This window comes from Bos grunniens, chromosome 9 (assembly GCF_055505025.1).
Source record: "Bos grunniens cultivar Pamir isolate PY7600 chromosome 9, Bosgru_T2T1.0, whole genome shotgun sequence".
Taxonomy (NCBI): domain Eukaryota; kingdom Metazoa; phylum Chordata; class Mammalia; order Artiodactyla; family Bovidae; genus Bos; species Bos grunniens.
Window position 1 is genome coordinate 74212236 of NC_141173.1, and position 72089 is coordinate 74284324.

Sequence of the window (72089 nt, forward strand, 5' to 3'; positions counted from 1 at the left end):
AGCTGAAATGATCAAGAATTGTCTGTACTTTACCATTTGGTGTTTACTGTAATTATTTCCCTCTTAATGCTCTGAACCAAATTGGGTTGAGGGGGTGGGAGAAGGTGGGTGGTTAGAGACATTGGGCCCCTGGGGCCTGGTCTGTCACAACCCTTGATAATCCTCATTCATCTTTGGGATACTGTTCACAAGTACTAAAGATCTACCACGTGCCCGGAGTTTCTCAGAAGTCAGAGCAAAAATGCTAGAATATACATCTTTCTTCTGTCAGCCCTTCTCCAGCGTTTAGCATAAAATAAAATGCTTTAAGGGTTGGCTTTCTGGAGGTAGAGAATCATAATGATTATCAGAAAGCAGTCAAGAGATTCCTTTTCTTGCAAGTTGCAAATATGAGGCTGAAGTTTAATAGCAAAGGAAGAAAGAATAGGATGCCACAGCCCAGCAGTCACTGGCACCAACGTTTCCATGGACCGAAGTCGTCTAAGGTTTTCGAGAGTCTTGATTTCTTAGCCCAGGAGAGGTGAAAGAGAATGAGATAGAGGAAGGCCATGAGAGGCAATGGGCTGGGGGCTGGGGCGGGGGTGCTGGGGGAAAAGTGTTTCAAACCAGCCTGCCTTCGCTCTAATATTGAAATTGTCAATGACTGGTCCAGAAGACAGCTTCCATGAAAACAAAAAACAAACAAAAAAACCCTTTGGATGCTTGTTTAAAATGCAGCTTCCTGGGCCCTGTCTCAAACTTACTGAATCATCTTGTCTCAGGAGGGATGGCCTGGGACAGTGCATTTTTCATGGGTACACACAGTGATTCGGATTCTAAAGACTGAGGATCACTGGATTAGTATTGGCCAGCTATGGTCTGTAGACTGGATATGGCCTTCAGGCTAAAAATGGTTTCTACATTTTTGAAGAGTTGTTAAAAAAACAAAACAGGAAAGTAGAAGAATAAGCAACACAACCAACAAAGTCTAAAACATTTATTATCTGGCCCTTTACAGAAAAGTTTGCTGACCCCTGTGTTCTTATTGTTTAGTCACTAAGTTCTGTCTGACTCCGCAACCCCATGGACTGTAGCCCACCACGCTCCTCTGTCCATAGGATTCTCCAGGCAAGAATATTGGAGTGGGTGGCCATGCCCTCTTCCAGGGGATCTTCCCTACTCAGGGATTGAACCCACTCCTGCTACATGGGTAGGCGAATTCTTAAGCCACCAAGGAAGCTCTACCCTTCTTTAGTACATTGCAAAAAAAGTCTGCATCTGAATTTTTAGCTCTCACCCAGGCCTGCCACACTAAAACCACTGATGCAGCACAACTTAAGAAAAACAAAGACTTTGATACTAATGAAATACGCTCTCATCTAAAAATGCATTTGTAATAATTATAAGTGAAGGAAGGAAATGTACAAATATAATTATAGTAAAAATTCTGCAATGTCTTTGAAAATATATTTTCATCCATACAAGAACTTATAACTCCATTTGAGTCCATCCTTTTATATACTTATCAGGTGGCAATATATCCCAAATTAGCCTAGTAAAATCATCATGTGTATACTTTTTGTCAGACTATACTTGTCCCCATACATATTTTTGTCACACATATGAGGGAAAAAATGTAAACTTCAAGATGTCTGGGAAATGAAAATATTAAAAATTCTCAAAACAACATTTAGGAAAATGATGCACAAAGGGAATAAAGGAAATAAAACTGAATTTGGTGTTTTCCTACTTAGGAGGAGTTAAAGAATCACAGAGCACTTCCATCTCCTAAGAATCTTGGAAAAGAGACTATGAGCTGACTTCCAGAAGGGTTCACATACTCTTTACTGTGCCAAAGAGCATTTGGGAATCATGCCAGTTAAATTCATGAAGTAATCCCAAAGACAGATGCAATTACTTTAAGAGTGGTATTTAGAAGTTTGTTCTAGATTTTTTTAATTGTTTATTTTTGATATGGAGAAAGAAATTTATTATAGAATCTAGAAATGAATATTGTCTTCAAAAATATATTAACTTGTCTTTCAAGATTGTGACCTGAAGTATCTCACAATAATGTTGTTTCAGTGGTTTTTTTTTCCCCCTCATGGAGAAAGGAATGCTAAAATCTAACTAGAAACTAATACTTTTTGATAAGGTTTTAAACTATATTACAATGTTAAGAAACAATGTGTAAACTACCAGATAAAGTCTTGAAACCAAGCATGCTCACCATTTAACAAAATTATGACTCATATCAGTAAGAAAATGCTTTTTTAGTGAAAAAAAATGCTTTCTGAGCTAAGTTTGAACTGCCAGGGCACACGGGACACCCACAAAACCCAGTCAGCAGAAGTCTCAAACTCCTATAAGATTAAAGGAAAAATAAATTAGTGTGTACAGAGAATGAGAAAAAAAAAAAAAAAAAAGTCCCCAATGGTACAAGTGTATAAACGGAAGTAAAACTAAAACTCCCCTAAAATCCCCCAATCATTGATCCTTATAAATTCAGCATTTATCTTCTCCCTTTAATTGTTTGGGAGCCTCTAGTTAAGTGAACACTAGTCTTTTCGTGATTTTTATCTGGTAAAACAAGAGTCCTAAACTACCCTAAACGCGGGTGCCAATCTCCGTATCACAAACTGTTGAACTTTTAAAACCATGCAAGCGCACGTGGGGCTTCCTGAGTTCTGCTGGGGGCTGCTGGGCTGTTTGGAACCCTGTGGATTTTGCAGGTGTGGAGTTCAGGGCGCGCGCAGCATTCTGCATGGACAGAGGTGTGTGGTGGGCACCGCCTGGGCCGGGCAGGGTGGGTGGGGCCGGGCGTGTGCCCGGGTGAGACTGAAGGCATGTGACAATGCGAAGGTGGCGTGTCGGCTCCAGGATCTGGGTGGAGAGTGAAAACTCCGCTGGGGTGCCCCATGTGTGAGCGGTGATAGCTCCAACCCCACTCGTACGTAAGTGTCTCTTGTTATCAAGTTAGAGATGTTCTTTAAAAACAGAGCAGAACAACAAAAACAAACTCAAAGCAGCTAGCCAAATATCCTATGTAAACGTATGCTCCCATCCCCTACTACCGACTCCCCAACCCAACTCTCCCCCATCTCCAGGGAGCTGAGTTTTACCCCCTGCCTAAATCCAATCTCGAATGCGGGAGTTCCCCTCCCCCCACGCCCCCGTTCCTTGACGCCCCCGCGACAATCAGGCAGAGCCTGGAGAGCTCATTTCTGGGGCCCTGGGGCAAGCCGAGTGGGGCGACGATAGTGCGGCCACCAAGAAGGGGAGGCAGCATCAGTGGGACGCGGCGCGAGCCCGCGCAGCCGGTACCGGGGAGCGGGGTTTGCTCAGGAAAAGGCGCCGCCGCGGCCCCCGGTCGCCCCTCCCTGGCCCCGGGCTCTCCGCCCGCGCGCCGCCCCGGCCTCGCAGCGCGCCAGGAGCCACACAGCGGCGCGAGAGTCGGAGGGGAGCCGCGGCCCCGCGGGCCAGGCAACCCGGAGGGCGGCAGCCAAGGCGACCGCGGAGGCGGCGGACAGGGCGCGTGCGCACTGCAGGGGCGCCAGATTTGGCGGGAGGGGGAGTGTCCAAAGCTCTTTGTTTGATGGCATCTCTGTTTACAGAGTTTACACTTTAATATCAACCTGTTTCCTCCTCCTCCTTCTCCTCCTCCTCCGAGACCTCCTCCTCCTCCTCCTCCTCTTTCTCCTGAGAAACTTCGCCCCGGCGGTGCGGAGCGCCACTGCGCAGCCGGGGAGGGACGCAGGCGGGCAGCGGGAGGCGCAGCCCCGTGCGGTTCCCGCGGCTCCCAGCGGAGCCCGGCGCCCGCCGCGCCATGGCCCGAAGACCCCGGCACAGGTAATGGGGATCCCCGGTGGGCGGCCGTGGGCGGGGGCGCGCTGGGCTCCAGGAGCTTGGGAGCAGGTGGGAATTCGTTCCCGGATCTTCTGCGGGGCTGTCATACTGCGAGGACCCGGAGCCCCTGCCTCGGCAGCAGAAGCCACTCGAGGGACGGAGAATGAAGAGTCGGTGCTGGAAATCCATTAGGACGCTGGGAAGCACGCCCTGAGGCTCATTTTGCAAGTTGCACAGGGTACCTTCTCTCTAGGGGGAAAATAGCAGCACGCTCCAGCCAGGGGCAGAGCGGTGCCCACCAGCCCCGGGGAGCCCACTACGTTCCTGGCTTGATGCCGCGGGTGTCGGCGAGCGAGTCGCAGCGTAATTGCTGGATGCATTGCGATATGTTTGGACTTGGAAGTGCAGAGCTAATGGCTGATATAGGGGAAATGCCGAACTGTTTAGTGGCTGCAGGTAGTTCATTTAAATTTCATTCATTCTTTATGGAGGCGAAGAAGAGTGTCAGCTGACAGGCTGCTGGAAAGAAGCTTGTAGGGGAGGAAAGGGTCTCTACCTTTGCAGATTGTTTTAAGCTCTGGTTTTGAATGTTCGAATCCATATTCTCTGGGAGGCTTTTATTTCTAAAGCAAACATTGTACATCCACCCCCACGCGCCCGCGCCGCACATGTCAAGTGCACTTGGGGAGGCTCGCCGGGTGTCGGGAGTGAAGTGCTGTTACATTTTGGCGGATCGGAGGGAAACGGGGAGCGGAGAGGGGAGAGACTGGTCCGAACTGTCACTTGCTGGAGCTCCTGCTTCGACCAGTCTGTGGACTTCCCGGACTGGACGCGGAGGCGCTCCCATTGAGTGGCCGGGTGCGGGGGCTAGTTCGGCCGCCGCCACGGTTGCAGCTCAACGGCAAGGGACGAAGGCGGGCGGCACCCAACGCCGCTGCCGCGCAACAGGGACGCAATCCCCGCGGGCGCTTCCCGTGTGCAGGAGGCCCCGGCGCGGCGCGCGCACGTGGACGCGGCCAAGGTCGCCGCTCCTCCTGGCGCCCTGCTCGCGCAGCCTTCGGTCGCCCCGGGCGGAGAAGGGGACGCGGGGACAGACCTTGGCCGAGACGTGCTGGGGGAAAAAGTCCCTGGAGGCAAAGCAAACCCACGCTTTTTTCCTCGGGTTGTTTGATTTTCTTTTACTTATTCGTTTTTGCATCGGAGGTCGCCTATCCTCTCGCAGAGCTAGGAAGTTGCAAAGAGCGTGGGTGTGGGCCCTGCAGCAGCACCCTCGGCCGGGCCTGGCCGGGCCGGGGAGCGGCGCCCAGACAAGGCCAGGTACTGGAGAAAAAAAGGGAGACGACTTGGGGCTGTCGCTGGTTCCCTCTGCCTCTCCCGGGTCTGGGCGCGCGGGGCGAGGGTGTTGCCTCTTGAGTGGTTTCACCTTCGCCTTTGGGACTTAACTGTAGAGCAGCCGGGGCGATCTTTTTTTTTTTTTTTTCGGGAGCAGAAACTAGGAGGAAGAGGAGGAGGAGGAGGGAGCTGGGAAGCGGTGCTGGGAGGAGGCGCGGAGGCAGGCTCCGCGCGCCGCGATCTTGACCGTCCCCGCGGGGCGGGGCTGCGCAGGTTCCCGGCGGCTCCCAGGTAGCGGCGAGGGGAGGTGGCCGGGACGGGCGGGAGCCTTGAACCTGCCTCAGGGGGAAGAGAAACCCGGCTGTGGGCTCGAAGCCGTTTCTTGCAAGGCGAGCATCGACTCGGCAGGGATTATTAACCAGGTCAGCGAAATGAGTCTGAACCCTTTTTCTAGAATCACAGTAGCGGCCACAAGGCACTTCCTCCCGCTCCCCTCCCTTTTTCCCAACCCCCAACACTTTTTTTTCTTTTTCGTTTCTTTGCACGGTTTGTTTCCTTGACAGAATGTAACATTCATAGTCGTACTCTTGTAACCACACCAGGTCTAGCAGGTGGGGAGCCGGGGTGCATCAAGCTTGAAATCAGCCTTTGAAAGTCTTCTGACTGTTGGGTCTGAGATCTTGTCAGAGCAGATAAAGGAAAAGTTATTTCAGGTCCTTAGTAGAAATTAATCATCCTACTTAGACGACCGGGACTGTTCAGAGCGAGGAAATCGCATGCAAAGCTCAAAGGCAACACCCGTGCCTCGCGTGCTAATGGACCCTGGAGCTGATAGTTTGACCAGCCCTGGGCTAGTAGCCCTGCTCCCCTCTTCAGTGGCCTCTTCAGGACCTGCGGAAGTCACACACCAAGTTTCCCCCAAGACTTTGCTTGTGCACATCTCTGATTTTGCACGTTTCTGCTTAATTTTTAGACTCAACGAAAGATCTGGAATTATCCTTTATTAGCACTGCAAAGTACCTTAGAAGTAGAATCCAAGCCCTTCTGTATAGGCGAGGAACTGAGGTCTTGAGAGAGGGGAAGTGATTTGTCCAAGTCACGCAGCTAGGTTGAGGCAAAACTAGGATTGGCACCTTTACCTCCAGAAGCCTAGTCCTATTTAGTGTCTATGCGCTCTCCCCTGATGTAGGCTGCCCCCTATGGGCGGCCGAATTTGTTGCTTATTCCTGAGTGTTCAGCTGTTGCCAAGACAGTGGTGTCGGATTACTGGTTTGGAACGAGTAGTTCTCAGTTCTGAAAACGTGATCTCCAGATCTATCGAGACCCCCAAAGTTAAATTCAGCTGAACCTGTGACTCCACTTGCAGATGACTCAGGCTTTCTTGGAATCCCGGATATTTCACAAGGGTGCCACTTCATCTGGGGGGCTTTCCAAGGAGTTCTCTATGAACCTTTCAAAATTCCTGGGATTATAATAACATTTTTTTCACCTTATGATGCTTGTGTTTTTTATTAAAGGAAAGCTACTGTAATTATTAATCAGAAGTTGTTTAGAACCCTTTGTTGATAGTGTGAAATGGGATCAGGCTCTCCTTTAAAAGGATAGCCCTTAAGTGAAAGATGGTTATAGATTATAAATATAGTTCAGTGGTCTTTTTTTGTGTGATGGCGTTTTAAATTTGGATCACATCCTGCTTGCTCACCATGAATCCTGAACCTTCGCGTTGTTTCCCAGAATAATAGTTTTAAACTATAAGAACCTCAAATTCAGGATTTGGGGGAAGTAATTTTGCTGGTTTGTAAGGGATGGGTAATATATACTTGTAAGTTGCTTCTGGAAGACCAGATATGAATATACATTTTATTTTTTAGAATAATGATTTGCATTATGATATTACTTTATATAATTATTTTTATTGTTCTTAATTTGATGGAATTCTCAATATTGCAATGATAAATTTTTAGTAACTCTTTAAAGATAGTATAATTTTTCCTTGTAACTTAAGTTTTATATAAGTAAAATAATAACTAAAAGTAAACTGGCTGTAAAAGGACTCATATCTATTATAGGGATACATTCATCATTATATGATTAATAAATATTAAGTATAGAGTTAGTTCAAAAGACATCAAAATTTATAGTTTTGGTCAAGTAGGTAAAAGGAAAAGTTCTTTTGAAAACAGTAATGAGTTCCTTTTAAACTCATCTGGGGAAATCCCTCAGTTTTGAATTAGGTACATTTTAAGATCTTTCAAATACCATTCAGTCTGAGGTAGAAAAAACATGAGTAAGTAAGATTCTGACTACCATGTGGCCTAAATTATTCACTTGGTTACTCTGGAAACTGAGGATTGTAAACATGGCCACAAGTTGGATCGACCTGGTCTGGAGTTTTTAACTGTTTGATATAAATGTTATTTACAGTGCAGTTTGATCACTTGATCCCTTATCCTTTCTCAGGTTTTTAAATCCTTTCCCTGTTAGATTCTCTTAATCTTCTAATCTTTAAGAGATGACTATAATTGTATTGTTGGGTGTATTACTTCTTGAATTTTTTCCTCCTAATAAAACACCAGCCCCATGAAGATAACGCAATTGAGTTGTTTATTGTATTTGGGAAATATTATTTAAACCATGTGACGTATGCCAAAGATTTTGAGTGTACTTATATAAAGGATGTGGGCTCTCGTTCTTTTTATTGTCTTTAACATTAAGTTTTAAACCTAAACCTTCATTGGTTGGAAGGTTGCCAATTGTGTAATTTGTCACTGGTCTAACATTAACAGCAGGTTTAAACATGCAGTGCAATAGAAAGTGCCAGGTCCTTTGCCGTATCTGTGGATACCAAAAACAGCAAAACTCGTTTACAATCCCAGAGCAACAAAGTGCCAAAAACACTCTTGTTGTGCAACTTTTCCAAGTTTTATCTTTGTAACCTTTGAAGAGATTGTTGAGGAGTTTTGGTGTGAGTTTTGCTTGCTGTAGTTTGGATCCTCTTGTTTCAGTCCACATCTGCCCACTTTTTATTTCTGCAGCATCTACAGTAGTGACGAGGATGATGAAGACATTGAGATGTGTGACCATGATTATGATGGATTGCTTCCCAAGTCTGGAAAGCGTCACTTGGGGAAAACTAGGTGGACCAGGGAAGAGGTAACTAATTATGTAATCAAAACATGAGGAAAAAGCATGGAGTGCTTCCATTTGTGAAAAACAAAATTTCAGCTAAACTACAGGTGTTCAAACCTATTAGCAGGCTCTCTGATTTCTTACCCTAGCCTGCCTGTGCAGTGTGCTTACCCCTCACCACTCCCCTACATGGACACTGTACCATCCTTTTTCAAACTTTTTGCAGCTGTTTGAATGTTCTTGTCTTCTCACTTTATTGTTTTTTCCTCTGCCTATTCTGTTCTTGTCATTTTACTCCACAACTACTTCTTCATCACTTGTGAGACATTGCTTCTTCTGTGACGCTGTCCCTGGTTTCCCTAGACACGTTGGATGCATCCTCCAACCACTGGGGACACGTTCGTATTTATTGTTCCTGTAACATATATGCCTCTGCCTGTAGACTGTGAGTCTGCTGAGGGCAGGGCTAAATATCTATTCATTTTTGTGTTCCTGAACCCAGAATTGATCGCCACAAAGTGGAATATTAATAAATGTTCCCTGAACCAATGAATGAATTGCTATTTCCAAAAACAAAACAAAAGAATAAAGCAACACCCATAAAACTTGTTGTAACAGGTTCATTTAACATTCTTGGCATATAATGTTACACAGAGAAATATACCTGGGTGTCTGTTCTGAAAGTGTTAGTTGCTCAGTCTGCTCTGAGAGCATTCAGAATGGATGGAGATGTGTCTGCTTCTCACCTCTCTTTTTCTGCGAGCTTATCAAAAGCTTGATCTTTGTAGGAATGGAAAAATGCTTAGGGGGCAAAATTATTAATGTAAGAGAAAAGTTGCTTTTTTCTTTAAAGTCCTCAAAATTTGCAACTGATTGTAGACGATTTCGTGTTAGAATAAATAATATTGACCCTTGTTCAGTTTCATTCTGCCCTCCTTTACTTAAACCAGATCTCTCATTGACAGGCAGGCAGGATTTCCAATGAGGTCCATGGGAAATGTATATTTTACCTGTGGAACTTGTGCACATGGATTATTCTTAGAGATTCAGAAGTTCTGATGGTAACCCTGGTTTCCTAATTCCTGTGTCTGTGTTGTACCATGGGAGTCACATCATGTGTGAAAGTTACCTTGGCAGCAACATGGGGGTTCTCTTTTGCTTGAATATGTTTAGAAAAACAGTTGTGAACTGAAAGATTTCACCCTGATGTTTAGTGTCTTCTGTGTTCTAATAAATTTGGTCTCATTTAAATTGTGACTATATTGATACAAAAACTAAATGATTTTCTTACATCATACCTTCAAGTTTAATTAAGAAAAGTGATCCTCCACTTTTTTAAATGAAGATATTGAACTTAGTAAATATTAGAGTAGAACTTGAACTGTTTCTTATTGAGATCCTGTCTAATGCCATAATTCAATGTCTATTAAATCAAACAGTGGAGTTCATATTTTTCCCATGAAGTAGAACTTTTAAAAGTCACCAAGTGTTAAACATTTTGTATCAGACATTATGCTAAATGTTTTGCATAATTAACTCATATAATTCTCAAATAATCCTGTTGACAGACACTATCATTCCCATTGTACAGATGACAATATTAAGGCCCAGAAAAGCTAAATGATGTACCCAAGCTTATATAACTCATCAGTAGTTGAATCAAGATTCAAACTCTGATCTGAGTTTACAGTAAATGACTAATATCCTAGGATTACCTTTAAATATCTTAGGATGAAAAACTAAAGAAGCTGGTGGAACAGAATGGAACAGATGACTGGAAAGTTATTGCTAATTATCTCCCGGTAAGTTAGTAATTTTTTCTTTCTGTAAAAGGAAATCCTCTCCCAAAGATTTAAATAAGATATCCTAGGAGATGATATTAAAACATTACACATGTGCTTTTATGTAAGAAGTAAGGGAGAAATGCCTATCCATAACTTATATTTCTATTGTAATGCATATAATTAAATTTCTAAAGATATTATTAATGGATTTTTTATAGCATATCTTAAATGCTTCCTTCTTTATCTTTTCATTTTTAGGATAATATATATTAGCAATTTGATTAAATTTGTTGTATGGTGGATGACTAAACTCATGATATTTCCCCCAAGTCTGCTTTTCTTCAATTTCATATCTTTTCAATAGCCATAATTTTGGTATCCTGGTTTAAAACTTTGGAGCTCCTTTAGACTTACCCGCCCCCCACCCCCACCCCATCCCCTACACAAAGCCAGGATTAAGGAATCTGGGATGCCTTTGTTCATTCTCCTCACTGTTTTACATGTTTGGCCCCTTTCCCTCTTCTCTGGACAACTGCATTGCCTTCATAACTGGTTTTCCAGCTTGTAGCTTTTCACTTTCTCACATGTCCTAGACACCATTGGTAGATGGAGCTTCATAAAATGCAGCTTTACCTTACATCTCAAAACTAGCGACAGTGACTTCAAGTCTCACACATTAAGTAAACTGCCTAGACCTGGCACATGGAGCTCTTCCATATGCCTCGACTTAATAGCTCCAGTTCTGTTTCCTGCTTCCTCTCTGTAAGCAGGTTTGGTTGAATTCACTTCTGCTTTCCCTCCTGAGAACTTGTGTCCCTGGTGATGCCACCTCTTAAAATGTTGCATCCATCCTTCACAGTCTATGCCAAGACCTTTTCCAGACTATTTCTAAGGAAACATAATTTCTCCTTCTCAGGAGACACTCCTTTTTTCCACCCCAATATCATTTTGCTGTGGTCTCTTCTTGCCTATGAATCAAATTTCACCTTCTTAGTTAACTATATGTTTGTCTTTTACTACTTACATGATTATAAGCTCTTATAAAATAGGGCCCATTTTTTTTTCATCTTTGTTTTTTCTGCAATATTAACACTTTAGTCCTAAATTGAAGCACATCTCTTAGCGTGAATGAGAATCAAACTTATGTCATTTAGAGTGGTCCAACATCAACATAAAGGTCCAACATCAATATAAAATCTCTAAGAAGTCTTAATCCATATGGGTACTTCCAAAGCAACACACTGAGATTAAGGTTAAGTTAAATTGACAGCCAAGTATGCTGTATGACGATCCTTTAGATCACGTAGAAGAACTGTTTCCCTCAGGATGGAGAACTTCTAATTTTAGATACAACTTTGATGTATTCTTTTGTATGTTCTTTAGCTATAAGAAATGGGCTTTCCAAACATGCCCTAAAATGTTCTTGAATGTTTTCATGGTATATTGCCCACATGTGATTTATATGACAACAGTATTCATGTGTTATCACATCATGTCTTATGTGACAGTGCTTGCTTCATCTTATTTGCCTAGAATCGAACAGATGTCCAGTGCCAGCACCGATGGCAGAAAGTACTAAACCCTGAGCTCATCAAGGGTCCTTGGACCAAAGAGGAAGATCAGAGAGTAAGTTCTTTATTCGTTGGTGTGAATCACAATTACGAATAGCCCCCAATATTGTTGAATATTTCCCAGCTTGAAGAAACAGGTAAAGTATACAAACAGGAAGTTGAGGTCTCTATTCCCATATTTCCCATGAATGAAAGAAGATTTTTAGAAATTTTCTAAAGATAACATGAAGAATGATTACACTGACTCATTACATAACATTAAAACATAGGTTATTTTTGTGTGTTTATCTGAAGGTGATAGAGCTTGTACAGAAATACGGTCCGAAACGTTGGTCTGTTATTGCCAAGCACTTAAAGGGGAGAATTGGAAAACAATGTAGGGAGAGGTGGCATAACCACTTGAATCCAGAAGTTAAGAAAACCTCCTGGACAGAAGAGGAAGACAGAATTATTTACCAGGCACACAAGAGACTGGGGAACAGATGGGCAGAAATCGCAAAGCTACTGCCTGGACGGTAATAATATGTCAAAAAATATATTGATTGGGAAGAATGAGGGAACGGGTATGGAACATTCTGTTTTAAAATGTATGGTGAGTGAATTACATTTTGTTGTGGTGTATGTTTCATTAGATAAACCAGATCCATAGCTTTTAAAACTGGAAGAGACTTTAGAGGTTATCTGGTTCAGGACTTCCAGAATCTACCCAATGGTGAGCTTGAGCCAACTTTCTCAGCCTCAATTGCCCCATTTGCAAAACAGGTTATAACCCACTTCTCAGGGCCAATGTTAGTACCAAATAAAATATATCGGAGCACTCTGTAAACTTCAAAACTCTAAACATGTAGAAGGAAACCAAGGATTAATAGTTTGGTATGAGTTCATACAGCTAGTTGTGACCAGAAGGAGTTCAGGTACCATTTTCCTGATACCATGTTCATTTCATTATACCACTTGGCTTAATTTTTTTCTTTTGAATAAAGAAAGGCTGTATCTCTAGAATTATCATACTTCTTCCAGGTTTTTAAATAATGTTGTTGTTATGCTTTCTTTTTCATGAACAAGGCATGAAAATGACCTCATTTTGAGGGATATCTTTGGAAGCTCATTTTTGTCCCACTTTCACCATTTAAACAGTTTATAACAGATGTTTAATTGGGGAGATACTATTTATTATAAATCTTCATAAAAATATCATAAGATAGGAAATAGTTTAAATACTTTTATTCTTCAGCTTCATGACCCAAAGTGGAGAAAGAGTCGTTTCAAAGAAGGCCGTGCTTCTGATGGTCTATTCAGTATTCCCTTGTGATGTTCTGAAGCATTTCCTCTCTCTTGGTCCAGAATAAGCTCAGAGAATTCAAGAGGTTGATAAAGGGAGGCCTTTTCTCCCATATGGTCTGAGAGGATATGTTGTTGATTCTTTTAAAGTTTTAAGGGGCGATTGAACTTCCTCTTTCTTTAGCATGCATTCCCCCACCCCCACAGAAATAGTAAAAGAGAGGCTTAAAACGGTTTTGTTCTTTTTTTTTGAATTGAGAAACTGTTTTCCTGAGAATTGAAAAACTTTAGTAAAAATGCTTTGCAGTTTAAAAATATATAGGAAGTTAGCCTCTTTCCTTTCTGGATGCCATTTTACATTTTCATCTCTGCCCGCTTTGGAACAGTTTTAGGTGGTTTCTGAAATGTGGGAGGATTTTTTACTCAAAATCTCTAGCTAGTACTGTTCTAGATAAAGAGTAGACATTGAGGCAGCAGCAACATCATTATTGCTCACCAAACTTCAGTGAGTGCCTATTGTGATGTGTATGTCAGTCCACAACTCAAAGGAGTAATCTTCTAGAACAACCAGGACTTTAAGTTGTATTAGAGTCTTGTACCACAGTCAGAATAAACATTGTATTGAAATTGTATTGTATTGAAAATACACTTAACAAGGAAAGACAAATGTCTAAAAGATTTCAAAATTTGTATAAAACTATATAATTTCCATATTATGTAATTTAGAGAAATCTATGGATTTTTAATTAGTTGATTGGGGTAGCATGCTTTTAAGGACGTAGAGAAGACAGAAGCGAAAAAAAACACTAGTACTGGACCGAAAGAAAAGTCTCTGTTAGAAATAGTTTTCTGTCAATTAACTGTAATCTGAGTTGAAATTGTTGTTTGTAAAATGAATATGTGATATATTTCTGTGCAGAACTGATAATGCTATCAAGAACCACTGGAATTCTACAATGCGTCGTAAGGTCGAGCAGGAAGGTTATCTGCAGGAGTCTTCTAAAGCCAGCCAGCCACCAGTGACCACAAGCTTTCAGAAGAACAGCCATTTGATGGGCTTTACGCATGCTCCACCTTCAGCTCAACTCCCTCCAGCTGGCCAACCCTCCGTTAACAGTGACTATCCCTATTACCACATTTCTGAAGCACAAAACGTAAGTTGTTCCTGAGCATTCAGTTTAATGAAAGAGATGGTTATTTTATTACTAGTTCCAGGTAATAATGATAATTTCTAGTGAATACTTAGTTTTCACAGACATGATCATGATCAACTGAGAAGGGTAGGTGGTGTTATCCCTAATATGAATCCAGAAATGAGGATGTTAAGTGATTTGTCCAGGGTTACACAGCTCATAGAGATTGTCCAGACTAGAATCCAGGTTGTTTGGTTTTAACTTGCTGCTTCAAATCTAATTTGAAGTTAGCTTTTGAATGTAAATTTACTTAACAAGGTATTGCTGAAGAAGAATGAGGGCATGGAGGTGCAGTTGTATCTAGTACTTTTCTCTGCCAAAATAAAAAGTGAATGTAATATTACATTTACAGGGAAATAGTTTGACACTGAAATTTAACAGGTGATTGTAAGTTCAGCTCTGGTAGTGATCTAGCTGAAAGGTCTTAATTTATTCATTCACTAAGTAAGTGTTTGCCTTCTTACTGAGAAACAAGAGCAGTTTTATGACTGACATCTGATGTTTTTTATCCTCCTTTGAATCAGTGTGATTCTTTCTTCATTTCTTGATATTTATATTTATGGAAAGAAATTTTCACAATGGATTAGAAAAGAATAAAGAGAAAAAAAATCAAGATTGCAAGATTTGAATCTTAAAATTAACAATAATAAATGATGAAATTTATCCAAGAATTCAGAGCTCATAAGCAAATTCTATGCAAAACATACTCCCAAGTAGTTTTTACTTTCTCTGTCTATTCTGTAAATTTGACTGCAGACTTTCCTAAAAAGTCTTAGATGAATGAACTATCCTAAGAGCTGCTGTACTCTTTACTAAAAAAACTCATAATAATTCACAGAAAAATATTTTTATTTATAAACAGCTAGTGCCAGCTGTTTTTGGCATCAAAACTTCGTTCATACACTCATGAATGTGTTTCAGATTATATTTTTCTTTCTAGTTTTCTCTAAGGAATACTTCCTGTCATAATGAATGAGCATTTAAATTTTTTTTCACTACGTTGCTTTAATATTATTAAATGTTTGGCTAAAATTTCAAATTAGAATTGGATTTTATTTATTTTGCTTTGTGAATTTTATCAGAAAAGTGCTTTTTTTTTCCTTAGTCTTAGAGTGAAACTTGAGGAAGCCAACAAGTCCCCTGAAGCATGTGTAACCATGAATGACTCGGCCTTTGTTTTGCATTTTTGATGTAGGTCTCCAGTCACGTCCCATATCCTGTAGCATTACATGTAAATATAGTCAATGTCCCTCAGCCAGCTGCTGCAGCTATTCAGGTAAGTCCACTGTAAAGATCATTTCATAAAGAAGCTCATTAGTTGCTCAAGGCACAGCTCTGGTTCTTTCATCCAAACACTTATTTCCACCTGATCCATTGAAGTTAAAAAAATGGGGGACAGTGAAAAAATGGGCGGAGTTCTGGCCAGCAGTCTCCACTTCCGGATTGAATTAGCACGGGACTCTCTGGTTCTCGGATGTTGAAAGTTGAAACAACCCCTCTGTCAGCATCTCCTTGAGCCTCACGTTTCACATCCCTCCCTTATGTCTGGGATAACATTCACAGAGATTTCTGTAGTGGCCAGATTCGGTTGGCGTTGGTTCCATGCCAGGGTTCTTTGGGTTCTGTGTGGTCTCTTGTGAACCACAGGCCATGACCATTGTATTTACAGCTACCAACCAGGCCTTTGTGTTTTCTTCTTGCTTAACTTTTCATTTCAGAGACACTATAATGATGAAGACCCTGAGAAAGAAAAGCGAATAAAGGAGTTAGAGTTGCTTCTAATGTCAACTGAGAACGAACTCAAAGGACAGCAGGCACTTCCAGTAAGCTGTCACTGCGTGCTTGATCCAAGCGGTGGATAATGGCTTGACCCCAGTGTTCTTCTATATCTTTTCCGTTATCTTCTAACAATCACACTAATCAAGACTCCATATATCCACTAACAATGTTTAAACACTAGAGGTTGCTTGTAATAAAATGCAATTGGTATCACAGTGTGTGTTGACTAACTTGGAAGTCGTCCTTTTGTGTTGCCATAGAACCTCAATATCCATCTATGAGTCTCTTCCTCAATTTTTTTTTCTTCAGAAGGACTATAATCAATTTAGTGAGTAGCAGAGAAAAAACTGAAAATTTGCAATTTTTTTTTACAAAGCTGTGTGTCTGGTGCCTATTCATTGAATTTTTTTCTATTACTTTTCTTAAGCTAGATTTTCATATTTATCATTTCAAACATAATTTAATGTATGCCCAGTATATCCATGTAAAAATTATATATATATCAAATCTCTCCATAAATAAGTGACCCTCTTTTGTTTGCATGCACAAAAGCCGTGTGGACCATTATTGAATTTTGACATCTTTTCTAGTGACTGGACGACAAACTGGGAAAGCAGCTTGTACTTTGTAACATATGTAGTTAACCAACAAAGAGAATAAAAGATACGATACCCAGTAGGTATCCTCAGGAGTAGATTTCTTTTTGGTTAAATAATAAAATGATTATGTGCCTTTGATAGTTCGACCACTTTTTAACTTTAGTTAATGTTTTGCAATTTCTCCTGTTGCGTGGTCATGCTGAAAGGAGACTTCTGTTAATTTGCTCTTCTGCTTTTGTAACCACGTTGATTTGGCAGCTCTTTACTGCATCAGTGCAATCTGTAGCATTAAAAAGGAATAGAAGACACAAGAATATACACAGATAAAAGAAACTCTAACTTTTGAATCTTCCAGCCCTTGTGTAGGTTAGGGTGAGAATAACAGCCCACTTAATTCACAATAAACATTTATGGTCCTTTTGGAAATTATGTTCAAGTAGATCTTTAAGACATTCCATGTGAGAGTTGTTCCTTGTAACAGAGTTCCTCTGTTTGCAGTTTTAACAAAATGATGGCAGTGAAGGTCATCCATAGATGACAGGCTATATACCACTACTAAAAAGTGGGGTCTTGCATTGATAAAAGGAAACATCTTGACAACTGTTTCATAGGCGCAAGTTCTGGATGATGCAATGGCTTTTATCTTTCCTCTAACAGCATCTGATACCTTATGCAACTTCATTGCTAAGTTCCTTCTCCCTTTCTTCTCCCTGCTCTTTCTTTATTCCCCCACCCCCCTCCTTAGACACAGAACCACACATGCAGCTACCCCGGGTGGCACAGCACCACCATTGCCGACCACACCAGACCTCATGGAGACAGTGCACCTGTTTCCTGTTTGGAAGAGCACCACTCCACTCCATCTCTGCCCGCGGATCCCGGCTCCCTACCTGAAGAAAGTGCCTCTCCTGCCAGGTGCATGATCTTCCACCAAAGCACCATCCTGGACAATGTTAAGAACCTCTTAGAATTTGCAGAAACACTTCAATTTATAGATTCTGTAAGTAGAATTTTTAAGGCAAGTTAACGTTTTGGGAAGAGGAATTAGGAAACCCACTTCTCAAATCGTGGCCATTTTCTGTAGTGAATATTGTATTATTAGCATATAGTAATGTAAACATATAAGTGTGACTTTAGTTTTCGTGTGTTTCTTCAATATCTGATTTCTTAGGCTACCCACATAAAAGGTAGCTTTTCACACATTTCCTTCAAAATGCATATTTATAAAAATAGTAGAGTCAATGACCTTTAAGTAGAGCTTGGGCTATAGGAATATTTGGATTATTTTAAACCTTTTTTTTTTAACTTTGTTTATTCCTTTGTGTTTTCCCAGAACTGTGCTTTGCTTTTGGATAGCTCATTAAGAATTATGTTAAGAAATACTTAGAACTTAAAGCAGTCTTCCAATGTATTTGAAGTGGTAATAAGTTCATTGGCGGACATGGCTTTCTCCACAAACATTGATTATTGATTGCTGGTCCCAACTAGTTCACTGACACAAACCATCTCCGGTGAAACAAACTTGAATTCAGCATCAGAAAAGCTGACAATTCATTTTCTTTGTTTCCCAGTTGATTAAAAAGCATTTATTGCATCCCCATCAGACAGAGGATGAACATTGCCAAGATGTGCCAGCCAAGAGCTTTTCTTTTTGCTTTGAACTGCATGCAAATGATAGAGTACTGGGAGCTTCCTGCAGCTCCCAGGAGGGCCAGCCTCGAGGCAGGATGGGAGACACACCGTGCCCTGTGCCAGAATAACTGTTTCAGTCTCCAGGCTGTTTCACAGGAAGTCTAGCAAGGGGGCCAGGTGTTTTCTTTGCATTCAGCATCTTTCTCAGTGCTGTGTTACAGGTGATGGCACACACCATGCACACACTGTCTCAAAGTTCTGTGCCTCCCACATTGTTTCAGGATGCTTCATCGTGGGGTGATCTCAGCAGTTTTGAATTCTTTGAAGAAGCAGATTTTTCACCTAGCCAACACGATGCAGGCAAAGCCCTCCAGCTTCAGCAGAGAGAGGGCAGTGTGAATAGACCTGCAGGAGAGCCTAGCACGAGGGCGAACAGACGCAAGTTGAGTGAGGGTTCACTTGACCTGCCCAAGCCCTTCCCTCCTGTGAGGCTCAGCACAATTCCACGGGTCATCCTTCGAAAAAAGCGGGGCCAGGCCAGCCCCGTAGCCACCGGACACTCTAGTTCCTTGATACTTGCTGACGTCAGCAGTTCAACTCCCAAGCGTTCCCCTGTCAAAAGCCTACCATTCTCCCCCTCGCAGGTAGAGCGAAATTTTTGCACAGCTGTTACTAATTTTCAACAGACACCTGAGCCTTAATAATCTAGAAACTAATCCTTTGGAACAAATGACTAATTACTGTTGTCTTCACTGATTTCGTTCCATTGTTGCCTCTAGCTATTGCTAAGTCATACTGCCTCCGAGAGTTTAGGCTGTCTGTAGACTGACTGATGATTTTGTCATAATCTCTCTCTGACCTTCTGGTGATTTGAAGGATGGTTAGTTGCATGGGATGTGCATTTATTTCCTTCCACACTGGAGTTTAACATTTCTATTTCTTCCTTGTCTCCCATCCCTTCCCTCCCTTTAAAAACTTTAACAGATTTTCTATCTCTTTGTTCACTTATTATTACATGATTCACTGACCCAGGGGAGAAGGGGACCAAATGTTTAGATAACATTTGAAGTGCAACTAGACAATTTAAAGGTTCCAATCCATCTTTAAGTGAAAAAATTTTGGAAGAAAATGAGGAACAAATGCTTAAGAAAAATAACGTACGTTTTAATTTCACTTTCTCAACATTGGCTCTTCTGAGTCATGCCATAAGATTTTATTAGCACTTTTTTTTTTTGCCAATGAATGTTCTTACTTCATATAGATTTTTAAGGCATAGAAATTATCATTCTTATCAAAGATTTGTTCCTTAATTATGTAAACATTTGAAGTTAATTTGGCACTTTAAAACATTTTTCCAGTTATGTCTGTTGAGTCTGTTTTAAGAACAACTCTAAGTGTGAGCAAATGATATGCCCACTAAAAAACCAATCTTATTTTTCACTTGTATTTTCCAAATTCTGTTCTGGAGTATATTAGTTCTGTAAGACTTTTATGATATTCCAGAAAAATACCTCAATATACAAGTATATAAGTTTGGGAAACACTGAATTGAACAAAATTAAGGCAGTTTCTTTACTGCAGGATCTCTCAAAGTTTTAAATACACTAATGTGCATTGTGAATTTCCAAGAGATTGAAATATGTTTTCCAAATTTGTTTTACCTTGAAACCATTTGAGGAACACCTATTACTTTCCCAGAACATCAGTGTTTTGAGAGATACAGGTTATTACTCAAGAATTTTCCACATAATGTCAATTTTATACAATGATGTTTCCTAGATGTCTAAAGAGAAAAAAAAGTATGAAAGAAAAACAATGATTACTTTCCAAAAGATGTCACTTCCACACTTTTAACATTAATAAAAAGTGCATCTCATTCTTTTAATGACAGGTGTCATTTATTGAGAATGTTTTCTTAGGATTTTGCAAGTTTTTTTTGGAAATCATATTCCAAATCTTGGGTGCAAAATTGAAATAAAACACTGTGTGCTTGTTAACATCATTATTTCATATAGTGGGTCAGTAAAACATACCTATTTGTTAACATCAATTTTTAAATTGGGCTGAGTAAAGAATCACTGTTTAACTCAAGTATTTTTTTCTTTCTTCTCATATTTAGTTCTTAAATACTTCCAATAACCATGAAAACTTAGACTTGGAAATGCCTTCTTTAACTTCCACCCCACTAAATGGTCACAAATTGACTGTTACAACTCCATTTCATAGAGACCAGACTGTGAAAATTCAAAAGGAAAATACTATGTAAGTCCTTGTTTCAAGAAAAAAATTATTTATTTTATTTACTTATAGTTAATTAATAGAAAATAGTCCCCAAGTGTCTGATCTACTTATATGTGTATAATTTTACTGATCCACTTTTATGTACATAATCATGTGTATTTCCACATTGAATATGTCTGTCCTGGGCCTGTTAGAGCTACCTAGAGGTGGAAGTGGGGGAGAATAAACTATCTTTTGTAGTTCACTTCACAATTTCCTATATATCTAGAGGAAGGTTTAACATAACTTTTCCATTCAGTTTTTCTGTTTGTTCAGTAAGTCTTTTTCATTGAAAACAAGATTTTCAACATCCTTTCCTCTCTAATTATAAACTTTGGAATACGAATAAGTATGGTTCTTTACTTAGTTTATATTTTTAAATCTTATTTTTTCTTTCTGAAATTTATCTATCGATTGGACCTGTTTTGCCATCCCCAGGAAAAGTATATGATTAAAAGCCAAGGAATGATTAAGCTATTTTTTATATTCAATAAAAGCTTAACCAATTCAAAAAAAATGCCAGAGAACATCAATATGAATTGTAATAAGCCTTTTAAAAATGCAATTTTATTATTTCTTATACCATAAATACATTTTAAAAACAGTTTTAAAAACCTTTTAGTTTTCAGAGGTTAGCATGTTTTCTGTTGTGGATAGATAAAAGATAATAGATAAACTTGATTTGTAAATGACATCAGATCTTCATAATGCTTGTGTTCATTTTAAAGGCTTAGAGTCACTACATGTATTTTCAGAATGGTTAAAGAAAGATGAGAACTATTTTAATGCTCTTAGTTTTGGGGTATGGTAGTTTGAAATATTTGGAAATACACGATAGACATATTATCTTTTCCTTAATAATACATACCTGATCCATCAGCATACCCTATTCTATATCAGTAAGAGTTTATTGTATTTAGTAGAAGAATATTACATTTAATAGGTAGAGAAACATAAGGGACATATGATCTTTCATATTGAACCAATTCTTGTTTTCTTTTTAAAGCTTCAGAACTCCAGCTATCAAAAGGTCAATTCTAGAAAGCTCTCCAAGAACTCCTACACCATTCAAACATGCACTCACAGCTCAAGAAATTAAATATGGTCCCCTGAAGATGCTAGTAAGTTCTAGTAAATTTCTTGGGTTTAGTTGGTGTATTAATACAGATAGAAAATTTCCTCTAATGCAAATGTACCCAATTTTTCCTTCAGCCTCAGACACCATCTCATCTAGTAGAAGACCTACAGGATGTGATCAAACAGGAATCTGATGAATCTGGGATTGTTGCTGAATTTCAAGAAAATGGACAACCTTTACTGAAGAAGATTAAACAAGAGGTAAACATGGGATCCTTTGAAAAGAACAACGCTGCTGCCTTTGTTCCTTGTGGGCAGCTTGATTGTCTGACGTGGGCACTGTGTAATACCATGTTTCATACAATATTTTCATACAAGATGCTGTTAAGAGATACAGCCAGGCTTGGCAGCATATGCATGCCACCTTGTAATTGGGAAGCCAGGCCACTTCTATTTCCTTCCTGTTTGAACAGAGAAGATGCTAAAAAGTATAGAGGAAAGAGAAGGAAGCAGCTTTGTATTGTACTTTTTAAAATTACTGATACAAACATGGATAGATGACTGACTGATACATAGATGTTTAATTGTTGGATATCATGGAGAAATGAAACTAATAAAATAACGGTTTCTTTAATTCATGGTGTAAAAGAAAGGAAATCTAACTTGCCAAGATCAAAGTTTTAGCTTGGTGTCAAGAAGCATTTCCAGCAGCTTAGATACCGGGCCTTTTGAATTTATTTTCATATCAGGATAAGAGGTTGAGAGATTGGCCAGAGACTGACTTTTTCTTCAGCTTTACTGAGATATAATTGACAAATAAAATGATAAGACATTTAAAGTATACAATGTGATGTGTTGATATACATGTACTTTGTGAAAGGTTTCTTCCCCATTGAATTAGTTAACATACATCTATTACCTCACATAGTTACCTTTTTTCCAGTGATAACATTTAATTAAGTTCTACTCTTAGCAAATGTCAACTATACAATATTGTATTATCAGCTATACTCACCACCTTACGCATTAGATCCTCAGACTTTATTCATCTTAGGGAAATTGACTCTTGAATGTAACTGTTTCTTGGGAAGTTCTAGCTCTAGAAACAACAAAGCACTTCCTGTTTGCTTTTAGGTGGAATCTCCAACTGATAAAGCAGGAAACTTCTTCTGCTCAAACCACTGGGAAGGGGATAGTCTGAACACTCAGCTGTTCACACAGGCATCACCTGTGGCAGACATGCCAGTAAGTACACGCCCGTGTTATAAGATGTTGGTGGCTCACAGAATTCTGTGTGTGGCATGTGGGGCCATTGTGGTTTTGGCACTCTTTTGTGCATCATACTTCTCAATATTCTCTCACATGATTATTTTCTTATGATCATTAATGTTGAATATATGGTGAGATTTTGTTCATGTGTTGGAAATTGATTCTGTTCTGCTGCAGACTTGCTTGTTGTTTATTCACTCATGAGTTGAGAGTCCTGGCCACTTAAAAAATCTACGGCATGGAAATACATATTTTCATGAAAACAATGCTGATTTTTACATTATCTTTTAATTTACTTATTTTTCTTCTAAAAGTAGTACAAGTTTCTCCTACTATCTGAAAGTAGAGCATTCCTGTGAAACCTTTGGTGGTGGTTCAGTCACAAAGTCATGTCTGACTCTGGTGACCATATGGACTTTAGTCCTCCAGGCTCCTCTATCTATGGGATTTCCCAGCCAAGAATACTGGAGTGGGTGGCCATTTCCTTCTCCAAGGGATCTTCCCAACCCAGGGACTGAACCCAGGTCTCCTGCATGGCATGCGGATTCTTTACCACTGAGCCACCATAAAGCAAAGAAGTAGTTTACCTTAGGACTTATCTTACTAACAGGTGCAAAAAATAAATCGAATTTTAGAAAACAAAACAAAGAAACAAATAGAAACAGACTCACAGATACAGAGTACAAGCTAGTGGTTGCCAGAGGGAAAAGGGGTGGGGAAAAGGATGAAATAGGTGAAGAGGTTTAAGAGGTACAGACTCCCAGTTATAAATATTACAGGGATAAAATGTATAGTACCTGGAGAATCCCATGGACAGAGGAACCTGGTGGGCTATAGTCCACGGGGTCACTAAGAGTTGGACATGACTGAGTGACTAACACTTTCATTTTTCACTTTCAATGTGTAGCACAAGAAAGATAGTATTTTATAATAACTGTGTATGATGTATAATGTATAAAAATATCTAGTGTTATACATGTTGTACATCAGAAACTAATATAATATTTTAAAGCAACTATGCTTCAGTAAAAAAATGAATAAAAATAAATAAATTGAGATGAAGATGCTCGTACCAGTTCTAAACTGTAGCACTTGGTGCTGAGATGCTGAGTGTACTGCCTGGGGAAGGAGCTTGGTGGTGCCACTCTAACTACTCAGGGTATGTGCTGCCTTTATAATAGTTGGCTGCAAAACAAAAGCAAAAATTCTCTTTGGATTTCTATTGGTTAGCCGTTCATGAAAATAACTACTAATGTAGGATTTTAATGAAAGTGAAGTGGTGTGAAGTGAACTTTTGAATAGCAGGGGATACCTCTATTTCCTCCTTGGTAAATTGTCTCCTGTTTGGTTTTATGTAGCATCTGAGTATGTGCATGCATGCTCAGTCCTGTCCTACTCTTTGTATGTAGTAAACGCCCTTTATCATACACAATGTTGCATTGCTTTGGTTACAACCATTTTTTATTTTATTCTATTTTTTAACCATTTTTTAAAACAGATTATTTTTCAGAGCAGTCTTAAGTTAGTAGCAAAGTTGAACAAAAGATACAGAGATTTTCCATGTATCCTCACCCTCACATATGCACAGCCTCTCCCTTAGCAACATCACCCACCAGGGAGTTACATTTGTTACAACTGATGAGCCCACATTGACACATAGTCACCCTAAACCCATAGTTTACCTTAGAGTTCACTCTTGGTGTCATACATTCTATGTATTTGGACAAATTTATACTGACGTTTCGGAGAAGGCAATGGCACCCGACTCCAGTACTCTTGCCTGGAAAATCCCATGGACAGAGGAGCCTGGTGGGCTGCAGTCCATGGGGTCGCTAAGGGTCGGACATGACTGAGCAACTTCACTTTCACTTTTCACTTTCATGCACTGGAGAAGGAAATGGCAACCCACTCCAGTATTCTTGCCTGGAGAATCCCATGGATAGAAGAACCTGGCAGGCTACAGTCCATAGGGTCGCACAGAATTGGACACGACTGAAATGACGGAGAAGGCGATGGCACTCCACTCCAGTACTTTTGCCTGGAAAACCCCATGGACGGAGGAGCCTGGTGGGCTGCAGTCCATGGGGTCGCTAAGAGTCGGACACGACTGAGCGACTTCCCTTTCACTTTTCACTTTCATGCATTGGAGAAGGAAATGGCAACCCACTCCAGCGTTCTTGCCTGGAGAATCCCGGGGACGGGGTAGCCTGCTGGGCTTCTGTCTGTGGGCTTTCATCTATGGGATCGCACAGAGTTGGACACGACTGAAATGACTTAGCAGCAGCAGCAGCAGCATACTGACGTTTATTCACCATTATAGTATAATAGAACGTAGTTTCACAGCCCTGAAGGTCCTCCATGTTCTGTCTAGTTATCCTTCCCTCCCCCTCAGCTCTGGCACCCACTGGTCTTTTTAGTCTACAGTTTTGCATCTTGCATAATATTATATAATTGGAATCATACAGTATGAAGCTTCCTGACTAGCTTCTTTCATTTAGTAATATGCTCTTAAATGTTTTCTGTGTCTTTTCATAGCTTGGTAGTTGTTGTTTTGTTTTCCTTTTTTGTTTTCCTCTTAGTTAACCATTATTTTAAAAGTTTGTAATTTGTGAATGATTACCCTTTTCTCTTATGAAGAATCAGAGGTAATAGCAATTGCTAATATTTTTTCAGTGTGTACAAAGTGGTGATTAATATTCTCAGAGCTTTAGATGCATTAACTCAGATATCTAACCCTGACAAGTACCCTACAAGGTTGGTAACATTGTCATTTCCATTATACTAGTAGGGAAACTGAGGCATGAGGAGGCTTAGTCACTTGTTCAAAATTGTATAGCCTATAAGTATTGGTTCTGGGTTAGAACTTTGGTTCTAAATTCCATTTTTTCACCTTTAAACTATACTACCATTAATCTGTAACTCAAAATGATTTCTTACCATTATATGAAATGAACAGTTCTCTCACCAGAGCTTAGTAAATCTTTCATTTTAAAGATGTGTCTTTATTAACTCATTTAGCAGATGTTCTGCTCATCAATGAGCAGAATGCCCTGCCTCATTCCTGGAACTGTGTGGGACCTCGAAGCTTTTTGTTTTAGTAATGTTTGCCAGTGGGATTAGGGTTAGTGCAGTTGAGTTCTCCATTTAGCTCATTGGGAAGAGAATTTCTGGCAGATACCTGCATTTTTTTTCCTGCTAATGTGTGTCAACTCATAGTAATCTACTCTTTCAAGTGTTAGAATTCTGTCAGTCCCCTTATTATCCTACCTCATTTCAATTTCAAATTATTCTCTTTTCCTTTAGAATATTCTTACAAGTTCCATTTTAATGACGCCAGTATCAGAAGATGAAGACAATGTTCTCAAAGCATTTACAGTACCTAAAAGCAGGTCCCTGGCAAGTCCCTTGCAGGTAATTACTATTCCAGCATTGGTATCTAAAAAGTTATTCACTATAAAACTTTAAAAAACAAACAAACATTTTAGATGTAGTGGAGTGATGCTTTTAAATAATTCCCAATGTCTGAAAGACTCCTAAGACTCCTTGTTGTCACTCATATGAGACTCACTGAAAATTTTTTTATTAGAGCAAGCTTCCAAAGAATGATGAAGTGAAGCATTTCTTACTGTGACTGAGACTAAGATTGTTAATCACATGTAACAGTATCTCTTTCTTCTGCTTTTAAAGGTTTTATTAAATAATTGATACAGTTTACTTTTAGTTTCAAAATTTTTACTTTTTTGTTCCCTCATAAGCCATCAAAGCTCAGACCTTGTTTAGATTTTCAAAGAAGTTTGAAATTAGATAGCTAGAAAAGAATTACAATGTATTTGACTATCAGAATGAGAAAGTCAACTGTCAGTGTTACGTCGCTAATCTCTAGCTGAACATCTGCTCTCGGGTTTTAATATCAAAAGAGATTTCCCTTTTTCTGAAGTAGGTGTATGTTGATGAAATACAACAAATTCCAAATTAATCCTGAACCAAATGTAAATAAGAATGCAAATTTGCTCCCTTAAATTATTTACAGCGGTTCCCAACATTAAATAATACAATACCCAGTCACCTGCAGAGCCCTCCCCTTCATCCCCCCCTTGCCACACTGAGGGAAAAACCATAAACCCTGGAGCATATAGAGAACCTGGATTTGGAAGTGAAAAGTCATATTTGTCCTGTGAGGGAAGGCACCACGTGAGACGGTATGATCTGAAAGAATGTCCTGTTCCTGGATGGGCTTTCTTGTCACTGTGGTAGGCCTGCACTCTCCAAATTATGAGAATCTTAACACTCCCCCCTTGAAAGCATTTGTGATACTTCGCATTATTTTTAAGAAATGCAAATACAGCTGGAAGGGCTGTAGGCACACTTTGTGTCTTAATTCCATCAGATTGCTCTCCTTGTGGCTTCTGTCTGATCCAACTGCTTTGATGAAAGGTGACCACTGACTGGAGTGTGGGCTAGGGAAAGACGGTCCTTGAGGGGATCCAGAGTCTTTCCTGAGTCGATCAGGCCTGGGTAGAAGTGTGAAGAAGTCTCAGAATATGGCACAGAATTGGGAGATGAGGAAAAGAACAAACTCTGCATAAGGGGGGACCCAGAAAGGAGATTAGAAGAATGCAAAGGTCACCCATTACAAAATTTTACCTACAGCTGCTCCTAGATCCAGAATGAAAACGCTTTTTTTGTTTGTTTTTCTTGCTTTCTTCCTCCCTGAATTTTTTGGCCCTGGGTTTCCAGAGGATAAGGATTTGGCTAGTGCTATTAGTGCATTAATTAAGCTGTTTTATGTAATTTTGTAACCTAGGCTAGGATCTGACTTATATTTATAGTAGTAAGAAAAAGTGCATTCTGAGTGCTAAATTGCAACATGTAAATATATTTGGAGACAGTTATCATTATGAAGTTGAAAACCCCTGGTTCTTTCCCTAAAACTAAATGCTAAAGCTTTTGGCCTAACCAGATAGTGTTCAGCAAAACCTAAATCTAAACTTTTATGCAAATATAAAATATATTGAGTCAAACACAGTACAGATATCAAATATGTATTATATAAAAATTTGGCAACAATATCAGTGTTTATAAAAATAGGTTGGCTAATTCTTACCTTAAATGTTTTAATGCTATTGAATTAACAAAATAATCAATATGGAACTTTATTATCATTATATTTTATTTAATGAAAATATTGGGTTGGCCAAAAGGTTTATTCAGGTTTTTCCATAACATATTATAAGCAAACTTCTTGGCCAACCCAATATTCCTCATCCTTGAAGCTCAGTATTAAGTAGTAGCTCTGTTTTTATTAATCTATATTTTCTAGCATATCAAATGAGTCATATTTGGTACTCTTCAGATTCTATCATTGTATACTGAGATTAAGCCACCTACATACATCAAATGGTGAAGGTAACAGTTGTCAACTCCACCCACCTAAAGAATTGACACCACAAGCTGATTTTGGAGTCAGTGCTTTCATATACACTATATGGTTTTACTGATGTACACCACTCAAATATATTTTAATAACTTGCTATAATAGATAACTAATTCATTTTAAGAGTGAACGGCACCTACCAAGTATCTCCTTCATTTTGTGTCATGGAAACCTAGCTTCTAATACCATAGAAATATATGATTTCTAAAATGTTTCAAATTAGAAAATGCATCAGGTCATTCTAAATATTTAAGCATATATTGCCTATATTTCATATAAACCTGACTCAATAATATTTATATAGATTTTTAAGCAATTTGGTAATCTTTTTGTTAAAACCATTATGATCTATCATATATTTCCATTGATAATTCAATTTGACCTAATTGGACAGATTTTTCATGCATGGTACTATTGAACATATTGTGCATTTGTTAAATGACCTGGCTATTCAACTTGAGTACTTTATATAATCTAGAAACTTTATAATTTGTACCTTTAATAAATATATCAAATGTTAAATGGGATTTTATCCAAACAACCTAGACATTTTGTTAGAGTGCATTTAATTAAAACAACTAAATTTGACTCTTAAAATATTTTAAAATTCTGGTACTTCTAAAATATGAAATGTTTGTCAGTTGAATACTGCAAATGATTATCCATCTAACTGTCTAAATACATTTGCTTAGGCACAAGAAAAGTTTATTGAAGACTACACTAACAGTGCAGTTCTGTGTTCTGTCATTTCAGTGTTAATGATCCCTGGCTTAATTATACCCACAACACCTTAAATAGAGCAGTTATTGTTTTGAGGCCCCAAATATTGGGATTTTATAGTTAAGATTCTAATGCACATGTAAATGCATACGCTTATACATATGTGCCTGCATGCATGTCCGACTAGCTCACTTCAGCCATGTCCGACTCTTTGTGACCTCATGGACTGTAACCTTCCAGGCTCCTCTGTCTGTGGAATTCTCCAGGCAAGAATACTGAAGGGGGTTGCAAGGCTGTCTTCCAGGGGATCTTCCTTACCCAGGGATTGAACCTGTGTCTCTTATGTCTCTTGCATTGGCAGGAGGGTTCTTTACCACTAGCGCCACCTGGGAAGCCCTGCTTATACATGAATACATGTAATAGCTACATTTCCTTCCTCTCCATTTTCCCAAGGTGCTGTGATCTTTTAGTGGGAAATGGTATGTAGAGACCAAACTCAGGCTGCTAGATATGCCCGTGTGTTATGTGGCATATTATGTGTTATGCCACATAACACACGGGCATTAACATATGTTAATAGCTTGAGCTTTCCATGTATTCCCTAGTCCATAAGCTATAATGTTTAGAGGCAAGTATAAGCCATTATACACAAATAATGTTATATTTGTTTTTGAAATTATTTATGCTTGATCTTTTTTTAAAAGGAATTTGCAGCAGCTGCAAAATAGTATAGTTGGATTTCTTCTTCTTTTTTTTAGTTTCCTTAACTTTAAAAACAAACAGGGACAGGACTCATAATAAAAATGTTCTGAGACTTTTTTGATATTTGTGTCTTTCAGGTAGCTCAGAATATGTGAGATTTCAGAATATGTGCCATTTTCTCCATGTTGTATGGTAGTAGAGAATGGAGTCTAGAAGCTTATACAATGATCACAAATGAGGAAATAGATATTCAGCTTAGAATACTTGCAGTTTGGGATGGAAAAGGCAGGTTCACTGTGGAACCCTTCTGGATCCTGCTGTTTGAAAGTTACTCTGAAAGAGCCCAAGACTGGCATACAGACAGACAGACAGACAGACACAGACGCACACACACGCACGCACGCGCCATGCACAGAACTCCCTCAGTAAGGAGAAAAGAGCTGCCTGTGCTTTCAATTTGCTTTACATTTTGAAATAAATACATTTTGCTAATAAACATTTCCTAAGGTAAACATTTTCATTGGTAGATCTGAAACTACACTTAAGTTAAAAGCCTCTGAACTTGTGTATTTTTCTCTTAAATTATAATTTTCTTTTATTCCTGTTTAAAACCCAAATGTAAAAGATGTGTTCATATGCTTTTTACTCACTCTCTTTCCTCTTTTTTGTAACCACAGAGTGACAGCCTTAAATTTTAATTTCCTGACTTGGCTTGTCTTCGCCTTACTTTTTTAAAAGTGAATTTAAGTAAATTTCTCAAGCTATTAATACTTAAACACATTTGCACAGTATCAAAGAATCTTAGAGTATTATTGCAAGCAGCTGAAACTCACTTTTCCAGTTCCATGTGCTTTGGATTGCTCCTAACTTCATATGAATTGTTTATGAATTTTTCAGTGAGGCAAACCCTTTTGCTTGATTGGCATGGCTAAGAAGTATAATGCACTAGCATGCACACAACAGGCTCTTGGGTTCTAATCCAGACTTCCCCAATTTCTAATTGCATGTTTTTAATTCATTAACTTCTTAAAAAAAATGCTCATCTGTATATTGGGGACTGTAGTTTGTCCTCCATGTATATCATACAGGGTTGCTGTGAAGATCAAGTGGATAGAGTGTTACTTTCAAAATGACAGCACACTTGCCAGTATACATTGGTGGTACCTACTTTAGATAGTCCCTGTCCTTAGAAACGTACGCAAGGAGGCTTCACCAACAGCAGGTCCACTTGCACTGAGGTGTATTATTTCCTCTCACATGTTCTTTCTCATTCCTTCTTCCACTCTGGCAGAACTGTGTCAGTGGGTCACCAAAAGAGATTGCTGATTCAGCTGATTCCTGAAAAAAAGTTAGTCAGATCTCTTCGGTATTATGGAGATCAAACAACTGATTTACTGGTCTTCTCTATTTTTCTGCTGCCCTTGTTGGCATGTCAACAGACAGAGAAACAGTCCGTCTCCGTGTGACATCGATCTTTCCAGGCATTTCTTAGTGTTGGTATGCTATTGTTGACCTGCTTCCCTGGATACCTCTGTGTTCACTTAGTTCTCCCTTGGGTCACTTTTTTTCCACTTGCCCTGGCAAGGTTTCATATAGCTGTTAGTAATATTTCAGCAGCCTGCTTTCAATATATCTTATAAAATAACTTTGCCACGTAGAGTTTTGGGATGAACTGGAAAGGCTAAATGAGTGAGGAAGGAAAGTTGAGCTCAAATTCAGAGTGCCCTACCCCAGAGAGTACAAGACCTGGATTTTTTTTGTTTGGTTGGGTTTGGTAAACACTGTGATATTGGATTTTCCTTGGGCTAACAAAGGTATAATTGCTTTAATTGGCATTTGCTTTAATCTTAATAGTTAAAACGAATACGTTACTAAGGAAAGAGGTTTTCTTCCAAAAAATTGTGACACCTGAGGTTATGTGATTAAAACTGTTGGAAAATCTATCAACAAGTAAGATGAAAAGATCCCTAGAGACACTGGGGACGAACTCCAAATTTGGAGAAAGACCATTCTTTGTAGTAATTGTTAACTTAGGTCTGGGTGGCATGTGGAAGCATGTGGATGGGGCACCCCCCAGCACCATCTGCACCTTTGATCCTTTAACTTTTAGGGCTCTTTTCTATGAAAAATTATCAATCCTGGAGTTGGGCACATTTGATTGTTTTGGCAGCATTTATGCATAGGAAAAGTTTGATAAACTAACCTTACCTCAGTGACCCTTCGTCTCAGGTTTATTCTTGACTTTCAAGATACAACTAAAGATTTCTACATTATCTCTTATAACGAATACATTTTAAAAGATGCCTCTTTGAGAATGAGTTCTGATTTTTAGAATTTTAATTCTGTGGCTTCCATGATAGCTCAGTTGGTAAAGAATCCTCCTGCAAGGCAAGAGACCTAGGTTTGATCCCTGGTTGGAAAGATCCCCTGGAGAAGGGAAAGGCTGCCCACTCCAGTATCCTGGCCTAGAGAATTCCATGGACTGTATAGTCCATGGAGTCGCAAAGAGTCAGACACAACTGAGTGACTTTCACTTCACTTTCATTTTAAAAGTCTTTTCTATGGGTAGATTAAATGGAAAAATCAAATAATTCTTAAGTCTTTTGGACACCATCTATGTCTGCTATTATTTAAAAAAATGAAACAGAGAAATGTAAAACCATCTCATAAGTTGCTTTGGTTTTACAAAATCATTCTTTTATGACTTCCACAAGTTTCTTAAGGGCTTTGTAAATTGAACAGCGCATACCCTGCCACGGCTGTTGATATCAGCAGTTATTGTGTGAAGTTGCTCTATGAATGTCACAATAGTGGTTCTTGTTTAGCGTGATGAAAAAAACCATTCATATTCTTAGTGAAAAATATGAAGATAATCTAATTCCGACAGAAAATCACCTGTGGACATGGTTTTATCTCATTTGATTTCTTCTGTTTTCTGCTGAGGATCAGAGTATTTATTTAAAGTGCTTCAGTAGGATATCCCAGTTAGAGCTCTGACAGTCTGTTTACAGTTCATCTCTGCCCAGGGGCGATCAAAGGTACATTGTGGATAAGTAAGATGACTCGCGGGCAAGAGGAGGAGGATGTGTGGCAAGATTATTAACTTTGAAATGAATTAGGGTAGAGTGACATGTCTGCAACAGCACCATGGGTTAGTCATTTAACAAGGATTCATGTGCAGAAATTCTTACCAATTCTTTAGTGTAAGTGAAACTAACATTTAAGGAGAGGGAATAAGGAGGATGCACAAGGATCTATTTGACAGTATTAAAAAAAAAATCCTTCTAGCATGAAGACATTTAATCTTCCTTTGTCAAAACTATTCTGTCTGCTTGAAAAGTTGGCCTAGGACCCCAAGGCTTCAAGGTAAGGAGGGAGAAAGAAATCGCAAGAAGGGGCAGCTGCCCTTTTGGGTGGTGGACTTCAACATTTCTTTTCTTACCCAGTACTTGACCTTCTGCTCTTACTTTGCTTTCGTGAAGTAGGTTTGTGATTGCTCTGACCAGTTTTTCCATTCATGGTTGCAAAAAGTATTAGCTTTATACTTTCATGATGCAGAAAAGGAGCTGTCCACTGAATGTGCTCGCCTTTTTGTTCCGGTCTGTTTTTCTTGCACAGAGTGGGTACTGTGTCCTGGTGTCTGTCTACACTGGGAGATTTAGGTGTTGCAAGTCATCTTGTCTGCTCTAGGCTATGAGCCTCAGGACTTAGGTGCCCCTGAAATGCTCTGCTTTCTGAAATTTGGATATTTCAGTTAACTTGATTTATTTCTTCATAAATTTCATCTCTACTTGGGAGAGGCTGATTGAATTTTTTTCAAAAAATTAATTTAAAATATAGGGTACATTCTTTGTATTGATCTTGTTTTAAATATCTGGTCCTGGAGGAAGAGCCAAACATGAATAAAATGATGAGCCATCTGGGAGATCCAACAAAACACGACATTCAAGTTGAAAATGTACTAGGGGGTGATAATTGTATTAGATTTTCCTGAACAGACATTGGGAATTCTGAATTAAGTATCAGATTGTCAAAGGTCAGAACTTGACTTTTACTAAGAGACATTGTAAAAGCAAGCATGTTGTTATTTAGTCGCTAAGTCATATCCAACTCTTTGCCAGCCCATGGACTGTAGCCTGCCAGGCTTCTCTGTCCACTGGATTTCCCAGGCAAGAATATTGGAGTGGGTTGCCATTTCCGTCTACAGGGGATCTTCCCAACCCAAGGATTGAACCCATGTCTCCTGCATTGGCAGGCAGATTCTTTACCATGCAGCCAACCTGGAAAGTCCAAAAGCAAGCATAAGATTCTTTTAATATGGTACTTTAAGATACTTAATTTCATTTAATGTAGAAACTTATTCTGTATTAATTGAAGCATAGCTAAGTAGAAAAATTTTTAGCTAGAGAAAAACATGAACAATCCTTTCTTCCTTGCTCCTCACTTTTACCTCCATTTTCACTTTTATTCTCCTTTCCCTCTCATTTGTTTGTCTGTATTCTTTCAAAAGGGACTTCCCTGTAGCTCAAATGGTAAAGAATCTGCCTGTGAGGGAGGAGACCAGGGTTCAGTCCCTGGGTTGGGAAGTTCCTCTGGAGAAGGGAATGGCAATCCACTCCAGTATTCTTGCCTGGAGAATTCCATGGACAGAGAAGCCTGGCGGGCTACAGTCTGTGGGGTCACAAAGAGTCGGACACGACTGAGTGACTAATACAACAACAACAACATTCTTTCAAAACATACATTTTTGAGTTTTGTGTGTATCTTTATTTTATGTTTACATATAAGATTAGTATATTAAAATATTCTGCATCATTTTTAGTCATCTGATTTTATGATCAATGTTCTTTGTTCTGTGTACATCATCGATTCTAAGCCCTGCATAATACTCATGGTGGACAGCCATCATCTTTAATTATTCACTCTCAAATGGTAGTCATTATATGTCATGTTGTTATTTTATGTCACATTGTCATATGTTATGATGTCACGTTGTTATATGTCACATTATCATATATGTTCTATGCGTGTCACTACAAACACAAGCTCAATAATTACAATGATTCCATTAAATTTTATTTTGTTAATTGGGTTTCTTGTGTCATTTTGGTGTTCCAGTACTGCACTGAAAAATGTTAGCAACAACATGTGAGCAGTCAGCTAAACTAAAATATGGGATTTGAATGGACAGATTTACACCAGAGAGATATGTATATTTAATCCACTTCCTTCAAACTAGAGTTCCTTGTTGTTTAGTCACTAAGTCATGTCCGACTCTTTGCAGCCCCACTGACTGCAGCACACCAGGCTCCTCTGTCCTTCACTGTCTCCTGGAGTTTGCTCAAATTCATGTCCATTGAGTCAGTGATGCTATCTAACCATCTCATCCTCTGTTGCCCGCTTCTTTTGCCTTCGGTCTTTCCTAGCATCAGGGTCTTTTCCAATGAGTCAAACTACAGAAACACCATTTATTCAGAACTGTATCATAGAATGCTTAAATTACCCTGGTGATTTTATTTAGAAAACATTAAATGTGACTCAGTATCAGAAGTCAGTTCAGAACAGATGTCATCTTTGTCCTGTCGTTTTGTGATTCACAGTTACAGGAAAATATTATGATAATCAGTCTTGCTTATGTAGTATTTCAAGTTATGTATTCAGCCTCTGAGCCTTGAGAGTAAACATGTGTAAACTTGGATGGTGCCTTTATGTTGGCAGTGAGGTGGCACAACAGATTGGGCAGAAACTGGGAAATCTAGTTTGTGTCCTGTGAAAGTTTACAAGTTAGAAACATGGCACTGTAAATCTTATGTCGCTGAAACTTTGTTCCAGACCCTAGGCAAAGAAGTCCCATCACCATACAAATACCATGTTCATTCAGAATTATCCTACCTCTCTGTTAAATAGTCTGATGACTTTAACACCTCCTCTCAGTGTTTCTTCCTGCATTCCCTGCTGACCAGACCACACAATTCCCACTCATAAGAACTCTAAAGGAAACAGCAACTTATACTCATTAGAGCCTGGATTCGCATTCCTACTTCATCACTTCTTAGCTGGATGACTTTAAGGATGTTGCCTAAGTTCTCTCTTCCTGGAAAATTGCCTGCTCTGTAAAACAGATGTAATGAGCCTTACCTAATCCACAGGTGTTTTTGAGAATTAAATGAGATGATACATGCAAAATACTTAGAAACATGAGTGGTACTCATGTTTAATCCACTTATTCCTTCCTCTCCATCTCCCAGTCCCTCCCACAAGCAATGTACAAATTGCAGCTTCCTGACTCTTTCATGTTATTTTGCCACCTGGGTTATCCTCTTCACCACCTGTCGATCTCAATCCTGCCTATTCATGCCCTTTGCCTAGAGCATGGCCCTGGCTGTTCCTTGGCGTCCTATCTCCTCTTCATCTGGCTGTGGCACCACAGACCTTTCATCTGCCTGTCATCACTTCACTGGTGTCAGGTGTTTGTTTTGTCTCTTAAGCAGGGGTCTCTACCTCCGGGATCTCGTGCTTGATGACCTCAGGTGGAGCTGTTGTAATAATAGAAGTAAAGTGCACATTAAATGTTAGGCGCTTGAATTATCCCTAAACCATCCCCCCGCCCATGGTCCATGGAAAATTGTCTTCCACGAAACCAATCCCTGGTGCCAAAAAGGCTAGGGACCACTGTCCTGAGGGACACTTGAGGCTCTAAAGAGCAGAGGGCTTTCTTTTCTTATTCTTCTTCTGTCCATGAGACACATCCCACTTGGATATAAATACTAGGAATAGCTGCGCTTTTTCTAAACCACACTTTTGAGCTTATAGACAGCAAATCTTACAACTGCTTATGTTTCTGTTTCCCTCTTTGGATTGACTGCTAGAGAGCTCAGAGTTAGTTTTGAGATTTACATCTTGGTGCATTTTGGTTCATGGCAAGTATTTTGAATCGAAATCTCACCTCATCTTTGTATTGTTTATTTTTTCCACATTTCTTGGTGACCTACCCTTATCTATGTTTTAAATTCTGTTCATTTATATTCATTTTGTAAGCATCTTCAATACTCTTGGGAGCTAAGTAGGGCAAACTTAATGCTGTAAAGAGCAGGCCTTGTACAAATATTACATATTTTGGTTTGAAGCAACATGGAGGGCGGGTGGCTTCCTTGGTGGCTCAGCAGTAAAGAATCTGCCTAGGATGCAGGAGACGCAGGAGACCGGGGTTAGATCCCTAGGTCAGAAAGATCCTCTGGAGGAGGAAATGGCAATCCACTACAGTATTCTTGCTGGAAAAGTCCCATGGATAGAGGACCCCTGTGGGCTACAGTCCATGGGGTGAAAAGGAGTCGGACATGACTAAACACTCACGCATGGAGGGCAGGTAGGAGCTGGGGCTAGGCAGAAGACAGACACAGGTTCAAAACCATTCCACAACTTCCCCATAGATTGGCTTTGGGCAAGTTTTCTGCACTTTCTGAGTCTCCATTTCCTGCTCAATTAAAGAGAGAATGAACCCCCACCCAGGGTGGCTGTGCTGTGTAAATGAGATCATATGTGTGAAGAATCTGGATCCGGATGCTGCCTGTGAGATATTAGTTCCATCCTGTATCTTTCAATGCATCTTTAAAAAGTAAGCTATTCTAATAAATAGATATTAATTAATTGGTATTGATCAATATCCATTTTAGTTGATACATTTAAATGTTCATAACTAAATTTAAATGTAATTAACTTGATTAAAAATATGTACAATGTTTAGTAAGTGTTGATCAATTCTAGCACCTATGGGAGCTTATTCAGTGGGCAGCTCAAGTACTCACCAGTTCGCTCAAAGAGTAAATGCCCACAGCTCACCTTAGGTATGTGGGGGACTGGACTCATTCCTGTCTTCAAGTCTGTAAAATCTGCTAATAGACAAAAGGCACTCAAACATGAAGATACAGCTGGATCTTATCATACTGCTTGGAGTGGGTTTTCTCTCTTCACGACAAACAATTTCTGATAATTAATATCACTTAAGAATGCTGAATTCCTGGTTATCAGAGTGAAGATTTTATCTGACAAAGGCTCCCCTGTGTCTCCTACTTGCTGTCTGGAGGTCAGCATTTTTTTCTGCTGGGCCAGGTGGGGTTGGGAGTCCATCCGTGGGCTAAAGCATGTGCTTCCCGGTCTGACCTTGCCCTTACCCTCTCTCTCCCCTCCCCTGTTAGCCTTGTAACGGTGCCTGGGAATCTGCATCCTGTGGGAAGACAGACGATCAGATGACAGCTTCCGGTCAGTCTCGGAAATATGTGAATGCCTTCTCAACCCGGACTCTGGTCATGTGAGACGTTTGCAGACAAGCATTATGGTTTTCAGAACACTTCAAGTTGACTTGGGATATAGCATTCCTCTACATGAGACTTTTCATGAATGGGAGAAGAGCCTATTTTTGTTGTGGTACAACAGTTGAGAGCAGCACCAAGTGCATTTAGGTGGGTGAAATCGTATGAGATTTCACCCAACTAAACGGATTTTTTAAAAAATTAATGTTTAACAGTTTTACCTAAATTATTAGGTCATGGATTGTAGTCAGGGGTTAAGTATCTTAAGGCAGATTTTTTAAAAAAAAAAACATAAAATGATTTATCTGTATTTTAAGAGGATCCAACAGACCAGTATTTTTTCTGTGATAAGGTTTTTGAAATTTAACACACAAAAAGGTACTCCAATATTTCACTTTTTTCAATCACTAAACACAATGCATTATTATAAATGTTGGCTTCACACCGTGGAATAAGTAATCAATATTGTAAATGCTCATTTATGGTCAATAACATTGGAGGTACGTTTATTGTACCAAACCATTTTATGAGAGTTTTTTTGTTGTTGTTAGCTTGCTTTAAAAATTATTACTGTATGAAATAGTTTTATAAAAAATTATATTTTTATTCAGTAATTTAATTTTGTACATGCCAAATGAAAAAAAAATGTGTTTTGCTGCTATGGACTTAGCCTGTAGACATGCTGCTAGTATCAGAAGGGCTGTAGTGCTTGGGAGGGAGAGAAAAGAAACTTGGTGTTAGGTAATTGACTATGCACTAGTATTGTCAAACTTTTTTATTTTATATATATATATATACATATATATATATACTTTTTTCCTTTTGTAATACATTGGAAAACTTATTTGGGAGACTTTGCATTTGTGGTTGTTTCTTGTTTTTTTTTTTTGTTCTTGTTGGTTTATAAGAGGATGCATTGCACTTCTTTATTGGGAGATCTGTGTTGTTGATGTCCTGTGTTTTGTTTTGAGTTCAGCCTGACTGTTCTTTAATTCAGGGCTTATGTGTTAATCAGCATTCCCCCGAGTCCTTAACTATATGGTCTCAGAACTGCCACACACAACCTATGTGTTTGCAGCTGGAGTCCATAGCCAGTTGCTGCCTTAAGAACCTTTGGTGCAAGATGGCTGGTACTGAACTTTTGATATGACAGTGTACTTACTGCCTTGTAGTGAAATAAAGCTGTGCCCTTATTTTACTTACTTTTGACTTCTGTCTTACTTTTGATTGTGGACAGTAGTTACACTTTTAGGAAAATGAAGTGAACGCAGAGCACTTTCCTCTGTTAATAATTGGCATACCCTCTGAACTTGAAGAATTCAAGAATTGTAACTTTGGAGAAAGAACAGGCAAGCCAAGTTAGTTCACAGATAATCATGTGCAGAATGACAGCTAGGAGGAATCTTCCAGAATCTAGTTCAGAATCTTCTAGAATCAGTCAAGGTTCCAGAAGCATTTAAATTGGGATAAGGCAAAGAGAGTTCATTTACAAAGGTACCAATACCATGGATGTGGGCAGTGGGTAGGAGGACAGCAAGGGTAGGGCCTGCACACAAATGCAGGCCTGAAGGATGATGTCATGTGGGGGGGAGAGTCACGGAAAACAGGAGCCCTTTTTAAAAAATGTATTACTTATTTATTTGGCCATATTACATGGCATGTGGTATCTTGGTTCCCCAACCAGAGATCAAACCCAGGCCCTTGGCAGTGAAAAAACAAAGTCCTAACCACTGGACCACCAGGGAATTTCTGTAAGCAGGAACCTTTAAGAGGAGCAGTGACCTCTGGAATCCTCACAGGAGGAGAGCCAAGGGTAAGCCTTAACTTTACATCCCCATATCCCTCCCATCAGACTTCCCTGGTAGCTCAGCAGATAAAGAATCCACCTGCAGTGCAGGAGACCCTGGTTCAGTTCCTGGGTCAGGAAGTTCCCCTGGAGAAGGGATAGGCTACCCACTCCAGTATTCCTGGGCTTTCCTGGTGGCTCAGACGGTAAAGAATCTGCCTGCAATGCAGGAGACCTGGGTTCAATCCCTGGGTTGGGAAGATCCCCTGGAGGAGGACATGGAAACCCACTCCAGTATTCTTGCCTGGAGAATCCCCGTGGATAGAGGAGCCTGGCAGACTATAGTCCATGAAGGCAGACATGACTGAGTGACTAAGCACAGCACAGCGCATCCCTCCCTTCTCTACCAAGGGTCCCCATTGGTAGAACCAGCCAGAAGCAAGAAGGCATGGGAGCACCTGGATGTAAAAGCTGGTCAGTCACTTAGGGCAGAACCAGAGGACATTTTTCTGTTGGGGTAAGGACAAGGCAAGCCAACTGAGTCATCCATTCTGGGCAACTTCCTGTTTTATGGATGAATTTCCACTGGCTTCCATCTCTCAGCTCAGTGTTCTCACTGTGGTACAATATCCCTTTTATACAGATTCCTTACAGTTTTCTTTAGTCACTCCTTTTCAGCTCAGATTTTGAATTTTCATAGGAAGTGATGCTGGAGAAGGCGACAGCACCCCACTCCAGTACTCTTGCCTGGAAAATCCCATGGATGGAGGAGCCTGGTGGGCTGCAGTCCATGGGGTCGTGAAGAGTCGGACACGACTGAGCGACTTCACTTTCACTTTTCACCTTCATGCATTGGAGAAGGACGTGGCAACCCACTCCAGTGTTCTTGCCTGAAGAATCCCAGGGATGGGGGAGCCTGGTGGGCTGCCATCTATGGGGTCGCACAGAGTTGGACACGACTGAAGCGACTTAGCAGCAATAGCAGTAGCGGGAAGTGATGCAGTTGGTATTCCTAGAGCCAAGGATTTGTTGCCCCTAATTACTAGTCTTTAAGACTACTTAGTATTCTTTGGTTCTCTTTCTAATACATGGTAACACATCATCCCAGGAAGATTATTATAGTCATGCACCCTCAGAGTATTTTCAGGTGCTAACTCTGCCACTTACTAGGAGCTTGACATTGACAAGTCACTAACCTCTCTGAGATTTTTTTCTCCATCTGTAAAATGAGTTCATTCCTACATGCACTCTTGTTAAACGTGCACTATATAAAAGTTTGTTATTACATAAGCTTTCCATAATTAAGTGATGCATGCTGTGTGATGTGTCAGATGTTCATCTGGTCCATAATGTGAATTAGCAGTTGTAGAGTTCAACTTAGGGGTCATTGGATATCAGTTGAAATAAATTAGTGGCAAGATTGAACTCAGCATTATATAGAACTAAAATAAATATTTACTTTTGCAGTAAGTACATAACTTAATAACTAGAGACTAAAAATCTAAACTAATGAAAAGAAGTGTAAATTCAGGTTTTATGAACAAATAATACACATTTTGCAAGTATCTCTAAAACCTTTATCTATCCTGGACATTTTTGAAATCCTCTTGTTCTCTATAGCAGAGATTCCAGTAGTTAAAATAAATGGAAGCAGCATTACTTACTCTCCAAAAAATGGTTGTCCCTTTGAGCCACTACATGTAAAGCTTGGATCCACATCTGGAGAGTAGGAAAAACATTGAGAATATTTTAAACTATCTCCCAGCCACTAATGGGGCTGCTAATTCAAAGTAAGTAAGATGTACAAGAGAAACTTCTTTTTCTCTTTAGAAGTTATGCAAAATTAGAACTGCAAGCAACCTTTAACATCATAAGGGGCATCCAATAAGGGATTCTCCACATTATATTTTTGAACAAAAATCAGTTTTGGAGCCAACCAATCTTGGCTTAAGTTCAGACTCTGCCCTTTAGCAGCTCTGTGACTTGGTAAGAGTTTTACTGTAGCTCTCTAAACTTCATTTTACATATACTGAAAATAACAATACATCTCAAGGTTGAGGAGTATTGTGAAGATTTTGTGAGATAGTACATGCATTCTTGCATCTTTGTAAAATATTGCCATTCTTATTGATGAGGTACCAGTGAGGCCCACATCCTTGATTGTGTGTTGAATCTGTCCTTTGCATTAAGTGAAAGTGAAACTCCTTCAGTCATGTCTGACTCTGCGACCCCATGGATTGTGCAGTTCATGGAATTCTCTAGGCCAGAATACTGTATTGGATAGCCTTTCCCTTTTCCAGGGGATCTTCCCAACCCAGGGATCAAACCCAGGTCTCCCACACTGCAAGTGGTTTCTTTACCAGCTAAGCCACAAGGGAAATATAAGTTATATTTAAAGGGAAACTTTAAATGTATATTATGACTCGATGGGAAATATAAGTTATATTTAAAGGGAAACTTTAAATGTATATTATGACTCAGATGTGAGTCTGAGTGAACTCCGGGAGTTGGTGAGGGACAGGGAGGCCTGGCGTGCTGCGATTCATGGGGTCGCAAAGAGTCGCACATGACTGAGCGACTGATCTGATCTGATCTGATACTCTTTTCAAAATATTCCTAATCATTCAAAATATTCCTAAATATATTTAAATATATGTTTATCCTCTTGTACAAATTATGTGGGGAATATAAGATGTATTCTCCTTAAACAGGTAGGTTTCTAATTTGAAAAAGAAAAGTGTCTAGAAGATAAAATGTGATGGGCAGATCTGTTATACTACACTGAAAATATAAGTTTGGTGCTTATTTTTCACCTTTCATCTTGCTATTATAAAATTAAGTCTTCCTTATTCACCATTTTAGAAGGCAAAGGAAAGCAATCAGCTAAAAGGCAAAACTTATGGGAAATAAACTTGTATACAATTATATATACTAATTTTGGAAACAAGCAAGAAAAAGCTGAACTGTAAATCTTAGGAAACTTGTCACTGTTTTAGCAATAAATAGGTTAAAATTCTTTTTAATCAACACTCAACACAAATGTTCTTGGTGCTAATGTGGAAACTGCAGAGACTGATATCTGTCTTACGGACTATATTTCTCTTATTCAGCTAGTATATGTTCAGCACTTATTGTGTGCTAAGTGCTGTGTTTGAAGTTGAGGTTAGAACAACATAGGTTAAAAAATATCTGCCTTCTGTGAGCTAATGTTCAGATGGGAGGTAAAGATGCATAAATATGTTCATCAGTTCAGTCCAGTTCAGTCTCTCAGTCATGTCCGACTCTTCGCGACCCCATGAATCACAGCACACCAGGCCTCCCTGTCCATCACCAACTCCCGGAGTTCACTGAAACTCATGTCCATCGAGTCGGTGATGCCATCCAGCCATCTCATCCTCTGTCATCCCCTTCTCCTCTTGCCCCCAATCCCTCCCAGCATCAGAGTCTTTTCCAATGAGTCAGCTGTTCGCATGACATGGCCAAATTACTGGAGCTTCAGCTTTTAGCATCATTCGGTCTAAAGAACACCCAGGGCTGATCTTCAGAATGGACTGGTTGGATCTCCTTGCAGTCCAAGGGACACTCAGGAGTCTTCTCCAACACCACAGTTCAAAAGCATCACTTCTTCAGTGCTCAGCTTTCTTCACAGTCCAACTCTCGCATCCATACATGACCACTGGAAAAACCATAGTCTTGACTAGACTGACCTTTGTTAGCAAAGTAATGTCTCTGCTTTTGAATATGCTATCTAGGTTGGTCATAACTTTTCTTCCAAGAAGTAAGCATCTTTTAATTTCATAGCTGTAGTCACCATCTATAGTGATTTTGGAGCCCAAAAAAATAAAATCTGACACTGTTTCCACTGTTTCCCCATCTATTTGCCATGAAGTGATGGGACCAGATGCCATGATCTTCGTTTTCTGAATGTTGAGCTTCAAGCCAACTTTTTCACTCTCCTCTTTCACTTTCATCAAGAGGCTTTTTAGTTTCTCTTCACTTTCTGCCATAAGGGTGGTGTCATCTGCATATCTGAGGTTATTGATATTTCTCCCAGAAATCTTGATTCCAGCCTGTGCTTCTTCCAGCCCAGCGTTTCTTATGATGTACTCTGCATAGAAGTTAAATAAGCAGGGTGACAATATACAGCCTTGACGAACTCCTTTTCTTATTTGGAACCAGTCTGTTGTTCTGTGTCCAGTTCTAACTGTTGCTTCCTGACCTGCATACAGGTTTCTCAAGAGGCAGGTCAGGTGGTCTGGTATTCCCATCTCTTTCAGAATTTTCCACAGTTTATTGTGATCCACAAAGTCAAAGGCTTTGGCATGGTCAATAAAGCAGAAATAGATGTTTTTCTGGAACTCTCTTTCTTTTTCCATGATCCAGTGGATGTTGGCAATTTTACCTCTGGTTCCTGTGCCTTTTCTAAAACCAACTTGAACATCTGGAAGTTCATGGTTCACATATTGCTGAAGCCTGGCTTGGAGAATGTTGAGCATTACTTTACTAGCGTGTGAGATGAGTGCAATTGTGTGGTAGTTTGAGCATTCTTTGGCATTGCCTTTCTTTGGGATTGGAATGAAAACTGACCTTTTCCAGTCCTGTGGCCACTGCTGAGTTTTCCAAATTTGCTGACATATTGAGTGCAACCCTTTCACAGCATCATCTTTCAGGATTTGGAATAGCTCAACTGGAATTCCATCACCTCCACTAGCTTCGTTCGTAGTAATGCTTTCTAAGGCCCACTTGACTTCACATTCCAGGATGTCTGGCTCTAGGTCAGTGATCACACCATCCTGATTATCTTGATCATGAAGATCTTTTTTGTGCAATTCTTCTGTGTATTCTTGCCACCTCTTCTTAATATCTTCTACCTCTGTTAGGTCCATACCATTTCTGTCCTTTATCGAGCTCATCTTTGCATGAAATGTTCCCTTGGTATCTCTAATTTTCTTGAAGAGATCCCTAGTCTTCCCCATTCTGTTGTTTTCCTCTATTTCTTTGCATTGATCGCTGAGAAAGGCTTTCTTATCTCTTCTTGCTATTCTTTGTTCATAGTAGAGGTAAATAACAGAGACCATTAGAGAGCACCTGATCTGGACTTGGAGGAGCCACATGGATTTCCACAGAAGAATCTAGCAGGACTGACAAAGCCAAACTAAGGAGGGGCAGCAGGGTGAGGGTAGCATCTGAAGACTACATCTGAAGATTGGGTGTTTTGGGGAGAAAAACACCCAAATACATGACTTGTCTTACTTTAAAATTCGTGATGACAAATTGCAGATGGGCACTTAGGCAGTGGTACTGCCTGAGGATATTCTCTAGTATATGTTTTTCCCTTCCTCTGGACAACCATTTGATACCACTTTCTTGCAGACCTCTGCATCTATCACGTCTCCATCCAGTTCCCAGCTGATACCTTGACTCATACATCAGTGACAAAATAGAAGTGTTCTTCCCACACCAAAGCCATCCACAGACCTGCTCATATCCTTCCTTCCTTGTTAGCATGGATGAACACTCCTGGCTGCAAACATGGCCTGGTCCTTCTATTTGGTCTCTGTAACTCTTGTATCCTCCAGATCTCATCCTGCAGATACTGTCTTTCACCTATATGCGAGTGTCTTCCTCGCTCCTGAATCATTCTTATCATGTTAACATGGTGTATATCTACTAGCAGTAAAAAAATAACACTCCTTTTATCCTGCATCATCATCACACAGCCCCGTTTATCTGCTCCTCTTCTCAGCAAAACTGCTTCAGTTCAGTTCAGTCGCTCAGTCATGTCCTACTCTTTGTGACCTCATGGAGCACGCCGGCCTCCCTGTCCATCACCAACTCCCAGAGCCTACTCAAACTCATTTCCATTCAATTGGCGATGCCATCCAACCATCTCATCCTCTGTCGTCCCCTTCTCCTCCTGCCCCCAATCCCTCCCAGCATCAGTCTTTTCCAATGAGTCAACTCTTCACATGAGGTGGCCAAAGTATTGGAGTTTAAGCTTTAGCATCATTCCTTCCAAAGAACTCCCAGGGCTGATCTCCTTCAGAATGGACTGGTTGGATCTCCTTGCAGTCCAAGGACTCTCAAAGAGTCTTCTCCAACACCACAGTTCAAAAGCATCAATTCTTTGGTGCTCAGCTTTCTTCACAGACCACCTCTCACATCCATACATGACCAATGGAAAAACCATAGCTTTGACAAGACAGAGCTTTGTTGGCAAAGTAATGTCTCTGCTTTTCAATATGCCATCTAGGTTGGTCTAGACAAAGTCTAGATAAGTTTTCTTCCAAGGAGCAAGCAAAACAGCTTAAGGGATCTTATACGGTTTTGGTTACCACTTCCTCTTGTTGCCTTTTCCTGTAGCCCAGGCAGCATGAATTTCCATCACTCCTACTCCGCTACTCCTTTTCATTGTCACCAGTGGCCTGCATGTAGCCGAATCCAGAGGTCACTTCTTAAGCCTCGTTTTACTTTGCTTACTGGCAGTCTTCAACAGAATTGACACCCCCCACGCTCTTGAACCACCTGCCTCTCCTCACTCTAGGGTACCACTCTTCTAGCTTTCTTCCTTCCCCACTGGCTTCCTCTGCTGCTATTCCTCCTCCCCTTGGGCCTGAAGTGGCCCTTCCCACCTCTCTCTACATCATTCTCTCCAAGGGTTTTCTTTGTTGCTGTTGCTTTTTTTTTTTTTTTTTCTTTTGGATCTTCTGTGTGGCATGCAGGATACAAGATCTTAGTTCCCTTATCAGGGATCAAACACATGCCCTCTACATGGGGAGCATGGAGTCCTAACCACTAGCCTGCCAGGGAAGTCCCATTACTGCTGTTGCTTTAAATACCTTTAAATATATCTTTAAATACATCTCATTACTGCTGTTGCTTTAAATATATTTAAATATATCTTTAAATACATCCCATTACTGCTCTTGCTTTAACTATATCTCTATCTTCAACTCTTACCTGCTTCTGGAAGTCCAGACTCCTGATTTCTATTCCATGTTAACATCTCTCCCCCCCAACCCATAAGCATCTTAAATTTAGCATGAATAAAACAAAATGTGTAATCACTTAGGGCTTCTTTGTTTTCTCATATGCAGTAATTAGCCCTAACTTTTAAATTAATTTCTTCATTTCTCAAGGTAAACATTTAAGCATCATCCTAGATGTCTCTCTATACCTTCTCACCCCTCTTAAACCCATGGGCTCAGAAAGACCAGTTTACCTTGAAAATATATCTTAATGTGCACTTTTCTTCATTGTCAGTAATGTAATTAGTAATAATTAGTAATTAGTAATAATACAATATGTGTTAAATGCTCACTACGTGCTAGAGAAGAAGGGAGAAAAAGGGAATGTTGCTGGCAGCAAGAAGAAGAATGGCGGTCTGAGAAGGAGAAGATCTGAAAGGTCAAAATGAGCAGAAACTAAAAGGGAAACCTGGGGGAAAGACATAAGACTGGAGAAGGAATACTGTGAATATTGTTCAAGGCTTTGAACCTTGTCCTTAGAGATATGGGGGGGGGATCATCAAATGATTTTAGTCAGGGAAATAAGGTGATTAATTTACACCTGATTTACAGAAATCATTCTGTGCAAATCCCTTTTTCATACATGGTATAAACTTAAACCTCAGGTTTGCAGGGGCCAAATGATAGCAGAGTCTGAATTTTATACCCCGTTAATTGGATTTTACATAGTACCTTTCCTAGTGCTTCTTAATTTCAAAGGAATGTGCTTTAATCCCAGAAAATCTTATTGAAAAATATCCTTTGATCTGAGTATATAAACGGGGTTTACATATTTTATCATATAAAAAGTAGTTCAAAAGAATTGTTTGCATAAAACACCTTTCTCCTTTAAGAGCAGAATATTTTCAACCAACAATTTATCTAAATGTTTCCCTGCTGTTTTCAAACATCAAAACTTCAATTGACTTAAAAAAATATACTTATTTTATTTATTTATCCACTTGGCTGTGCCGGGTCTTAGTTGTGGCACGTGGGGTCTTCGATCTTCGTTTCAGCATGCCAGGTCTTGTGGTTGCAGCATGAGGGATCTTCAGCTGTGGCATATGAACCCCCAGTTGCAGCATGTGTGATCTAGTTCCCTACTGCTGCTGCTGCTAAGTCACTTCAGTCGTGTCCGACTCTGTGCGACCCCATAGATGGCAGCCCACCAGGCTCCGCCGTCCCTGGAATTCTCTAGGCAAGAATACTGGAGTGGATTGCCCTTTCTTTCTCCAATGCATGAAGGTGAAAAGTGAAAGTGAAGTCGCTCAGTTGTGTCCGATTCCTAGCAACCCCATGGACTGCAGCCTACCAGGCTCCTCCATGCATGGGATTTTTCCAGGCAAGAGTACTGGAGTGGGTGCCATTGCTTTCTCTGCTAGTTCCCTGACCAGGGATCAAACTGGGCCCCCCTGCACTGGGAGTGTGGAGTCCCAGCCACTGGACCACCAGCAAAGTCCCCAAGTGACTTTTAAAAATAAGGCATAATCCTTGACTTGCCCAAGATTTTTGCCCTTTCAGGAATCCTGCCAATATTCTCTTGAGGGCATCTTCAGTTCACTTTTACAATTCTTTTATTACAGTCTTTAATCTAGAACATATTCTTTTTTTTTTTAAGTTTATTTATTTATGTCCCACCACACACTTTACAGGATCCTTAGTTCCCCAACCAGGGATTGAACCCGGGTCCTCAGCAGTGAGAGTGCTGAGTCCTAACTACTGGACCACCAGAGAATTCCCTATTCTTGCAATCCAGTGGTTTTCAAACTGGAGGTTTCAGAAACACACTGAGAACTTATTTAAAATAAAGATTCTTGACCTCACCCAAAGGGATTCTGATTCATGAGTGAGGTGTAGGCCTAGAAATATTTCAACAAGCTTCCAGGTGATTCTAAGGCAGGTAGTCTGAGGGGTTCACACTAAAAACCCCACCTTAGGAAAAGCCTTCTACTCCCCCAAACCTGTGCTTTCCTTCTAACCCTCCCCATAGCTTTCAATTCCAGTGGAATCCATAATTCTTCATTAAGATGCCCACTGGTCTATAGAATATTAGAAAAATACTAAGCCCATAACTATAAGAGTTTCTTAAATCTGGAGAATTACTATGTGATAGATACTGTTAATTAAGGCTAACTTTGGCCTTCAAGAGCCATCTTTTGTTTGATTTTTACAACATGTAGGAAAGCATATTTTATACACAGTGTATCTGAATCTCTTTAATAATATGATTCTATTGCACATAATCTATCAAAAGGGATTTTATAGCTCAAGAAGTTTAGCATATTAATAAAACAAAACAACAACACTATTTTAATCCAGAAGCCCCTGCTTCTAAACCAGTCTCCAATCAAGTTACCGAAAATTCTTGTTCAAATCACTTTATACCTCTGTGCTTTAGGATTTCTATATAAATGGAGGAAGTATTTAATCCTGTATATAGTTACAAAGCACACAGAGGTCCTCAGATCAAAGACAAATACAATTCAAAGAACGCTTTAGTAACCCAAAGACTCTGGAGCACGTGGATAGAATTGTTAGGCTTTCCTGCTAGAAAACACCCTCTGAATTGAATCTGAAAGTTAATGAATCACCTTTAACCTGTTTCTGGGAGCGGATGTTAAGGACAGAGCTAAGACTTTTTTCACTTACCTAAAGAATGTAAATTCATTCACCTATTTCTTAATGGTCCCAAGGACCTAACAAAAGGAAGACTGTCTTGCCTTCCCTTCGTTGGACAGTTTCTGAGTCAGTGCAAGCACTGACTGATGAACAGCCTGAAGCACAGCGTAAAAATAGTTATTATGTAAGGTAGTAGCCACTTGGCTTTACTCAGATCATCCCAAACCCATTTCCCTCCCCTGTTTCAAATCTTCCAGAATAAAAAGACACTAGAAACATGTGTTCTGGTTAAATATAGTGCACTGAAGACATGAATTAATGACTCCCCACCAGGAAACTCCACCAAATGACAGGGGAAATGACAGGGAAAACAGGGGCATTAAATATAAGTGTCAGAAAGGATAAAAAACAACAGGTATGAGACATTCACCGATAATCTAAGTCACTCATTCAACAAATATTTATGGAACTTCTCAGGTAATACAGAGTTCAAAACTATACATAATTTGATATATATAATTTTCAAATTACTGGCAAAGCAATATTATCTTGGATATCCCCAAAGTACTAAGAAAATGGCCTGTTTCAGACTCTTCTCTAAATCTTCATAACCATAATCTTATTTCTCTAAATCTAAAATGTCCTTTTTTCATGTTTTAACATTTTACATCAGGATGTATCTTTCACATTGTCTGATTGTTTTCTTTCTTTGCAAATTGCTAGTAAATCCATATAGCCATATAGCTGATGATATCATAAAACAAAGGAAGAAAGCAAAAGTTTCAGAAAGAACTCCCTAGCTTTAGAGTTGAAATTAGAGATGAAACAACAGATGTTCAACATCCTCACAAACTTAGTCCACTTTTCCCAGGCACATCAACACTGCATGCTTAACTATGGCTCATGGGTGGGTACATGTCTAAACCACTCCATGACGGGAACTCCCTTTATCTCTAGCATCTAACCCAATGCCCAGCATTGGGTTAGATGTGGTAAGTGCTCAAGAAATATTTGGAAAATCCATGTAAGAACATGAATCAGCATCCTGACACCATCTTACCTCTGGCCTATTGGTATGACTATGGTCACCCACTGCATCTCTCTGGGTCTGTTTGCTTAGCTACAAAATGAGTTTGGATAAGCTCAGCTGCAGGCTCCTTCCAGCTGTAACTATCCCTGAGTAAGACAAGTCATTGCTGCTGCTGCTACTGCTGCTGCTAAGTCGCTTCAGTCGTGTCTGACTCTGTGCGATCCCCTAGACGGCAGCCCACCAGGCTTCCAGGTCCCTGGGATTCTCCAGGCAAGAACACTGGAGTGGGTTGCCATTTCCTTCTCCAGTGCATGAAAGTGAAAAGTGAAAATGAAGTTGCTCAGTCCTGTCCTACTCTTCTCAACCCCATGGACTGCAGTCTACCAGGTTCCTCCGTCCACGGGATTTTCCAGGCAAAAGTACTGGAGTGGGGTGCCATTGCCTTCTCCGAGACAAGTCATTAGGATGTGGCAAATGGGAAACTACAGTGATTTTTTTTTAATTTTTTATTTTTTATTGATACATAGCCAATTAACGATGTTGTGATAGTTTCAGGTGAACAGAGAAGGGACTCAGCCATACGTATACATGTAGCCATTCTCCCACAAACCCCCCTTCCGATCCAGCCTGCCATATAACATTGAGCAGAGTTCCATGTACTGTACAATAGGTTGTTTATCCATTTAAAATATAGCAGTGTGTATATGACCATCCCAAGCTCCCTAACTATCCCCTCCCCCCCTGGCAACCATAAGTTCATTTTCTAAGCCTGTGAGTCTCTTTTTGTTTTGTAAGTAAGTTCATTTGTATCATTTCTTTCCGGATTCCACACATAAGAGATGTCATATGATGTTTCTCCTTCTCTGACTTACTTCTCTCAGTATGACACTGTCTAGAGTTGGACACGACTGAAGTGACTTAGCAGCAGCAGCGGCAACAGAAACTACAGTGATTTTAGAGGAGAACTTACTTGACATGTGTATTGGTCATGAAGGTAATGCATTTGATAAATGTTATGGGCTGAATATATGCCTCCACCCCATTTATGTGCTGAAGTTCTAACTCTCAGTACCTCAGGATGTGTCTATATCTGTAAACAGAAACTTTAAAGGGATAATTAAGGTTAAATGAGGTCATACCAGTAGATCCTAATCCAATCGGACCTGTGTCTCTATAAGATAAAGAAGAGATGAACACACCGCACAGAGAGATCAGAAGATGGCCAGTGACAAGCCAAGGTCTTAGAAGGAACCAACCTTGTCAATACCCGGTTCTCAGACTTCCAGCCTCCAGAATTGTGAGAAAATGAATTTTTGCTGTTTAGCACAATCTGTGGTTCTTTGTTACGATGACCCTAGCAAACTAAGACAGTCAGATCAGATCAGTCGCTCAGTCGTGTCTGACTCTTTGTGACCCATGAATCGCAGCACACCAGGCCTCCCTGTCCATCACCAACTCCCAGAGTTCACTCAGACTCACGTCCATCGAGTCAGTGATGCCATCCAGCCATCTCATCCTCTGTCGTCCCCTTCTCCTCCTGCCCCCAATCCCTCCCAGCATCAGAGTCTTTTCCAATGAGTCAACTCTTCGCATGAGGTGGCCAAAGTACTGGAGTTTCAGCTTTAGCATCATTCCTTCCAAAGAAATCACAGGGCTGACCTCCTCCAGAATGGACTGGTTGCATCTTCTTGCAGTCCAAGGGACTCTCAAGTGTCTTCTCCAACACCACAGTTCAAAAGCATCAATTCTTCGGCGCTCAGCTTTCTTCACAGTCCAACTCTCACATCCATACATGACCACAGGAAAAACCATAGCCTTGACTAGATGAACCTTTGTTGGCAAAGTAATGTCTCTGCTTTTCAATATGCTATCTAGGTTGGACATAACTTTCCTTCCAAGGAGTAAGCGTCTTTTAATTTCATGGCTGCAGTCACCATCTATAGTGATTTTGGAGCCCCCAAAAATAAAGTCTGACACTGTTTCCACTGTTTCCCCATCTATTTCCCAAAAGTGGTGGGACCAGATGCCATGATCTTCATTTTCTGAATGTTGAGCTTTAAACCAACTTTTTCACTCTCCTCTTTCATTTTCATCAAGAGGCTTTTGAGTTCCTCTTCACATTCTGCCATAAGTGTGGTGTCATCTGCATATCTGAGGTTATTGATATTTCTCCTGGCAATCTTGATTCCAGCTTGTGTTTCTTCCAGCCCAGCGTTTCTCATGATGTACTCTGCATAGAAGTTAAATAAACAGGGTGACAACATACAGCCTTGACGAACTCCTTTTCCTATTTGGAACCAGTCTGTTGTTCCATGTCCAGTTCTAACTGTTGCTTCCTGACCTGCATACAAATTTCTCAAGAGGCAGATCAGATGGTCTGGTATTCCCATCTCTTGAAGACTTTTCTACAGTTTATTGTGATCCACACAGTCAAAGGCTTTGGCATAGTCAATAAAGCAGAAATAGATGTTTTTCTGGAACTCTCTTGCTTTTTCCATGATCCAGCGGATGTTGGCAATTTGATCTCTGGTTCCTCTGCCTTTTCTAAAACCAGCTTGAACATCAGGAAGTTCACGGTTCACATATTGCTGAAGCCTAACTTGGAGAATTTTGAGCATTACTTTACTAGCGTGTGAGATGAGTGCAATTGTGCCGTAGTTTGAGCATTCTTTGGCATTGCCTTTCTTTGGGATTGGAATGAAAACTGACCTTTTCCAGTCCTGTGGCCACTGCTGAGTTTTCCAAATTTGCTGACATATTGAGTGCAACCCTTTCACAGCATCATCTTTCAGGATTTGGAATAGCTCAACTGGAATTCCATCACCTCCACTAGCTTTGTTCGTAGTGATGCTTTCTAAGGCCCACTTGACTTCACATTCCAGGATATCTGGCTCTAGGTCAGTGATCACACCATCATGATTATCTGGGTCGTGAAGATCTTTTTTGTACAGTTCTTCTGTGTATTCTTGACATCTCTTCTTAATATCTTCTGCTTCTGTTAGGTCCATACCATTTCTGTCCTTTATCGAGCTCATCTTTGCATGAAATGTTCCTTTGGTATCTCTGATTTTCTTAAAGAGATCCCTAGTCTTTCCCATTCTGTTGTTTTCCTCTATTTCTTTTCATTGATCGCTGAAGAAGGCTTTTTTATCTCTTCTTGCTATTCTTTGGAACTCTGCATTCAGATGTTTATATCTTTCCTTTTCTTCTTTGCTTTTCACTTCTCTTCTTTTCACAGCTATTTGTAAGGCCTCCCCAGACAGCCATTTTGCTTTTTTGCATTTCTTTTCTATGGGAATGGTCTTGATCCCTGTCTCCTATACAATGTCACGAACCTCATTCCATAGTTCATCAGGCACTCTATCTATCAGATCTAGGCCCTTAAATCTATTTCTCACTTCCACTGTATAATCATAAGGGATTTGATTTAGGTCATACCTGAATGGTCTAGTGGTTTTCCCTACTTTCTTTAATTTCAGTCTGAATTTGGCAATAAGGAGTTCATGGTCTGAGCCACAGTCAGCTCCTGGTCTTGTTTTTGCTGACTGTATAGAGCTTCTCCATCTTTGGCTACAAAGAACATAATCAATCTGATTTCGGTGTTGACCATCTGGTGATGGTCACAAGAGTCTTCTCTTGTGTTGTTGGAAGAGGGTGTTTGTTATGACCAGTGCATTTTCTTGGCAAAACTCTATTAGTCTTTGCCCTGCTTCATTCCATATTCCAAGGCCAAATTTGCCTGTTACTCCAGGTGTTTCTTGACTTCCTACTTTTGCATTCCAGTCCCCTATAATGAAAAGGACAGCTTTTTTGGGTGTTAGTTCTAAAAGGTCTTGTAGGTCTTCATAGAACCATTCAACTTCAGCTTCTTCAGCGTTACTGATTGGGGCATAGACTTGGATTACTGTGATATTGAATGGTTTGCCTTGGAAACGAACAGAGATCATTCTGTCATTTTTGAGATTGCATCCAAGTACTGCATTTTGGACTCTTTTGTTGACCATGATGGCTACTCCATTTCTTCTGAGGGATTCCTGCCCGCAGTAGTAGATATAATGGTCATCTGAGTTAAATTCACCCATTCCAGTCCATTTTAGTTCGCTGATTCCTAGAATGTCGACATTCACTCTTGCCATCTCTTGTTTGACCACTTCCAATTTGCCTTGATTCATGGACCTGACATTCCAGGTTCCTATGCAATATTGCTCTTTACAGCATCAGACCTTGCTTCTATCACCAGTCACATCCACAGCTGGGCCTAGAGGAGCTATCCCACATTGAAGGTCAGGAAGGGCGGCGGTGAGGAGATACTCCTCGTCCAAGGTAAGGAGCAATGGCTGCACTTTGCTGGAGCAGCCGTGAAGAGATACCCCACGCCCAAGGTAAGAGAAACCCCCCCCAAAAAAAAGAGAAACCCAAGTAAGACGGTAGGTGTTGCAAGAGGGCATCAGAGGGCAAACACACTGAAACCATACTCACAGAAAACTAGTCAATCTAATCACACTAGGACCACAGCCTTGTCTAACTCAGTGAAACTAAGCCATGCCCGTGGGGCAACCCAAGACGGGCGGGTCATGGTGGAGAGATTTGACAGAATGTGGTCCACTGGAGAAGGGAATGGCAAACCCCTTCAGTATTCTTGCCTTGAGAACCCCATGAACAGTATGAAAAGGCAAAATGATAGGATACTGAAAGAGAAATTCCCCAGGTCAGTAGGTGCCCAATATGCTACTGGAGATCAGTGGAGAAATAACTCCAGAAAGAATGAAGGGATGGAGCCAAAGCAAAAACAATACCCAGCTGTGGATGTGACTGGTGATAGACGCAAGGTCCAATGCTGTAAAGAACTAAGACAGTAATAGTTGCTAAACATTAATTGTATAGGAAGGGAAAAGTACTTCCCACACTTTGGGACTTCTCCCATCTCTGTCCCCACACCTCACAACTGTTGCTTAAATGGGAGTCCTTCTATTCCAAGGAACTCAACAACACTACACTGAGCACTTGAAAACTGCTTGACATATGGAGGCTCTCTTTGTGTCTTACAGCTAATTTGTGTAACTTTACTTAAGTCAATAGGCAGCTGTTTCATCATGCAAAAGTCTTAACTTTTATCTGACACTGTTATAGAAAATTCGTAACACAGAACTGGAGGTGGCAAATTATGGCCCCTGGTCAAATCTGCCTGTTTTAGTAAATACAGTTTTCCTGGAACACAGCTGTGCCCTTTTGTTTACATGTTGTCTCTGGCTGATTTCCTACAACAGTGGCAGAGTTTAGGGAAGGTACGAGACACCGTGTGGCCTGCAAATCCTAAAATATTTATTATTAGGTCCTTTGCAGAAAAGTTGGTGACCCCAGCTCTTGGGAAAAGTAATCAAAAATCACAGTAGCAGTTCCTTTTTTTTTTTTTTTTTTGCTGTGCCACACGGCTTGTAGAATTTAGTTCCTCTGACCAGGGATCGAATCCAGGCCCCAGCAGGGAAAATACAGAGTCACTGCTGCCGGACCAGCAGGGAATTCTCAGCAATTCTATTATTAATGGTGAAGATAATGGATTTTGCTTCAGTTGAACAAATTGAGTTTATAATAATTTCTTTATTTCTGAGCCCTTTGATTGGGTGTGTTGACTGCTTTTTGGGGGGAGTTGAGAACATTCAATACATTAAACTACATATAATTACCAATATTTGACAGAGTTTGACCTGTAACTATGGCAGCTTCATGTGACTCAATCTAAAACTTCAACCTTCTTCAGCATGCTCAGTTTCAATTCCTCTTCCAACTATCTCAGTGGTTCTCAAGCTTGACTACATATTACAATCACCTGGAGAACTTTTAAAACATTATTGCCCAGGTCACGGGCAGAACTAATTGAAGCAGAGCTTCTAAAAGAGGAGCCCGGTGTTCAGTACATTTGGGAAACACCCCAGCGTGACTCCAGTGTGCCTGAGCACACTGAGTTAGACTTCAGCAGCTCAGAGTTACTAAGGGCTGTTGGCAATACTCAGGTGCTGGGCATTAAGGACTTCTTCCACCGAGATAGAAAAATGGGGGCAATGGAATGAACGACTGACGTAATCACTACTACAGACCTGAACCCGAGCTAAAGCACCTGGAGGGCTTGTGAAAAAACAGACTCTATGCCCAACACCCAGAGTTTCTGATTTCTAGGTCTGGGGCCAGGCCCAAGAACTTGTATTTCTAACAAGGTCCCAGGTGATATTGATGCTTTTGGTTCAGGATCCACACTTTCAGAACCACTATACCACTATAGGGGCTTCCTTGGTGGCTCAGCGGTAAAGAACTCGACTGCCGACTCAGGAGATGCAGGTTTGATCCCTGAGTTGGGAAGATCCCCTGCAGAAGGAAATGGCAACCCACTGCAGTATTCTTGCCCGGAAAATCACACAGACAGAGGAGCCTGGAGGGCTACAGTCCATAGGGTCACAAAGAGTCAGACGTGACTGAGATGACTGAGCACATACTGTTACTATCTACAACCTTACTAGGTTGTAGTAAGTCCTTTGTTAATGCTTGCTAAACCAGATAAATGGGAGAATTGTGACAGAAGGTACAGTTGATGATTTTTCTCTGTGCTAGAGGCTAAAGATATAGCAATGAACAAGTTAAAAAGCCTCTGTCCTCATGGAGCTTCTACTCTAGGGAAAGAGCAAACATGAGTACTACAAAGAAAAACATGGACTACTGTAGCAGCACACAGAAATTCTCTGCATAATGGTTCCTAGACCTCTGAAAACCCCTTTTAAATTCCATGTTACCAAGTTCTGTCATCCTGAGGTCAGCTGGAAGAGATACAAGAACACAACACTCACTTGGGAAAACAGATGGAGAGAGGGGGAAAGTCCAAGAAAGAGAACAAAAATGAAAGAGAACTGGTGGATAAATTTTTAAAAATAGCAAAAAAATGTATTTGACCAGGAGTCAGATCTAGGCTCCTCCTTTGGTCTTGTTCCCACTGTATTAGTCAGCTCAGTCTGCCATAACAAATGCCACAGACTAGATGGCTTAACAGAAATTTATTTTGTTTGAAGTCTGGAGGCTCCTCACAGTCTGGAGGCTGAAAGTCTGAGATCAGGGTGCCAGCATGGTCAGGATTTGGAGGTCCCCTTCCCATCTTGTCAATGGCCACCTTCTCATGGATCCTTCCAAGGCCTTTCAGTGTGTGCACAGGGAGAGGACAAGAGGTCTCTTTATCTTCCTCTTCTGAAAAGGCCACCAATCCTGTCAGATTAGGACCCTATTCTGAAGACTTCATTTAACCTTAATTAACTTCTAAGAACCCTGTCTGCAAATACAGTCACAAGGGGGCTTAGGGTTTCAACAGATACATTTTATATAAACTTTGAGTGGACATGATACAGTCCATAGCAACCACTGACTACAAATACAGGTTTATAATAAACCATAAAATTACATTGTCTCTAATATATCTGAGATCCTAATACGAAAAACACAGAGGTATGAGTGATACAGCTCATTCTCTGCTCCTCTCACACACATAGAGCTTCTGGGATGCTTAGAATGAGAGGTGGTCATCATTTTTCAGTTGTCTGAGCTGCTTAAGACTATAAAGACCAGAGACTTACTTCCCTGGTGGTGCAGTAGCTAAGACTCTGCACTTCCAATGCAGGGGGCCTGGGTCTGATCCCTGGTCAGGAAACTAGATCCCCCAAGCTACAACTAAGACCTGTATAGCCAAATAAATAAATAAATATTTTTAAAAGACACATTCAGACTCAGATGCTTCAGAGAGCTAGATGGTTATGGGACATCAAGGCAGTTGTGATCGTCCAATTGCCCTAAGTAGCCTTCCATTTCCAAGGTTCAGTGGCTGTTCTCTCCCAGTCACTCTGGTTCCATAGCCCTTCCTAATACGAATGTCTCTCCAAGCCCTGGTCCACTTTTCTTATAACAGATAGAGCCTCATATTATCTCTGTAACAATAAAATGACATGATTTTTTTGTCTTAGGCTTTATTTTTGAATTATTTTCTGCTGTTATCAGAAACACTCATTTTACAAGCCAGGGTCCAAGTAATCTTGTGCTTGGTGAAATCCATAAATAACAACCACATCTATAATAACCTTAGGTCAAGAAGGATTTTTCCTTACTCTTCATACTGTAAGACAGTTGATCAAGTTCCTCCAGATCCTTCTTTCTAGTCCTCTAAACACTCCAGTCTGAGTGCTCTCTTGGTAAGCAGTGACATTTGTTTATCTGTTTATCCCCCCCAAAGGATGGTTGTGGTTTTAGTCGTGGGGGCAGTCAGTGGGCTTCACTTACTGGAGAAGTTCCCAGAAGCCAGGGTCACGCAGCCACAAAACTTCCCACAAGATTTATAAAAACTCTCTGCATACACTGGAATTTCTGGGCCTCCCAAAGCATAGCTATATTTGAAATCTATAAGATTTCAAATCCATTTGTAAGACTGGTTCCCTTTGGTTCAATACTTGTATTTAGTGAATAGAACAAAGTATAAAGTAGCATGGTCCAGGGACAAAAAAATAATCATTTACCAGCCTATGTGGGCATTATGGTTTGAAAACAATAGTGGATGGAGTATTTCTAGGCCCTTCTTCCAGACTCCTGGCAGCACATATTGACCACTTTTCCTTAACCTCCAGCTATGTCACTCTTCTGGAGTTGCCTCTCCTCTTTTCTCCAACACTGTGCATGTTTTTTTTTTTTTCAGCTTTCTGTGTTCGGTGATCTTTACCCTTAATCTCAGGGATCTGGCCCATTTGGCAGAGTCGGGTGTTCTCCTGTCCTTCTATATCCTGTGATTCCATGATTCCTTCCATGGTTTTTTATTTTTGTTTCTATCACTCTTGAGAAGAAAGCCCAAACTTTCTCTAAGAAAGTCCCTTCTTAGAGAAAAGTCTTTCTCTAAGAAGAAAGAAAGATAAAAAAGAAGGAAAGAAGGAAATGAAGGGAAAGAGCCAACATATGACTCAGGATTAGAGCTGCAGGAAAAAACATCCTCTAGGCCAGTGGGTAGGAGTTGCATTCTTGCCAAGCCTTCCTATTAGTGGCAGGCAATGCCTCCTTCAGACCACGTAACTCATTTTGAAACTGATTGCAGTTGGCTCTTTTATTGGCATCCTTCCTTCGAAGTTGGCTTTCAGATCATCAGTGGTTTTGTCTGCAGCTCTTGGTGCCAAGGTGAGATGACAAACCTTTGCTCACAAAGCAATGTTCTTAACAGTGTTTTGTCTTGGACTATAGAACCATCCTTTTAAAGGGGAATACACAAAAATTGGTTGGAGGATGGGTAAGAAAGGATAACTGAGTAGATGATGTGGTAAAGCAAGTATTATAAAATATAAATTATAGAATCAAAATGGGTGATTGCTTTAAAATTTTTTCAACTTTTCTGAATGTCTAAAATATTCACAAACCAAAAGTTGGGGGTGCGGAGATGAACACAATTTTAGCAGTGAGGTTAGCCTGAAAGATTATTGTAGAGGTGGTTTTTAAATTAAATGTTATATTGTTATAATAATTATTTCTCTATTCAATATTTTCCAAATTAAAAAATGGATGTTATGGAAGAAGAAAAGTTATTAACATTTTAAAGATCTTAAGTGAAACATACTGTTAAATTTCAAACCACTCATTATTTATTGGGTTTCCTAAGTGGCTCAGTGGTAAAGAATCCAATGCAGGAGATCCAGGTTCTATCCCTGGGTCAGGAAGATCCCCTGGAGAAGGAAATGGAGATCTCCACTCCAGTATTCTTGCCTAGAAATCCCATGGACAGAGGAGCCTGGTAAGCTACAGTACATGGGTTGCAAAAGAGTTAGACGTGACTGAAGCAACTAAACAACAAACAGCAGCGATTATTCATTAACATGTGGGAAAAGCCTGGGTTTGGGTGTCAGATGGCAATGGGAAAATGACATACCAGTATCATTAAGCCAAGTGACTTAATTTCTCCGAGCCTTGTATCCGTATGCATAGAATGAGCTCGGAGGGCAAGAGTGAAGAATAATGCCCACATCTTACAATTTGAAAGTTATAAATGTTACTTAGAAAAAGAAATCCACTATTAGCATCACAAAAACTAAAGTGACATTTATGTTTTTCAGATGTTTTAGACACCATCCCTCCTCTAAGCGGCCCCCACCCCCCCGCCCCCCTAGTTTGGCCAATGCTATGTAATGTAATAGCACTGCTGGAGGCTTTGGGAAGCTTAGACATTCAGGAGACTTTTAATTAAACACTTCATTTTTCTTCTGAAGTACCTGGAGCTTACTACACATTTAATGTGGTGGTTTTTTTTTTTTTTTTCACTTTTAGAGAAAAAAAGAGGGAAATAAAATATTGTGATGTTTAGCTGTAGTTCTTAAGTAAATTACCCAGAATCTATGTGTATCTATCACAGAAAGAAAATTTGCACATTATTGAAACAAATGAAATATTTTTGCAAAGCTCCTGAAAGAAATCTTTGTCCCAGATCCCTATGTAATACTACTAGAACAGGGAGTGACTTGCCCTTTTAACCTGCCTCAGAAGAGAAAGGGAATTATGATAGAATAACAAAGCAATTCCAAACTTAGTGTCTTTAAATAACAGCCACTATTTTTTTTTCTTGGGAACCGACACTTCTGCTGATCTCAGCTGTGCTTCCTCAAGCACCTAAAATCCAGCTCTGTTTCTGGATTTGGCTGCACGGGGTACAGGACTTGTTCACTTGTGGTTCCAGAAAGTTCCAAAAGAGCAGGCCAGCAGGCACAGTCTCTGGAGACCAGGCATGATGTCACCTCTTTCACATTCTATTGATTAAAGCAAGTCACAAGTTCAGCTGAGAATCAGGGAGAGGGAAAATAGGCCCCCCATCTTGATGGGAAGAGCTACAAAGTCACATTGCAAAGGGAGCCAAATAATTGTAGCCACATTTGCAATCTATCAAAGCAACCAACACATCCATCACTTTTACCATGAGAGATGCTGCTGAAAAAGGATCAGCATATCTTCCTCTTTAAAGAGGATGTGCAGTCATGAACCAAATCCTCTGCTTCAGGACTGACGATCAAAAGATGAGAGCCCTGAGCTATGAAAAATCAATGTGCTCACATCTGCCAGAATGGCTACTGTCAGAAAGACAAGGAATAAGTGTTGGCAAGAATGTGGAGAATAGAGAACTCAAGTGCACTGTTGATGGGAATGTAAATTGGTGAAACCACTGTAAAAAAAAAACAAAAACAAAAACCCAGCATGAAAGTTCCTCAAAAAATTAAAAATAGAGCTGTCATATGATCCAGCAATTCTACTCTTGGATATAAATCCCAAGAAAATGAAAACACTGATTTGAAGATACATGAACTCCAATATTCACAGCAGCATAACTTGCAGTTATCAAGATATGACAGAAAGTTAACTGTCCATGAACCAATGAATGGATAAAGAAGATGTGATATGTGTGTGTGTGTATATATATAATGGAATTTTACTCAACCATAAAAGAGAATGAAATTTTACCATTTGTGACAATGTGGATAGACCTGGAGAGTATTATGTTTAGTGGAACAAGTCAGACAGAAAAAGACAAATACTGTGTGTTTTTCTCTTATATGTAAAATCTGAAAAATAAAACAAATGAACAAATATAGCAAAACAGAAGCAGACACAAAGAACAAACTAGCTGTTACCAGAGTAGAGAGGACTAGAGGGACAGGCAAGACTGGTGAAGGGGATTAAGAGATACAAGCTACTTTGTATAAAATAAGTAAGATACAAGGACATAATGTATACCCCAGGGACTATAGACAATATTTTATAATTACATTATATGGAATACAATCTATAGAAATATCAAATCACTATGTTGTAGACCTAAAACTATGATACTATTGAAAGTCAACTATACTTCAATTAAAAAACAATGCGATGATATCTGGATATTTTGTATTACTTTAAACAGAGATTAATAAACAATAGATAGCCTTATGGCTAGTCTCTTGAGTCTCCTGATGTCATGAAATTGATGTCTTGATGTCATGGTTTACCTTTTAATAATCAAAATTAGATCTAATGCAGAAAATAGGCTTATACCTACATTAGACACAGAAGTTATCTTTAATAGTTTGCCAGCACATTAACACACATGTTACAGGGGGTACTCCATCAAGGTCTTGAAAAATGTTTTTTCCCTAGGTGAGATTGTGAAAGGCCTGGGATGCCTGTTTTCCTCAGGCCTCATCTCATGAGCAGTATTCTCATGGAATTTTCTGGATTGCTTAGCTAGAAACAATCTTTCTCCCCTCCCATGCAAAACATTTTATTTTTATCTCTTTTAACACAAATTTTTCTATTATCTTTTACATACATAGCTCTTCTTCCTCATAAGACTTGTCACATCTTTTTGTATTCATCATTGAGTCTCTCATAGCACTTTATAACATACCTCCTTGATATTAGAGCATACACGTGTATTCAATTGCTTCAGTCATGTCTGACTCTGCGACCCTATGTAGCATGCCAGGTTCCTCTGTCCATGGGATTCTCCAGTCAAGAATACTGGAGTGGATTGCCCTGCCCTTCTCCAGGGGGTCTTCCTGCCCCTGGGATTGAACCCATGTCTCCTGTGTTGCCTGGATTGCAGGCGAGTTCTTCACCCACTGAGCCACCATGCTGCTGCTGCTGCTAAGTCACTTCAGTCGTGTCTGACTCTGTGCGACCCCGACGGCAGCCCACCAGGCTCCTCCGTCCCTGGGATTCTCCAGGCAAGAACACTGGAGTGGGTTGCCATTTCCTTCTCCAACGCATGAAAGTGAAAAGTGAAAGTGAAATCGCTCAGTTGTGTCCGACTCTTAGCGACCCCATGGACTGAGCCACCATAGCAAGGCTGTTATTTAGTTGTACTGGGCATTCATGGCTGGAATCCATTCTGAATGCTCAGTAACCATGCTGTATCATTGATAAGTACACACACACATATTTAATTAAAGAATCTGTGGCCACTTAATGCATCATCATAAGGGTTATCTACTCCAAAATGCCTTTCTATTAAAACATAACTAGATCCTATATAAATTTATACAAACATAATTTTTAAAGAACTTTTTAGCCTCACAAGAAAGTAAATGAAATCTCTAAACCTTCCACAAAACTCGAAGAAGACATAAATAAGATGAAGAAGCGTAGCAGACAAAAATCCAAACAGTGAGCTGCAAATAACTCCAAAAGCTGAACTTGCCCTAGGAGAAACCACACATCCCAGCTGTGAAGGTTTCCACATTAATCCAAGACCCTCAAAGAGGCTGAGGTGCTTCTAAGTTGGTAGCCATGGTGGACAGAATTCCAAAGATGGCCTCTCCCTCAGGATGTCTGTGCCCTAGATGTTCAATCTCACGTTCACCTAGGTGTTGCTCTGAAAGGATTTTGCAGCTGCCATTAAAACCCCAAGTCAGAGATTCTATTGGTGGGCTGGACAGACAGATAAGCCCTTTAAAAGCAGAGAATTTTCTCCAGAAAGTGGCAAAAGAAGAAGTCAGAAAATGTGATGGGGATTTACACTCCTTGTTGGCTTTGCAGATAGAGCAGGGCCTCATGCCAGGGCCAGAGAGAAGTTGCTAGAAGCTGAGAAAGGCCTCCACCTGACAGCCAGCAAGGAAATGAGAACCCCCAAGCAACTGAATTCTGCCAACAGCCTCGATCTGCTTGGAAGCAGATTCTTCCCCAGAACCCCCAGATAAAGCTGACTTGGGCCAACACCTTGACTTCAGCCTGTGAGGCCCTAAGCAAAGAACCCAGTCAGAACCTCCTAAACTGCTGACCGCATAACTGTGAGCTAATAATTAGGCGTTGCTTGAGATTGCTAAGCTTGTGGTAATCTGTTGTGCAGCAGCGTATGACTCTGTAGTTTAAAGGTGTGAAGTTTAAAGAGGAGAGGGAATATGAGTACTCTATTCTTGAAAACTGGTTATAAGGAACACTGTCATCAGGCAAAACCAAGTTTCAGTTAAGGCGTAGAGGTGGAGGCAGCCTTAACGTTTGCCATATGCCTGTCAAAATGAGAAGATGATGTGTTCAACAGAAAGATGCTGACAGGCACCATTATCAAGTGTAGGGTATGACTTGTCCTCCTTTCTTTTTTTTCTCTTTCTTTTTTTTTTTTGTAAAATCAAGGGATAGGCAAATATAAGTTTACTTATTATAAAGATAGGTTTTCTGTTGATTCCTTTCAGTTTTATTGAGATATAATTGACACACAGCACTTCGGCATAGCAATTTGACTTCCATACATCATGAAATGATACCTCAAAAAGTTCAGTGAACATCCATTATCTCATACAGATATATAAAAGAAAACTAAAAAAATATTTTTTTCTTATGGTAAGAATGCCTAGGATTTACTCTCAACAATTTTCCCACATAAAATACAGCATATTATAACATTTAATATGTTGTACATGACATCCTTAGTAACTATTTATCTCCTAACTGGAAGTCTGTACGTTTTGGCTGCCTTCATCCAATTCACCCTCTCCACCACTCCAAAGATGGGTTTTCATAAAGCAGAAGATAACACAGTCAGAGGGAAATAAAGTTTCCCAGATCCCCAAAAGTTTCCCAACTTTTGTTGGGAAACAATTTAGGGACATTTACCTACAACTGTAGAAGATGATTACCATCTTAGAGTGACAATTCTGCCAGGCATGAAGAACTCCTTTGTCCCCTCTGCCTAGCCCTGCTTTCCAAGGTCAAGGAACTAGTGCAAAATGATCCCAGAACATTCTTGAGTGTTTTCTGTAAGATGATGGGATTTCAAGGTAAATGTCCCAAGGGAACCCCTCGTAGACTCAGCTTCCGGCTACTCTGACATCCACACCCAGAGGGGCTTCTGTGACAGAGGGGCACCTTAAGGGGCTCAGAGAATAGAGTATGAGGTGCATCTGAGCACAGGTCCAGGACTAAAACAAACCTGTAGATATTTACTGGATGCTGCCACTATGGGCCTGAGAATATTAGGCTACTTAATCTTCCTAACACAATATACTGTGTGTAGCATGGGGACAGGGCTGCTGAAGGGTGCAGAGCAGGGAGAAGACAGGAGCTTGCCCAGCTGTCCTGAGAAGAATTTTTTTTTCATTTGGACACATGGCAGAACTGATAAAATATGCAAAATCAGGTAAGTGAATTATGGAGCATACGTTGTAATTTCACTGATCTTGCAGCAGCATAAAATTCTATCAGAGAAGTACTACTACTTAGGTAATGCTCAGGGTCAGATGATAGTTCAAGGATACCATCTTTCTCTGTTTTGCCCACTTGTTTTCATGACCTCTCTGTTCATAGGGACATTTGCACAGCTACAAGTAGGTGCTCCACTTGGCATGTACTATTTTTTTTTTCTTCCTTATTTATTGACTTTATGAGCTGTGATTTCTATATTTGTATATGTGTTTACTTGGGAAAAATCCAAACAGAAGAGTCCTGGTTATTGTTTTTCTCATACATGTCTAAAGGATTATCAATCAAGGCAAGCACTATTGCCAGGATGAGTAATAAACAACCTGTGAGCATTTAACTTTCACAAACTCAGAAGTGCTGGGATGACGCTAATAGGAGGTGGGGTTGAGCCGTAAAGAATTCATGACTGTGGCTGTGAACCCCTGAAATTATGTATGACGTTTGGAGTAACTGTTGCTTCCCATGGAGAGGGACTTTAGCCTTTGAGGGTTCTTCTGTCTGGATGATATTAGTTGAGATTTTCTTTATGCAAATGGTAAGGGTGGAATAAACTATCTGAACCACAGCTTCTATCTCAAGCACACCTTGGAAGTTTCTGAGATGCCTCCAGGATACCTGAAGGTGGAGACTGGCCTTTCAGGGTTGTCTTCCCAGCTTCCTGTGGGTCAGCTTCAGGCTCATCCTAACAAGCTTGCTACCTCCCAACCCCATGTGTGAAAATCTCAGAGAGAAACTCATGGACCCCAGGGGAGTCCATGCTGGCTTGGGCCAGGTTCGCTAGGAGCAGAGCCTGTGAAGGGGCTCTATGTTCAAGTCATTTATAATGAAAGTGCCCTTAGGAGAAAAGGAAGGAGGAGCAGGACATGGAAGAGGAAGGAAGCCAAACAAGGATTCAATTTCAGACAAAATTCCAGCTTTAGTTGGATCCTACGGGGAACCTCTGGAGTGCAAATGGCATTCAAGGTTTGTCCAGATATAGGGCAAGTTTCTCGCACTTTTAAACTCGCACAACAGCTGGTCATTGGCTAAAGGCCACACCATTCCAGATGCTTCTGACTCTCTGCACTTGCTTGCAGATGTATGAAAGCAAAGTACCTCCAGTAGCCCCATACAGGCCTCAGAAGAGAATCACAGATGCAAGCTCTTAGAGGCAAAGTGCACCAAAGCCAGGAAATGGGCACACAAAAATAGATACCGGAGAGGATCGGTGCAAAGTTCCAAGAATTTCTGTTACATGAGGCTTTCCCAGGATGAAATGCTGCACTCAGTGTCTTGGGAGTCGATGCATCTTCATTTGATTCAGGGACTTTCTCTTAAGCAATCTCTGTGGCCAAGTGTATAAGGTTACATAAATGCTGTCTGCTGCTATTTAGAGCTTGCGAGCAGAGACGGGGGAAAGAACGTGTGTGCATGCTAAGTTGCTTCAGTCATGTCCAACTCTTTCTGACCCCATGGACTGTAGCCCACCAGGCTCCTCTGTCCATGGGGATTCTCCAGGCAAGAATACTGGAGTGGGTTGCCATGCCCTCCTCCAGGGGATATTTCCAACCCAAGGATCGAATCCAGGTCTCCCGCATTGCAGGCAGATTCTTTATGTGTGAGCCACCAGGTAAGACCGAGAAGATGGTATTGTAAAGGATGCAACAATCTCTTCTTTATAATACTTGTTCCTTTAAATAATAATTACTTATAGAGATGTCATTTAGAATGAAGAGTTTCTAATGGAAAGAAAAAGCTCTGGAAATTGTCAAAAACATTCATAAATAAAATGTATTTAAACTCATAGAGATGTTTGAATAAAGACAGATTTCTGTAGAACTGATCTGGCATATTATTTTCATTATCTTGATCAACGTATCAGGAAATAAAACATGCCTGAAATTTGTTGCTGAGGGTATTTTATTTCTTAGAAAATGATGTTTGTAGCTAAGAGGGTATCACACGCCTTTCTGATTTTAAAAAAAGGCAATTTTGAAGTTGGAAAATAAAGGCCACTATTATGACTTACTATCGATTTCAAGAGTATACATTTCAAAACAAAATATTGCAAAATATCACAAAGTAAATGGTTCTTCAGTTTATTTAAAAATCTGTACTAAGAGAGTTCAGTCAGTTCAGTCGCTCAGTCATGTCTGACACTTTGCGACCCCATGAACCGCAGCAAGCCAGGCCTCTCTGTCCATCACCAACTCCCAGAATCCACCCAAACCCATGTCCATCGAGTTGATGATGCCATCCAACCATCTCATCCTCTGTTGTCTTCTTCTCCTCCTGCCCTCAATCTTTCCCAGCATCAGGGTCTTTTCAAATGAGTCAGCTCTTCACATCAGGTGGCCAAAATATTGGAGTTTCAGCTTCAACATCAGCCCTTTCAATGAACACCCAGGACTGATCTCCTTTAGAATGGACTGGTTGGATCTCCTTGCAGTCCAAGGAACTCTCAAGAGTCTTCTCCAACACCACAGTTCAAAAGCATCAATTCTTCAGTGCTCAGCTTTCTTCACAGTCCAACTCTCACATTCATACATGACTACTGGAAAAACCATAGCCTTGACTAGATGGACCTTTGTTGGCAAAGTAATGTCTCTGCTTTTGAATATACTATCTAGGTTGGTCATAACTTTCCTTCCAAGGAGTAAGCGTCTTTTAATTTCATTGCTGCAACTGCCATCTGCAGTGATTTTGAAGCCCCCAAAAATAAAGTCAGCCACTGTTTCCACTGTTTCCCCATCCATCTGCCATGAAGTGATGGGACCAGATGCCATGATCTTAGTTTTCTGAATGTTGAGCTTTAAGCCAACTTTTTCACTCTCCTCTTTCACTTTCATCAAGAGGCTTTTTAGTTCCTCTTTACTTTCTGCCATAAGGGTGGTGTCATCTGCATATCTGACGTTATTGATATTTCTCCCAGCAATCTTGATTCCAGCTTGTGTTTCTTCCAGCCCAGCATTTCTCATGATGTACTTTGCATATAAGTTAAATAAGCAGAGTGACAATATACAGCCTTGATGTACTCCTTTTCCTGTTTGGAACCTGCAATGAAAGATTCATTGAGAATTTGTGTAAGATTCCTGCAGAACACATCAAACATTCTAGAAATCTGACAGATGCCTGGATTTTATTGACAGTTCACAGGAGTATATAAGCTTCTTTCTAGTTTATAAAATGCATGGTCAGGCTCACAATGACACTGCTGACACAAGGGAAACTCAATGAACTTGTAGAAAAATACCAAGAACCAAGAGTCTGGTTAGATACCCATGGTTCGGCTAAGTCTGTTTACTGGTTTATTCTTGCTCTCCTGGATCCTAGATTTCTCAGTGCCAGATGCCACTTTTCGACTTTTCAAGGCTAACTCAGTCCCCTTGGACCTGATTCTTTACATTTTCCTTGAATATGGATCTGGAATCCTCTCCTTAGCTATACTTTCTTTCGGCTTCTTAGTTCATGTCTTCTTCAGGTTGTTCAGAGTGAAAATATTCACTTAACCCAGTTTAATTCAGGACATCTGTTACTAAAATACCCCAGTCGTCACATGCCGCTTTATCTCAAGTATTGCAAGAAAGAATTTCTCAGGTGTAAAGAAATTCCAGTATGACGATTTTAAGTCTGATAATATAATTTTATTTTTGGTTGTCCTGGGCCTTCATTGCTATGAAGGCTTTTCCCTAGTTACTGCGAGCTGGGGCTACTCTCTAATTGTAATGCACAGGCTTCTCCTTGTGGTGGCTTCTTTTGTTGCCGAGAATGGGCTCTAGGGCGCACAGGCTTTCATAGTTGCAGCTCCTGGGTTCTAGAGCACAGGCTCAATAATTGTGACACAGGGCTTTAGTTGCCCCACGGCATGTGGATTCTTCCTGGACCAGGGATCGAACTTGAGTCTCCTATATTGGCAGGCAGATTCTCTGCCACTAAGCCACCAGAGAAGTCCTGATAATATATTTTAAACTTTTCTTTCAAAGAAGGGCCAGGTAAAAGTATCAGAGAATATTATACAAAAGAAAAAGACTAAGAAATGGAGCAGCACTGCCCCATATTAGCCACAATAAATACATGTGTAATAGCTTCATGGCGGTAAGAATTTAATATGTCACAAGGCAGGTCTCATGAAGTGACCAGGAAGGAAACAGATAGTGGTTAGTGGGTAGTGATTGGAGCATAAAATCCTTTTGTATCTGAATCGTGCACTCTATAATACAGTAAAAAACTAAATATTTTAATTTATGGAGAAAGAGTTTAATATTTATCAAATATCTAAATGTTGGATTGCTTTTGAAAAATATTTATTTATTTAGCTACTCTGGGTCTTAGTTGCAGCATGCAAATCTTAGCTATGGCATGTGGGATCTAGTTCCCTGACCAGGGATCGAACCCAGGCCCCTTGCATCTTAGCCAATAGACTACTAGGAAAGTCCCTGGATTGCTTTTGATTACCTTCGAAGTAAAAGATGGAATCGAAAAACTGGAAGTCTATAGATTAAGCTAAAGAGACTTTGCAAATCTTTACATCTTCATTAAAAACACCTTCCTCAACAAAGAGCTGGTATAGAGCACATGTGATAAATACAGCATCTTCTTTATGATTGAAAGACTTTATACAAATTGGCAAGAAAAGCAAGCAAAAACTCCCAATAGCTAAATAAATTATTTGAACAAGAGGAAACATAATTAGCAAGCAAAAAGACTTAAATTTTGAACCTTGCTAAAAATTTTAAAATATACATAAAAATAACAATTAGGATTTTTGAACAATTTAAACATACTGTCAAGAGAGGCTTATGGAATTTGATACACTTATCTACCACTGCTGGCAGTGTGAATTGCTACAATCATCTTGGAAAACAAGTTAGCACTATATATAAAGAACCATAAAAATTATCATTTGCCTTCACATAGTAATCACATTTCTGGAAACTCGGTGTAAAAAAAGACTAAACAAATAAGAAACGATGGGACTTGCGATAGGTAGAAAAGAAAGAGGAAAAGAGAGTAGGAAGTTAAGTTGGAAAGAAGAAGGAAAGGAAGAAAACACTAGGGCCTTAATTAAATTGTAGAACAATGTGGCCTATGAAGTTCTATGTAACCTACAAAAGATAAGTAAAACGCTTACTACACAATGTTCAGTAAAAGAAAGTAGCGCATATTCTTTGGCACGTATTAAACTAATGCTAAGTCGCTTCAGTCGTGTCGGACTCTGTGCGACCCCAGAGACGGCAGCCCACCAGGCTCCGCCGTCCCTGGGATTCTCCAGGCAAGAACACTGGAGTGGGTTGCCATTTCCTTCTCCAATGCATGAAAGTGAAAAGTGAAAGTGAAGTCGCTCAGTCGTGCCCGACTCCTAGCGACCCCATGGACCACAGCCTACCAGGCTCCTTCATCCATGGGATTTCCCAGGCAAGAGTACTGGAGTGGGGTGCCATTGCCTTCTCCACGAATTAAACTAACTACCATGCAAAAACAGAGCATGCATATCATTAGCATTAGAAGGGAATTTTAAAAAGGGAAAATAGTTGGGATTTGCTCTTTCAAATTTTCTTTACTGTTAATTTTTATTTCCTTAACAATAGTACTAAAGCATAGGTAATGTTGAGGAGAAAGCTGATGCAATCACCAACACTTCATTGTTCATAGAACAGCTTTTAATTGATCCTAGAAGTTTCTGGAATAGGGATAACAAAGAAAAAAATAGGAAAAAATAAAAAGAAATAGATTATTTTATTTACTTATTTTTTTTAAGCCAGGAGATGCCTAAGTGCATGGACTTTCTATATACATATGAAAGAAAAGGTAAATAATTGTTCACATCTCTCTGCAAGCTTCAGGAAAGCACTTGATAAAATCTTCCGAATAGAGACTGAGAATTGAGTCACTTATTGGCACTTTGTTGTATTAATCATCACCATCAAATAATAAACTATTTCTTAGTCACTCCATTGTACATGTTGCTTCACTGGCCTTTATCTGATAACAATGTACTTCACCCTAGTTACAAAGACACTTTTTCTAGAGTATGGGAAAATCTGGCCTTTTGGACAGACTTCCTTCCACCTCTCATCCATCTTAGATGCCTCTGACTGCTTTGGTTCCCCAGTGTGGTCAGAGGGGAGCGTGCAAAGGGAATGACTGCCCTGTTGTAGGTTTTTCCAGCTGGTATCAGGGAACCGGCTTTCCTTTTTAATGATTAATAGCAACATGGTGGAATTTTTCTATTGTTCAGTTGTCATTTCTAAGCTTTCCATTGCTGTCAGCCTGGCAGCCAAAAAAAACCCCCTCAAACAACCCCAGAAACCGCTGCTCTGGCTTGGGATCAATGGGCTGCAGTGTTTCTGAGCTGACAACTTTAGATGGAAGAGATGTCATTCACAACCATGTCTGCTTTTGCCTCCTCCACTGTGAAAACTACAAGTGCCTGTTTCCTTTTAATACCTAAGTCCAAAACTACAGCACAAGAAAGAGATTTCTATTTCCTGCCTCCCACTCCCACAGTCGCAAAACTGTCTTTTTGACGGCTT

General features: G+C 40.2%; 1 protein-coding gene and 1 non-coding gene across 10 annotated transcripts; one reads left to right on the forward strand and one right to left on the reverse strand.

Annotated features, from left to right (window-relative positions):
• The first annotated feature begins 3514 nt into the window (after window positions 1–3514).
• MYB (MYB proto-oncogene, transcription factor) lies at window positions 3515–39118 on the forward strand. Of its 9 annotated transcripts, none has more exons than XM_086316577.1 (16): window positions 3670–3828; window positions 8193–8310; window positions 10017–10088; window positions 11604–11696; window positions 11936–12156; window positions 13842–14076; window positions 15311–15391; window positions 15834–15938; window positions 17239–17493; window positions 18407–18769; window positions 20245–20387; window positions 21412–21526; window positions 21618–21743; window positions 22617–22727; window positions 26055–26162; window positions 37803–39118. In XM_086316577.1, the coding sequence occupies exons 1-16, from the start codon at window positions 3806–3808 to the stop codon at window positions 37917–37919; spliced, it is 2286 nt and encodes a 761-aa protein (XP_086172703.1). In that variant the 5' UTR covers window positions 3670–3805; the 3' UTR covers window positions 37920–39118. The 9 variants fall into 9 exon arrangements, 8 of the variants coding, with proteins under 8 accessions (XP_086172706.1, XP_086172703.1, XP_086172710.1 ...); XM_086316579.1 differs by lacking the exon at window positions 3670–3828 and adding an exon at window positions 4789–5142; XM_086316578.1 differs by lacking the exon at window positions 3670–3828 and adding an exon at window positions 5290–5579.
• A 9252-nt stretch (window positions 39119–48370) lies between these two features.
• TRNAE-CUC (transfer RNA glutamic acid (anticodon CUC)) lies at window positions 48371–48443 on the reverse strand. The gene has a single exon. It is a non-coding gene; the product is annotated as a tRNA-Glu (tRNA).
• Window positions 48444–72089: the final 23646 nt, after the last annotated feature.

What these genes read in the sequence shown, in the direction of transcription:
- MYB (XM_086316577.1), top strand. Translation starts at nt 3,806, where the DNA reads ATGGCCCGAAGACCCCGGCACAG. An exon ending in GCAAAGCTACTGCCTGGACG is followed by an intron (nt 12,157 to 13,841) that starts GTAATAATATGT and finishes ATTTCTGTGCAG; the next exon opens with AACTGATAATGCTATCAAGA. An exon ending in TACCATTCTCCCCCTCGCAG is followed by an intron (nt 18,770 to 20,244) that starts GTAGAGCGAAAT and finishes TCTCATATTTAG; the next exon opens with TTCTTAAATACTTCCAATAA.